The following is a 72,089-nucleotide window of genomic DNA, read 5'->3' as shown; positions in this document are numbered from 1 at the left end:
ACATTCGTGAAATTTTCCGATCTCTTCGAGAAAAAAAAACTTAAAAAAATTTAAAATCAAGAATAATATTTCAAATGGGCGTAATATTGAATGTTTGGCCCTTTTGAAATGTTAGTCTTCATTTTAAATTTTTGAAGATATTTTTTTCGAAAAGATCGGAAAATTTCACGAATGTTTCATATTTTAACATTGTAAATCGGACCTATAGTTGCTGAGATATCGACATTAGAAAATGGTGGGTTGTTTGGGTGAGACTTAGAAAACATCAATTTTCCTGTTTTTTAACCTTTGCATGGCAATATCTCAGCAACTATGGGTCGTATCAACAACGTCCGAAAAAGCAAAATATAGAGAATTTTCTCAGCTTTTCAAAAATATTTTTTTCAGAGTTGGGAAAACATGGGCACCAATTTTAAAAAATGAAAAACTGCGACTATTTTCAAAAACGTTACCTAAAAATGGCTATAACTTGAAAACGGTGCACTTTATCAAAAATTCACTAAAGTACTTTTTGATTGCAAATTCCATTTTACATCGAAAATGAAGTTGAAAAATTTTTGCGACCAATATTTCGATTTGTTGAAAAAATCTGTATTGATTAAAAAAATCATAACTCGGTCAAAGACTTTTTGCTCATTCTAGAAATTTCTGAAAAGTTGGCATTTTATGTCCTCTAAAACAAATCCAAAAATAAAAAAAAATTAAAAATAGTGTTTTTTTGCAAATCAAGTTTTAGTGACAAAAAGTGAAAATAAAAATCACCAAATTTTTTTTACCGTGTATCATTTTTTTTCGGTGTAGTCCATATCCATACCTACAACTTTGCCGAAGACACCAAATCGATCAGAAAATTCCATCAAAAGATACAGAATTTTGAATTTTCACATATAATTTTTGTATGGACAGCTGCTTCTTTGGGCATACCGAAGGCACCAAAAAAGTTTCAGCCGGATTAAAAAATACAAAAATTAAAATTAAAGAAAAAAGACCGATTCCGTAGAGAACTGCTCTTACGTCGAAGATTAAAAAAATGTTCGTGATGAGATTTTGAGTTATAAAAAAAAGATTTATTTACCTTTTTATTTTTAAAGAGATAAATAACAATGATTTTTAAATTCAAAAACCTGAAATTTTGTACATTTTGTCAAGCTTTACCTTTGAAAAGGTCTGGCAATAAATAATTTTTCTGATTTCTTAGTTCAGACCACCTTTTAAATTATTTTTATTGAAAAGTTTGGAATTGAAAAAATCAATTTTTAACTATGAAAATCGGACCAATAGTTTCCGAGATATCGTGAAAATTACAGGATAATTGGGTTAAACTTAGAAAAACTCATTTTCGTCGATTAGAATTCTTTGTGAGGATGAATCTCAGAAACTAATTTCAATTCATTCATGATTTTTGAAGTCTAAAATTTGCTAAGGCTCAAAAATATTTTTGTAGGGGTGCTTTTTATATGATTTTTTTTAAGAAATCGAAAATTCATACATTAGGCTTCATCCATAAAGTACGTCACGCTGAAATCAGCCAAAATTTACCCCCCCTCCCCCCCTTTGTCACGCCTTTCCTATACTTATAACAAATAAATTATAAAACCATTTTTTTGCGTACCTATTTTTCCGAAAAGTCCTAATCATAACCTACAACTATGCCTAAGATACCAAATTGATCAATTATCAGAAAATTTACCTACCCATTTGATGTAGAAATTCTTGATGAGGACTATTCTGTTAAGTTTTACTAACTTCAAAGCTTCTTTTTTTTAACAAAAAATCAATTTTCCAAAATCTATATTTTCATTTTACGACATTTTTGATATTTTTTAGGCGAAATAATCCAGTAATTTTTCAGCTATTAAAAAGTATGAAAAAAAAATCCACTGAATTATGATTTTTTTTTTGTTTTTAATCCAAATAAAATTGCCTAAGATGTCAGTGTCTGATTGGACCTCTGACTGATGTAATACAGCGAATGTACTGTACCAAAATCTCAGAAAATAATAGTACTAAACATATTTATTATTTGTAAATTTTTCGAAACAAATATTTTCAAAATTTTGAAATCAAAACTAGCGTTTCAAAAAAGGTGAATCATTTAAAAAACCCTTTTGAAATGTTAGAGTTGTTACCAAAATTTAAAAAAAATTACATCGTCAACATCTGAAAATTTCACAAATGTTTAACTTATAAACATTGGACTTAGGACAATTAGTTTCTAAGCTATTGGTACCATAAAAAGGGGTGACTTTGATAGGTTTAAAATTTTTCAGCAAAATGAAGAGTACAAATTAAATACTTACGGAATGCTTTGGAACCATACTGACCATGGCAGAGTTTTCATAAAATTTTGAAAATTTTGAATAGTTAGGTAACTATAATTAAGAAAAGGTCGATGAATAGCATGACTTAAAAATTCTCAATGTGTCATGATGTTCTCAATAAACATTATTCCAAATCAGAAAACGGAATACATTTTCAGATTCTTTCGACAATTTTGAATAAGGAGATTGTAAAGTAAGCTTGTAAATAATATATTTATGTGTTTAGCAAATTTAATTCAAAGAAATCTTCAAATTTATAGACATTTCAGTAGAACAAATTTTATATAAAATTTGTAAGTTGGTAAAGTGATTGTTTCCTTTTTTACCCAAATGTATTGTTTTCAGTGCGAAAATCTAAAAAAAATTAAATAAATAAATTAATGTGAATAATTAATAATAAGAAAAAGTAAAAAAAAGATGAAGAGCATTTAGCCATACGACTTAGAATGTAAATGAATGTAATTATAATAAGAATGTTAAATAAAGATTTATTTAATTTCAATTTATATTAAATGTGAAATCTTTTCATTCTTGCACGTATTGACAAAACCAGTTTTAATAAATTTCAGCCAAAATTGTTTAATTTTATTTAGTAAAGCATAAAACCTAAGTTAACTATACATTAACATTGTTTTTTGTTTCTTAAAACTATATTCCCAACCTTAGCGATGGTAAATTTGACGTGGAAATAAAATTTGAACACCTTAAATCTTATTTAAACAAGAATAGCTATGGATTCTTAAGTCACCCCGGAATTCAAAATAAGAATTTTCAATTAAACTATTTTTTGATTTTTTTTTACACAGACCTTGTGTGGCCTACCCCAGTACATTTTTTTAAAGTAATAATCTTGAGAAAAACCTTAATTAAATTAATTAAATGAAATATTTTAAACAACGGCATATGTTGGGAAACCAATTTTTATCTAATTAATCTTCATCATTGGCGAAGACACAAAACCGATCAGAAAATTCCTTCAAAAGATACAGATTTTCAAATTTTAACTTATTTTTGTGTAGGCAGTTGCCAAGTTGTATGTCGCCTTGGCTTCTTTGGTCTTTGGAAAATCCTCTAAAATGTTTGAGCCAAATAAAAAATACAAAAAAAATGCTGGCCGATTTCGTAGATAATTTCTCATCAGTGGATTAAATTAGTTTTTAAATATGAATCTCTGATTTTGTTGACATTTTTCTAAGAGAAGACGGAAAACGTTTTCAATTCTTAAATTTAATGCAAAATATATTTTTCAAAAGAACTATCCTTTGCACAAATTTATGATATTATTCATATCAATGAAAATTGTTATTCTTGATCGTAATAAATATAATGTGATTAAAATTACTTTTTTTTAATTGTAATAGAAATTTAATAAATGTTTCTTTAAAAACTACAGGTATTTCATTGTTTTTTTTTTGTCATTGATCTTTGATTACAAATTAAAGGCCGTTTATGTTTCCTATTCCAATTCATTCTTGATAAAAAGACAAAGAAAAGGAATCTTTTTTTTTCTTTTTGGTATGAAGGGGAAGTTACCATTTTCGATTACGTTAATTGTTTACTAGTTTTCTCGACAAGGTGTGAACCAACCTCTGTGATTGATTAACACCTCTCAGTTTGTCACTTTCTTCCTTTCCTTTCACACTCGAAATCCAACGACACCTCAGAGATGCCAACGACAATCTGATGGTAATAAACAGCGAATTTCTGTCCACTTCCTCATACATTTGAACAACACAGCGGCGCTGGAAATTACATCCCAAGCCCCCCAAAATGGGAATGTTAAACGATTCATCCATCATCTGCGAGGGACGACGGACTTTTCACTTTCACCGCGATGACGACGCCGACGACGGTTTTACGGCATTGACGTGCTAATTTGACCTTCAGGCAATCGGTTTGAAAGTTTACCGCCTCGTCAGCTTGAAAAATTACACAGTTGAAAAAAATGACAACAGTTTGAACTTTTTATTTGCAAATTGAATAAATATTCTTTAAAAATTTGTGCTTTTCGAATATATTTTTTAAATAATTTAAATTTTTACTGTGACTTCCACTCATTTCCTTCCCATGGAGCGTCCACAAAAGTGTGAAAGTGATCGTTCTGCCGAACAGCACGTAAACACCGAAATTTCCCACCAAAAGCCCAATCTCGAGTCGAGTTCGTGACTTTCCAAGAAATTCTTCAAAGCACTCGTTATCAATCCTTCTGCCGTCATCGTTTTTTCTCCAAAGGCAGGCCCAAAACCTTAACACCATTTGAAACAGAATCCATTCAACACGCTTCACGGTACAAATAGAGAGAAAACCAAACCCGCCTGAATCTAATCTAAGGTTCGAGATCCCCGGAGATCCAATATCTGCAAATCATCATTTTACGGGCAGCTTTCGATTTCGAAGGTCTCCTGAACCACGTGATCAAAGTGATTTCTTCCCCCGGGATAGCATTCGGGATGACGATGGCGGTGTCTTCTCAGTGACGACGACCTGGGAGAAATCCGAAGCTGATCCATTAGAGGAAATTTGAACCACGCGCGGTGGAATCGGTGACGGCCGGTGGAGTCGATGTCGTTGGTTGTAATACACTTTTGAAGGGATGGTCCCTGGGCTGGACTCTTGTTGGGGTCGGGGGGTTGGCCCTGGATGATGTAGTTTGTTGAATTTTAAATAATGCAAGAGAAAATTCCAAAAAATAATAACAAAGATTTGTTCGAAGAATAACTTAAAGTGTTATTAGTCTGTTATTACAGTAACAATCCAATAACAAAAAAATCAAAACCACGAATAACAAATTTTGTTGTAAATAACATAAAATGTTATTGGTCTAGTATTTTCAAATATCAAAAAATGTTATCTCCAAGTTATTTCCGTCTGCTCGGGATAAAAATAATGATTTAAAATTTTCAAGAAACAAAATTTTCTGCAGTCTAAAAATCAGGTGCGAGGCATTTCGCCTAAAGTCATTTTACAGATAATAATTTTATTGTTATTTTAATAATAAAAATTTTATTATTAATTTTTGAGTTCTTGCATTCCTTTCAACATGACCAGTTCTTTGAGAATAAATTGATTTCTCAACAAAAAAAATTGGTAATTGCATTCATTCAATCATGACCAGATCATCTTTGGAAAATTTTAAAGATTATTTTGTAAATTTCTGCAAGTAAACAGTTTTTTTAAGTTCGTTTATAAATCTGATGGCTTTTGAATTCTTTTGAAGCATAGTTAGATCTTAAAAAATCTTTAATAAAATCTATTTTTTTTACATTCTTTCAGACATGACTTGTTTTTGGACTATTTAAAAAATTATTTCATTAATTTCTGGGAGTTTTAAATTAAACATTAAAACATTTTAAATTCATTCAAAATGAATTGGCTGCTTAAAAAACTTTAATTTTTGCTTTTATTTAAGATTTCTTTGTACTACATATTGAAAAAAAGTTGACAAGTTCTTTAAAATTAATCGTTTAAAAAAAACCTGATGGTTTCGATTTTTTTCAAATTTGACCAATTTTTTAAAAATTAATGGTTTTGAAAAAAAATATTTGTAAAAGTTTTTAAAAAAATTAGCCATGTTTTTAAACTAAATTGTTTGAAAAAAATATTATTAAAAATATATTGTTTTTTTTATTAAAAAATTTCTATAGTATTTGCATTATTAAGAACAAAGGCAGTTCTTTTAAAAAAGCATATTTTTTAAATATATGTTTTAGTTTTTGCATTGGCGTGTAGAACACACGTTTTTTTTCAAATCATCAATTTGCAAATCATTTTTTTTGTAATTTCAAAATATGGTGTTATGCAAAATCTAATTAATCTTTTTATAAAAATATGCGTCATTTGAATGCAAAAACATTTCAAATTGTAAAAAATTCAGGATTTCAAAAACCATTGTTTTGTTTAAAATTTAGTATATTATAGTAAAAACACCAACTTAGTGAGAATCTTGACAATATTTTGCATCATTTGATGATTTGATTATAAAAAAATGAGTGTTTAAAAACGATATTTTCTGAAATTCGGGAAACTAATTTGAAACATTTATTTTTCTTTAAAATAATTTGCTTTGTATAGTTATACAAAATATGAAATATTTGTATATAAAAATACGGTATTCTGTAAAAAAAATTGTGGTAGAAAATATCATCAAGAGAAGATATTTAAAACATTTTGCAAATTATGTTTTTTAAAGAATTTCTTAAACGATTTTGATTTAAAATTTTAATGATATTTTCAGTGATTTTTTTTAAATATTTTATTAAGCTTTTTGGGTAAAAAAAAAATCTGAACGTCATACGATTTATGAAATTGAAGTGAAAATTTAAAGAAAAAAAATTGATTTACTAAGGTAAAATGTCTACAATATATTCTTCTGCATTACAATTTTGACGCTTTAAAATTGTTTAAATCATCAAACGCAGATGTGATCACTGATAACAAAATAATAATAAACTAAGAAATTTAAAAAAAACTAAACAATTACTCTTTAAATAGTTGAAACATGTTTTTTTGGTTAATTTGAAATATAAATCGATTTTCTAAAACTATTTTATAATGAATATTTTTTAAGATTTTAAGATTTTTCTAATCAAAAATCAGCTTAGGTGATATATTATTCTTGATAATTTATTTACGTGTTATTGTTAGAAAATTTCAATTAATTAATTTAAAGGAAATGAACCAAGATAAGTCAAATTTTCTACCATCTTTTTGAAAATTTATATTTTTTTGATAAAAAACTTTGCTTAAATAAAAAAAAAAATATTTGTGTTTTTTAAACTTTGAACGAAGTACAGCGCGTTGAACATAAGTTTTTTGTTCATTTTTACTGAAAAAAGTAGTCAAAGTGCTTCAAAAATGGACAGCGACTGTTCCGCGACGTCCAATCGGGATTTCGGCTCAGTTAACCCAACAAAATAAGCCTCTAATTGCCCAAAAAAGACATTTTTGTCACCATCTAATTTTTTTTTTAAATCACAATCAGAAATTATTGCACAATTTTACTGAAAATGGGAGAACAATGCAAATGTGTTAGCAATATTCGATCTTTTTTGTCATATTTTGAAATATTTATCAAAATGCAAAAAATTTCTTGAAGAACAAAAAAACCTAAATATTTTTTGAAATTTTTCATTCATGCAAAGTGATATTTCACGTAAAAAAACATTTTTTTTTATAAAGACCATGGTTTCAAATCAGGTAATTTCATAAAACGCGAAAAAAGTCATATCCTTTCTAAATATTAAAGAGAAAAAAAAATAAAGAGAGATTTTAAAAATAATACACCATTTATGCCCAACCCCTTTCCATTACTGAGTGGTCAGAACATCTTTTCTTGTACCGGCCTTTCCCCCTATCTCCAACTTTTCACTTCACCAACAGGCAGGCGGCCTATCGAGAGGGAGAAATGGAAAATTTCGCTCCACCACAAGACCATCGTATCAATTCCCACCGTATTTTTCTCTCATTTCCATGTTTCTTCCAGCTTCTGTAAAGTAAGCAAACGAAGCCGGTAGATTACGTAATGCATGGTTGAACGAGGCAGAATCACCGAATCGGATAATACACTGGCAACCTCAAATTGACCCGCCGCGCGCCCGCTAGGGCAGAAGAGACTTCAACGGCAGCACTCGGCGCAACAAGCGACGAACCCCTTGATGAAGTAGCAGAAAAAAAAGAAGGGAAAAGACGATGCGATGATGATGATGGTTGTGTGTGCGGTTTGATTTAGTTAAAAGTCTTTCCGTAGGCAAAACAAACCCTGGCGCGGTTTTCTGCTCTGTGAGTGATGGGCAGAGGAACCTTTTTGAAGGCGAGAAGCAAAAAAAAAAAAGTACATTGAAGATGATCGATTGAGGAAAAGTTTGCTGCAGCAGCCGGTCGGAATGCATGATTTAGTAACACCTTTTCTGCTTGGGGTTTCCTCCATTAGTTAGAGTGGGTCGACCCTTCATGTGGTCTGAGGAGGAGGTGGGATGGTTCAGGAAGGGGGAAGGTGTTTTGTTTGGACGGGTGCGATTTGTTCGAGATGATGTAGTTGAGGGCTGGTTTTTGCTTGCGAAAAACCTACGAACGATGATGAGGTGTGTGAAGAATTATGTCATGAGGTTAAAATCTTTGATGATCTGTGGCGGGTCTTGTTGGCGTAACGTTGAAAGAAGGTGAAATGCGGAAAAGATTTGGGGTGTTGGAATTGGGAGCAGCGCACTTTTACTTTCGAAAATCGCGTTTTTTGTTTTTTTTTTTTATTTTTTGGTTGAGAGAATAACAAAGCTCTTTTTATTTTGTTGTATTTGGAACAATTTTAAATTTCCAACAAATCATGAGAATCTCTCGTGTTTCTAAATAAAATTTGGAGGAATAAGGCTGCTTCGATTTATTTCAACATTTATATCACCCAATATCGGCTCAAAAAATCAAGGGGCAAAAAATATGTTTTCAAAAAAAAAATAATAATAAAAATATAATCATTTGAAAAATCGGAAATGCAAGTTTCTAAATTGTTTAGCATATTTAGCATGTTTGGGCTATTTTTAATTTTTATTTTAAAATTTAATGTAATTCTTAATTGAAACTTTTTTTGCCTTGAATTTTTTTTTTGTCAATACTTAGATATATTGGAAACTAATGATTGCGAAACAACTAAACAGATGTATAATGTATTTAGTACACTTTTTGTTTAGCAAAATGCTGCAACCGTGGCTTGTTAGTTCCATTTTCTTACTTTTTCAAATTTGAAGATGCAGAAAATTTTACAAATGCTTATTTTTTATCATTTGAAATTCAAACCAATAGTTTCAAGGATACCGTGAGTAGAAAAATGAAGACTTATTAGGTGACAATAATAAAAGCTTATTTATCACAAAATTTTCTGCATTGCAATTGAGACGCTTTTAAAATGTTTAAAACATCAAACGCAGATATGATCACTGATAACAAAATAATAATTTTAAAAAAATATAGAAATTTCCTAATAAATTCAAGGCAATTTATTTATCAATAATAATTGCTTATTTATCACAAAATTTTTACTTGAAAAGGCTATAATTTTTTTCATAATAAAATATAGTTTATTTTTCCGTGTATAAAAAAAACAAGCGAATTTGATAACCTTTATTTGATAAACCTAATTGTCTCGTGCTGATAATATCGCTGTTGTTTCTGCCGTTACTGGTCCCACGATCGATATCCTGGGTCTGTTCCTTGCGTTCATCCGAGGGGATGGGGGTAAATTCAACAACCAACTTTGCAGGAAAGATGCTTAGTTTTTCAAACATAATTTTTAAATGATTCATGATTTTATTTCTTACAAATTTTTTTTTTTTAAATTAATGTGTATTTGGTGATGGATTTTGAAAATAAAAATAAGTATTTTGAAAACATAATGTTTAACAATAAAAACAACAGCGAAAGATTTTATTTATTTAACGTAATTACATTTTTAACAGTCCTAAGCATAACCTACAATATTGGCGAAGACACCAAATCGATCATCTTCTATGGCCAGCTCGCAATGTTTTATTAAGCCTTGCTTGGAGCCTTGTATGGAAAACAAATGATGCATGAACAAAGTTTTATCCTAATAAAAAAGAATACGAAACTTAACCCGTACAAGCTAAACGTCTGAATGGAAGAATCGAAAAATCTTTAAAACTGCCGTATTTTTGACCTGTTTGACCAAATCCTTGACATCCGGTAGTCAAAAGAACGGGAAAGATCTCTAGTTTTCGATTCCGGGGAGAAATCCGAGTTTGGACCATTTTCACCGGAGTTATTCCGGATCGTAGTGGGGTACCTTTTTGACTGGCCGGCCGCATCCATACAGAAAATTAATTAAAATTGACAAAACTTACTGTAAATAAACAGAACATGCCCCAAAACATATTTGGATCAATGTTGGACCATCCTAGCAAGTGTGGCAACCGGTTTCGGTTCTGGCCACCCTCGGAACCGGTTCCACGAGTGGGTAAGACTATAACACATTACAAGTCACATTTTGCCTTCGTTGTGTTCGTAAAAATATACAAAAAAAAAATTCAGATACAGATCCCAAATAATAAACAGGCCTTGTATGGCCATTATGGCTTGACCCCCGGAACATCCGGAACACGGTTCCAGAGAACCATTTATACGAAACTTGCACATATAGCTTGCGACATGTCAAAAATCATGGTTTTGTATCGTAAAAGTCAACCAACCCACTGAAATAAAGTTTGGACACAATGTGGTTACTATGGCTTGACCCCCGGAACATCCGGAACACGGTTCCAGAGAACCATTTATACGAAACTTGCACACATAGCTTGCGACATGTCAAAAATCATGGTTTTGTATCGTAAAAGTCAACCAACCCACTGAAATAAAGTTTGGACACAATGTGGCCACTATGGCTTGACCCCCGGAACATCCGGAACACGGTTCCAGAGAACCATATATACGAAACTTGCACACATAGCTTGTGACATGTCAAAAATCATGGTTTTGTATCGTAAAAGTCAACCAAAACACTGAAATAAAGTTTGGACACAATGTGGCCACTATGGCTTGACCCCCGGAACACGGTTCCAGAGGACCATTTATACGAAACTTGCACATATAGCTTGCGACATGTCAAAAATCATGGTTTTGTATCGTAAAAGTCAACCAACCCACTGAAATAAAGTTTGGACACAATATGGCCACTATGGCTTGACCCCCGGAACATCCGGAACACGGTTCCAGAGAACCATTTATACGAAACTTGCACACATAGCTTGCGACATGTCAAAAATCATGGTTTTGTATCGTAAAAGTCAACCAACCCACTGAAATAAAGTTTGGACACAATGTGGCCACTATGGCTTGACCCCCGGAACATCCGGAACACGGTTCCAATAGACCATTTTTTGTAAACTGGTACATATGACTTGCGACATGTCAAAAATCATGGTTTTGCATCGCCAAATTCAATCAACACACTCAAATAAAGTTTGGACATAATGTGGCCACTATGGCTTGACTCCCGGAACATCCGGAACACGGTTCTAGAGGACCATTTATACGAAACTTGCACATATAGCTTGCGACATGTCAAAAATCATGGTTTTGTATCGTAAAAGTCAACCAACCCACTGAAATAAAGTTTGGACACAATGTGGCCACTATGGCTTGACCCCCGGAACATCCGGAACACGGTTCCAATAGACCATTTTTTGTAAACTGGCACATATGACTTGCGACATGTCAAAAATCATGGTTTTGCATCGCCAAATTCAATCAACACACTCAAATAAAGTTTGGACATAATGTGGCCACTATGGCTTGACTCCCGGAACATCCGGAACACGGTTCTAGAGGACCATTTATACGAAACTTGCACATATAGCTTGCGACATGTCAAAAATCATGGTTTTGTATCGTAAAAGTCAACCAACCCACTGAAATAAAGTTTGGACACAATGTGGCCACTATGGCTTGACCCCTGGAACATCCGGAACACGGTTCCAGTGGACCATTTTTTGTAAACTGGCACATATAACTTGCGACATGTCAAAAATCATGGTTTTGCATCGCCAAATTCAATCAACACACTCAAATAAAGTTTGGACATAATGTGGCCACTATGGCTTGACTCCCGGAACATCCGGAACACGGTTCCAGTGGACCAATTTTTGTAAACTGGCACATATAACTTGCGACATGTCAAAAATCATGGTTTTGCATCGCCAAATTCAACCAACCCACTGAAATAAAGTTTGGACACAATGTGGCCACTATGGCTTGACTCCCGGAACATCCGGAACACGGTTCCAGTGGACCATTTTTTGTAAACTGGCACATATAACTTGCGACATGTCAAAAATCATGGTTTTGCATCGCCAAATTCAACCAACCCACTGAAATAAAGTTTGGACACAATGTGGCCACTATGGCTTGACTCCCGGAACATCCGGAACACGGTTCCAGTGGACCATTTTTTGTAAACTGGCACATATAACTTGCGACATGTCAAAAATCATGGTTTTGCATCGCCAAATTCAATCAACACACTCAAATAAAGTTTAGACACAATGTAGCTACTATGGCTTGACTCCCGGAACATCCGGAACACGGTTCCAGTGGACCATTTATACAAAATTAGATCATATAGCTTGTGACATGTCATGCCATGATTTTTGACATGTCGCAAGTTATATGTGCCAGTTTACAAAAAATGGTCCACTGGAACCGTGTTCCGGATGTTCCAGGGGTCAAGCCATAGTGGCCACATTGTGTCCAAACTTTATTTCAGTGGGTTGGTTGAATTTGGCGATGCAAAACCATGATTTTTGACATGTCGCAAGTTATATGTGCCAGTTTACAAAAAATGGTCCACTGGAACCGTGTTCCGGATGTTCCGGGAGTCAAGCCATAGTGGCCACATTGTGTCCAAACTTTATTTCAGTGGGTTGGTTGAATTTGGCGATGCAAAACCATGATTTTTGACATGTCGCAAGTTATATGTGCCAGTTTACAAAAAATGGTCCACTGGAACCGTGTTCCGGATGTTCCGGGAGCAGACTTACCTTTTGACGGGTGCGACAACGGTTTGCTATGATACCGGTTTTTCTATGCGCACCATTTCTCGTCACGACCCAAAACCCGACACAACTCGGTAGCTTGATCGGTGCACCAAACCGAAGTTTGGTGTGACGGCGGTGTGGATCGGGTACACAAAACTGACATGGTTTCTGCGCCTACCACACGGGAGAAGTTTGGAACTCTTGATGCCTTGCAAGCCAACTGAACTCAACAGTTCTTAATGGTGTGGTTGTCAAAGGCAGTGCATTAGTATTTTAAAGGTTCTTGGTTCGAATCTCGACAGTTATTATTTTATTTTTTGAATGTTTTTTATTTGTTTAGAATAGTTCGTTAGGAATAGAATTTCGTAGTGTCATGAAATATAAACTTTAACTTCTCGTGCATATAACCCTGAAATAGGCATTTTCACTTAAACCTGCCTGCATAATATGGAATGTTTTCTCTATTCCACTACAAAAATCCATTCAATTTTCTAACTCTTTGACTAAAGCGTCGCAGGTTCGAAGAAGTTACTTAAAAAATGTATATAATCAGTAATTTTGACAGCAAATATTGAAAAAAAAAATCCTCAAAAATATTTGTACCCAGGATTGAACCAGGAACCTCGTGGTAAAAAGACGGAGACAACAACCGCCACGCCATCCCGAAGTTGTGAATGATGGCTGGCAAACCTCAATCAAAACAATGTCGCCTCCGGTTTACTTGGATCAACCATATGTTGAGTTGCATCCTTGGTATACAGTTTGGGTGCACCGGTGGTGTACCAAGGTGCTTTCGGTACAGTTGCTATGGTGTGACAACAAACAGCTCGGTTTGGTTTCTAGAGTGACACGAAAACCGCACCACGGCGCACCAGATCTTGGTGTTCAGTGAAGCCTGTCCGGGAGTCAAGCCATAGTGGCCACATTATGTCCAAACTTTATTTCAGTGGGTTGGTTGACTTTTACGATACAAAACCATGATTTTTGACATGTCGCAAGCTATGTGTGCAAGTTTCGTATAAATGGTTCTCTGGAACCGTGTTCCGGATGTTCCGGGGGTCAAGCCATAGTAACCACATTGTGTCCAAACTTTATTTCAGTGGGTTGGTTGACTTTTACGATACAAAACCATGATTTTTGACATGTCGCAAGCTATATGTGCAAGTTTCGTATAAATGGTTCTCTGGAACCGTGTTCCGGATGTTCCGGGGGTCAAGCCATAGTGGCCATACAAGGCCTGTTTATTATTTGGGATCTGTATCTGAATATTTTTTTTTTTTGTATATTTTTACGAACACAACGAAGGCAAAATGTGACTTGTAATGTGTTATAGTCTTACCCACTCGTGGAACCGGTTCCGAGGGTGGCCAGAACCGGAACCGGTTGCCACACTTGCTAGGATGGTCCAACATTGATCCAAATATGTTTTGGGGCATGTTCTGTTTATTTACAGTAAGTTTTGTCAATTTTAATAAATTTTCTGTATGGATGCGGCCGGCCAGTCAAAAAGGTACCCCACTACGATCCGGAATAACTCCGGTGAAAATGGTCCAAACTCGGATTTCTCCCCGGAATCGAAAACTAGAGATCTTTCCCGTTCTTTTGACTACCGGATGTCAAGGATTTGGTCAAACAGGTCAAAAATACGGCAGTTTTAAAGATTTTTCGATTCTTCCATTCAGACGTTTAGCTTGTACGGGTTAATAGATCGAAATAATTTGTGTAATTTCATGACCTTAAAGCCGTTAAAAATATTTTAAAAATTTATGTCTGAAAAATCAGGGGGCAAAAAAATATTTTTCCAAAAAACTTAAAAATGTCCATGAAAATAGAAGCCTAATCAACTGAAAACAATCTAAAATGCATTTTTCTGCATTGATAATCATATTTAGCATGTTTGGGCTTGTTTAAAAATGTTTTGAATTTTTATGAAAAAAAATATTTGCAACGGCCTAATTATGGAAAAAAAACATAAAAAAGTGTCTCCAATCTGCCCATGTTTCAACCAATTTTTTGATCTTTAAAAAGCATTGGAAAGAAGAACTCTTAAAATTTTAGAAAATTTATGGGCTGACTTGTTTTAAGTGACTTTTTCTAATGTTTTGGTTGTGTTTTTTACTAACATTTCCTATTTGTTAAGTAAAAAGAGTATGCAGTAATTTTTGAAGTATCCTAGACTATGCCTCTACGCATTTTTTTACATTTTGTAAAGTGAACACGGGAAAAATAAAAAATTTCGAAAAAAAATTGGGCAGTAGAGGGTTAAAATCCCACGTGGTACGTAAAGGGTTAAAAGGAAAATGAATTTTCCGAAAAATTGGAGAAAAAAAAGAGTTGTTGCAAATGGAAAGGGGCAATTTTTGGCTTGGTTGAAAATTAGGATGATTTTGAAAATCTGACTTCGCAAACCCTCAAAAATCAGTTTTTAACGTTGCAATTCAGGGCACTTTTAGAGCTCTTAATGACAAACTTTTTTTTAACGGTTCAATTTGGACTTCATAGTCAAAAGTTACAGCGATTTAAAGGTAAAAAGATGCAAATTTTAAACTTAAATATTTCGAAAAAGCGTAGGCCAAATTTAAAGCTCCAGATTGCATTCGAAAGGAGAGATCAAGCACTACAAACGCTGAAAAAATCTCAGGGGTGTTTCTTTTTAAACTCGGGATATCTTCATCTGAAAATGAATAATTTACAAGGAAAAAGTGTATGGGACCACCCTAACGAAATTCGAAAACGGTCCAACTATATGTTTTTCACGTAATTTTGCTCGCTGAAATTGCTTTCAGAATTGAGCTAAAATGTCAAAATATCGATCTTTAGTTAAATTTTGCTTTTTTATGATAATTTTACATAGGCGGCACTTGGCCTACGCTTTTTCGAGTTAGAAAAAAAAATGATTTTTGAAGGTTTGCTCAGATGCTTTCTTTAATTTTGGTCGTAAAAGACGTGGATTGTGTGATAAAATTTGTGGTGTCTTGGACAAAGTGGCTTGGATTGGCAAGCCCAAAAAAAATCTAAAAGTCAAATAAAAATCCCAAAAATAATCCTGAGAAGTAAGATTTTCAAATTAAAATGCTTTCACCAAACTTAATATAACAATCATTTCAAGGAAGCAGATGTTATGCTAGAGCATTTCACAATGAAGACAAAGAATCTATTGAAAGTTCAAGAAATAAAAAAAATGCTGATGGACATCAAACTCTGCCGGAAAATTCTACAAGCTTTTTTCCATTAAGTTCAAGTTTAGGTTCACTATGCTCGGTCAACACTTGGCAGCGAACAATTTTGGACGAAAGCAATCGAAATTTGACGAAAGCTTTCTAATTTTAATTGCGAATGTGGAGGTTTTTCGCAAAGCAGTGAGTCTAACTTGCAGTGTTCAAGCAGCCTGTTGTGATGAAGTTTTTAATGGATTTGCATTCTCGCAATTTGGTAAAATGGTTCATGATAAGATTTTTCATTGCTCACGAGGAGAGAGAGAAAGAGTTTGGAAAAAAAATCAAAGAAGTATAATAGGTTTTATTTCAAGACATTAATTTCATGAATATCAATTGCTTATTTGCATTTTCATCGAAAATTCATAACCCAAAATGTCGTCATCAGATAAACACAAACCAAGCAGAGTGAAAGTGAAATCCTACTGAGCGATAATTTTGACGAGCTGACGCAAATTTGCCAACCACAAACGCTGGACAAAATTGTGATTATCTCAACACAAATATTGCACGATTGGCCCGGACAAACAAATCCATACTGGGGTGGGCTACCAAATTTATCGGTCGTAAAAATCCCCCTCGTACGAAATTTCGGCGAAAGTGTGCAAAATTAGCAAGGCAAACAAGACAAATGTTTGAATGGTGATTCAACTTTTGTTTGGAAATCAACTTTAAAATTATCATCGAATTTTTCAATTCTGGATGAATTTTTAACCACTTTCAACTCATTTCCCCACAAAATTTAACAGAGTCCCACTTTAAAAACCCTGGCACTCAAATTGCTAATGTATTATTCAGAAACGATTGCCAATAGCAGAGCAGAACGGCGAGCTTCTGTTGCATTCTGATCGTTCCGCTGGACTGTCTTTTCACAGCCCAGCAGCAGGGTGGGAGCAGCGAGGGATTCCGTAAATAAAGTCTTTAAAATCAAATCAACTCCGACTGGCAAAAGTTGAATTTCAAACGGCAGCCAGCGTGAGATGGCAAAGATCCAAACAGGGTATCGGTTATAGCAGTGTGTATAGACAGAGAAAAGATGAAACTTGAGAATCATACTACCCTGCTAGTAGCATCGTCATCGCTGGCGTCAATTTTTGTGCGGGGATTTTCCTCTGGACTAGAAGCGGGAAATGGAAAGCTCGGTTTTTTGGGGTCATTTCTCGTGAGGCTTAGGAGGAATGAGGGACATATTTTTGGAGCGACAATTTTTTATGCTGGAAAGAATAAGTTGCCAAAATTTTCTATCATTGGCTGATTTCGATTTTAAGATTTAAAGTGAAGTTTTTTTTGTTTAAAGATTCGTTTATCAAAATTGGAAAAAAAATTTAGTTCGTGCAAACTGAACGGAAAAAAGGACAATTTGGCTCGAAAATGTAATACTTGTTTCGGATTTGAGTAACTCATCTATTTTTAAGTTTTTATTATATGATTTGGGAATCATGAAAATACTTGGAACATATGGAGTGATTTTTTCAATGCACAAAACAGTTGTTTTAGGATTCTCAAGAAATTGTCCTTGAATCTCAAAATTCAGAAAAAAATCAAATAAGCAGAAAATTTTACAAAACTTCAATTTTTAGCACTTTAATTCGAACAAATATTCTTCGAGTTATCGCAAGTTGGAAAATCTGGGCTAGCTAGACGACACTGAGAATATCTAATTTTTCACTATGTTTTAAGTTTAGGAGGCTGCATTTTATTTGCCCGATCAATAATGCTAAAAAATAAATTTGCAGGAAATTATTTTATCAGCTTTTCGAAAATGTTTTTCCAGTAGTGCTTTGCCTTCTTTTAGTTATTTTTTATTGAAAGTTTTGTTTTTCTTTCAAAAATTACTATTACTCAAAATGATACACTTTATTCATTTTTTTTTTTCATAAAATTATTTTTATTAGGTCCTTTTCGGTACTGGGACCTGGTTAAGACCGAGTCGACTTTTGTAATTACATTTGACTTAATGATTACAGAGGATCTTGTGTGTAAATGTTAGTGGGAGGGGAGCCGATTACCCGCGGCCTACTCGTTTATTCAAAAATGGTAACAGTCGATTTCAATTGTTATTTTAATTTTAACATTTGGGTTAACTACCCTAAACTATAGTGCAAAATATGCCTTGTAAAGTCCTCACATACATTAAAAAAAACCGATATTTTTCCTTGTAACTGTTTTTTTTGTTTTTTTTTTTTGTGTTAAAAAATATTTCGGCCTGTACAATTTTTATTTAAAGTTATGGAATCTCATCTCTGGTCGAGATCGATGGGAGTGGGCAATTACAAACTTAATTTCCATCTTGATTACCACAAAAATGATCACAAAATGATTTATACATAATTCAAGTAATGCTGCTTTCACCAATTTGCAAAATGAACATTATTTTTCATGTTTTACGTCTTTTCCAATTTGTGCTCCAAAGAATAGAAATTTTTTTTTCAATGGCCCATCCATAAACAACATTGACATGTATTTAAGAACTTTTTATTTGTGTCTTTAGCTTGTTACCGGGACGATAACGTACGAAAGCTGATTTTTTAAATCTTTCTAAAATTACCTTTTATTTGAAAAACACTAAAATTTTCGTAATTTGCAATATGGTTATCAAACGGAGCGAAATTTTGTATGCTTTTCACTTTTATTAAAAAAAATTTTTTGAAAAATATGAAAAAATCACAAAATACCGTATTTTTCAAAACACTCAAATTTTTAAAATTTGCGTTAGGGGTTTCAAACGAAGCAAAATGTTGTATGCTTTTTCACTTTAAAAGAGTGTTTTGGATATATATTAAGATTTTCACAAAATACCGTTTTTTTTTTAAATACTCAATTTTATATAAATTGCAATATGGGTCCAAAGGAAGCGATTTTTTTATGCTTTCTCACTTTTATTAGGGTGTTTTTAAAAATGTTAAGATTTTCGCAAAACACCGAATTTTTTTAAATACTTAAATTTTTATAATTTTCAATATGGGTATCAAACGATTTGAAATTCCATATGCATTTTCATTTTTTAACGTTTTTTGATCGAATTACTAAAATTTTCACAAAATACCGTGTTTTATTAAAGTACTAAATTTTTCCTAATTTGCAATATGCGTATTAAACGATGTGAAATTTCGTTAGATTCTTTCACTGAAATTGTACAGAATGCTACCTGTTGCCCATTTTACAAATTTTGATATTTAAGAAAAAAAAAATACTAGTTGAAAATTTGAGCTTGAATAAAATAAAAACTCTAATAAAAGTAAAAGATCATACCAAATTTCGCCCATATTGCAAACTATGAAAATTTGAGTACTTTCATATAATAAACGGTAATTTTGGAAAATTTTAAAATTTTACAAAACTTACTCGGATAAAAGTAAAAATGCATACAGATTTTGCTTTTTTTGACAACATATGAAAATCCGAGCATAAAAAAAAAATCTTTTTTTGAGCTTGAAATATCTTTGCGCGTTTATGACAAAAAAAAACAAAACAAAGCTGGAAAAAGAAAAATCGACAAAATGACATGAAACAAGTCAAACAACCAACCTTGATTTGATATAAAATTAAGTTCAATTTTTCAATGATTTTGAGTTTTCTTGAAAAAAAAATGCCTGTTTATTTTTTTATGTAAAAGCCAATTCATGAAATGAATGATTTGAGATCTTTTCAGATACAAGAAGAATATTTTAAATCGATCGAAGTAATCTGAGAGACAGATGTTTAAAATAGCATTTCAAACTTTTTTGCCCCTTTTGGTGTTGCAAGACATAATAATGAAATCTCGCTTACTTTTTCAAAAGGCCCTATGTACATAGGAAACTCATTACTCAATGGTTGTTTGAAAAAGTAATCTAGAACGCTCGATTTCTACTATGATATAAATTTATCAGAAATTTTTTAGCACAGTTTATGATTTCTGGATAATGTAAAACAAAATATAAGACATTTTTAAAACAATTCGACACTTTTTTCAAATTTGTCCGTGACCCTTCAACCAAACCAAAAAAAAACTAGCAAAACTCGCTCCCTTACGGGGGGGATCAAGAAATTAAGCGAAAAGCATATATACCCATTAACAACAAGATTGATTCGGAATTCGTTTTTCAATTATCGTACGTTCGCTGCCTCTGCCATGCTATGCTCATTCACACCCGGAGCAAAAGTGACTGGCACGTATCGAACTGACCGAGCTGACGGAATTGGAAATAAAACAGTTGAATCGAGAAAAGAACAGCGCTCGCGAATGAAGAAAGAAAGAGTAATTAAATCGTCGGAATTCTACTTTCAAAGGGGGTTGTGACGGGGCGAAAGGGTGGGGTTAAAGGGGGCAGCACTAATGACTATTTTTGTGTGAAAGGGCATTTAGTGGATGTGTTTTGGGTTGACTGGGTTTAAATCGAGAGTGACATGTTGAAAAAGTCTTCTGGTAAAAAGTAAAATTCTTTTGGAAGATTTATCTAACATTTTTAAAATTTTGTTTCTGGTTTTGATAACAGCTCATGAAATTTTAGTCAATATTTTTCAACTATAAGGCAATTTATGGCTCACCTTGAAGTGAACGGTATCTACAAAGATATTCCAGTGTAAATAATGAATGAAAGAAGCTTTTACAAAACCTAATTACAGATAAAATGTTTCCATTATGGGACAGTCTCTTGTGTTTGCTTATGACTCTGCTTGGTTCTGGTGGTGGTAGAGATTCTATTTGCCTCAAAGAAACTAACTTGCAGTGTGAAACAAATAGAAATGCTGCATATTTTGTGATGCAGCATTTGAAAAGGAAAACACCATCATATTCAATGAGAAAAATTTGAAAAACACAAAATTATGTTGAAAAGTAGATTTTTGTCAAAGAATTTTCAAATCGAACTACATCGATGCTTCAATTTAAGGAGAAATCAAATCGCAATAAAACATCGAAATCATAGAAAATATGATACCCCCACAAATAAACAATTTATTCAAATCCAACGCCATTTGCACGACTCTCTTTGGTGTCCCCTTCCCAAATGCAGTCACAGCGATGACTCCAATCATATGTTCAAAATAGAAAAAAAGCAAATGGGACCATCCATAAACCACGTGGACACTTTAGGGGGGGGGGGGTTTGGCGATTGTCCACGCTCCATACAAAAAAGTTTTTTTTTGTATGGACAATTGTCCACGAGGGGGGGGGGGGGTTAGAGATTGACAAAAAAGTGTCCACGTGGTTTGTGGATGGTCCCAAATAAAATAAACGATTTATATGCTAAACGAAGCGTCATCAGCATAAGCTGCTCTCACTTTCTTCGTTAGCTGGGGGAGAAAAAAAAAACATAAACTTTCAGGTCGTTCGTTGGTCACACCTTCGATAGATGCAGTTTCCCCCCTGATCGGTGTCGGCAGTCGATGTCGGGTTGCCTCATCCTTTCTCGATTGAGGGAGAGATTTATCCCAACTGTCAATTATGGGATTTTATAGCTCTTTTGCAAGTTTGGCTGGGAACGATTGGCAGAGATTTTGTGATAGATTGACAGCGAAATGCGTTGGAATTTGTTTGAAATTTGCTGAAATTCTTCAAAAAACAGCTTCAAAGTTTTGGTTTCCATAAAGTAAACAAAAAGCAAATTTCAGTTTTTTTTAATAAGAACAAAATGTTCTACTTATCAATACCATAACAAACGGTGCCAAAAAGTTTATTATATCACGTGTTCGGCACCTGTATTGAAAAGTAATACTTTTTGACACAATTTTGGTTTTAATGGAATTTCAATTTTCGGTATCTAACATCAATTTGCAACTTGTTGCTTTAACTATTTTTTTTTTCAAGTTAAAAAACTGTTTGATTCTGAAAGGATCGAAAATTTTGACAAATTTCTTAACTGATTTATAACATTTCAAAAGCCTTCACACACTCCCAACATTCCAAATCCACCCAAGACAAAAAAGAAATCCCCACCCAGCTCAAATCGCTTCGCTCGTTAAATAGCGATAAATATCAGCTTTTCCAGGGACAACTCCTGCCCTCAAAAGCCGGTGTGTTTGCACTGGCATAACTGTGCGGCAATCCTGGAGCTCGCTGTCGAGTACTTTTCTCGTACACTTTTCGCTTCTTTTTTCGGCTGGCACCCTCTCAGCTCTGATTTTTTTTTTGTTCCTCCCGAAGAAAATTATCTTTCCCGGAAACTAAACAGACAATCCCTTTTTATCGGTTTCTTTTTTCCCACCCACCCAAGGTACACTCAGTGGTGCTATGAAAAGATGTTATGGGGTTTTTGTTAGATAAGAGTTATGATATTGGACGGAATTTCTGTTTATAATTTTTTTTCCATGTTTTCTTTCAACTTTTTGAAATTTATTTGAAATAGTGTTTGTTTTCGTTTTTCATTTTTGTATTTTATTCTACCCACATCCTGTTTGATTTGATTTTTTTGGATTTAATACTGTTTTATGCTAATTATTATTATTATTTTGTGCTTGTGAATATTTTTTATATTTTTCAAGATATAATATTCATTTTGGTTCAGAATTTTCACACTGAACCATTGTGAGCATTTAAGCAGTTTTTGCAATACAAATTTTGTTGCACAAATGTTTAGAAATAAACTTTTTTTTATCATTATAAACTAATGCAAATTTTGATTCAATCATTTTTAAACTTTTTAAAACTCATTGCAAGACTTTTAAAACTGCATTTTTAATCAAATGAAATCTTTAAAATCGAAAGAAAACGTAAACCAAAGGATTTTTTTCTTAGGTTTATTGATATTTTGCAAAAACATGACTGTTATTTTAATCATCTGAGAGACAAAAACCTTAAATACAATTTGTACTAGTCTTATAAAAGTAAATTCATCAATTAATTTTTGGGAAAGCCTAAAAATTAAAATTTCAAATTTTGTCATGTACCCAAAAAAGGTTTCTCCGTTTTTTATCAGGTAAAGTTTCTTTTAGCTTAGGAAATGCTCAAAATAGATCGAAAAAAATGACTTAAACATATAACTTTAAACAGAAAAAAGTTGAACCATGAATAAAGAAATAAGAAATTAACCAAGTTTATTCAAAGATGTTGTCCATCAGCACAAGTCTATCTACAGAAAAGGGAAAATTAACAAAAAAACAATTCAAATTTTATAAATAAGGCCGATGCCTTGGCCGATGCAAATATTTTTCAAAGTTTTTGTCCCTCGGCTCTGGCCGGGGTCGAGGGGGGGGCAAAAAAGTAAAAAAAAGATAAATATTGAAATAACAAGCCATAGTTTCAGCATTTGCATGGAAAAAGTGTTTTAAAATGCATTTTACACTAGTTCAGTTGTTTTGCAATCATTAATTTTCAAAAAATGAAAGATTTGACGAAAACAAAAATTTTAGCGAAAAAAAAACTTAAACATCGAAAATTTTCAAAAATTCAAAAGATTTTTAAATCAATTCTAAACGCAGCGAAATGCATTATAAATTGATTTCAGCTGATTGTACTTCAATTTCCATTAAAATTTGGATTTTAATTGAAAAAATATCTTTTTTTGCCCCCTGATTTTTCGGGCCATCTTTGAAGGGGGTGAGGGGGGGAACAAAAAATTTAAATAATATTTATACCAGCTTAAAAAATAACCAAAAATTCTCAAGACATTGTTTGCTTTCCCGATACGAGGGCCCATGTTTCAAAATTTGTAAAAAAAAAACTTGATTCTTGATTGTTTTCCAACTTGTTTACAATAGATTTCGATTTTTCACTAAATTTTGTTGCTTATTCCCTATGGTTTTTAAGAAATTTATGAAGACAGTCAAGTTCTTAAAATAAAGTTTGCATAAGCCAATTAATCAGGCAAAAAATTTTTTAAGGTTTATCCTAAAAAATCAAGAAACATTGCAATAAAACATGTACTACCTAACGTAAATAACTAAATTAACAATAATTTATTGTGGTTTGGTTGAGCGTTTTAGCAGAATGCATTACTGGCAGCTTTGGAACACGAACTACAAACCAAAAACCTACTACCAGAACGTTGGTGGAGATACGTAGATGACGTCTTCTGTATCATCAAAAGGGATTCACTAACAACGGTACTGGACACCATAAACAGTGCACGAAGGAGCATCAAGTTCACTTACGAAATGGAAGTCGAAGGAAAGTTACCTTTCTTAGACATCCTGATCCTAAGAGAACCAGGTTGCCCATCTTCGTTTTCTTTCGAGATCTACAGGAAGCCAACAAACACCAGAAGAACAATCCCAGCCACGTCAAACCATTCATTCCAACATAAGATGGCAGCATATCATTATTTCATACATAGGATGACAACTTTACCCCTCAGCGAAGCAGGAAAACAGAAAGAATTGGAGTACATATTTGAAACAGCGGAAATCAACGGTTACAGCAGAACAACTATCCAAGCAATCATCGATAAGAAGGATAGAAAACTGCACAGAACTTCACTCACAACCCTTACGCCATCAGTAGAGCCACTGCGAAGAGCAGCAGTAGAATTCGACTACAGGATAACACGCCCATTACGACAAAAACTGGCTAAATTTGGCATCGATTTAGTGTTCAGCAGTAGAAACAGCCAGTTGGAATCCATCTTAGGTTCAACGAAAGACCCCATACCGACTTTAGGCAAACCCGGCATCTACGAGGTATCCTGCGGCCACTGTGATATGAGCTACATTGGACAAACTAAGAGATTGCTGCAAACCAGGTTGGATGAGCATATAAACACATATGTCAGAATTGCCAAGGAGGAAATACGGAAAGGATTTGTCCCCCATTTCAAGTCAGCAGTAACCGAACACATCATCGAGGAAAAACATAACATCACAACTAGCGACGCAGTCATCTTAAGACACATCACAAACCCATCGAAGCTGGCTGTCGCCGAAAGTTTGGAAATCTTCAAGGCAGGCAACAAACGTTTACTCAACAAGGATTCAGGTAACGGCTCGACGTGGCTGTTTAAGCTGTTACCTATACAGGCACAAAAGAAGAACGAGGAGGTAGTACCTACAGTAACTACAAATATGGATACACCAGCGATGAACCTTCAGTCGAGAACAGAACACTGATGAAGTCTGCAAGTAGTAGACGAAATACGTATCTGTCAAGATATTAAAAATATATAGCGGAATTAAAAGGAACAACTCGTCTCTTTGTATTCACAATAATTTATTATTTAAAGATTACAAAGATACAAATTTATTTCAAATTTTTGACCCTCCTTTTTGATAGAAGTAAAGGGTGGGGAGGGGCGGCAAAAATTAATAAATAAAAAATAAATCTCAAATTTCAAGCCGTATTTTTAACATTTTAATGCGAAATGTACATCATCGATTTTACAAGTTTTTTTTTCAATGAAAAATTTGATTTAGCCCTCTACTGCTCAAATTTTTTTTCGATAATTTTTATTTTTTCCGTGTTCAGGAGGTCATTTTGAGCAACTTTTGTTCTACGAAAAACTTAACTTCTCTTGTTTTATGTTTTTCTTGTTTCATTTTGAGTATTTTAATTTACATTTATCTTGTTAAGTTTATGTTTGTTTTTGGCAGTATTTGGCTTACTCTACCACCTCCTATCATTACATTTTGCCTATTTTATTTTTTCATGTTTTTATAGTCACTTTTTAAAATTTTTGCTTGTTTTTCACATTTTCTGCCATAAAATGGCACAATTATCATTTAAATTGTAGAAAAAAACGTTGAGGCATAGTCTGTGACACTACAAAAATTACTGCATAATTCTTTTTACTTAAAATATAAGAAATGTTAGTCAAAAACACAGCCAAAATTGACCCCTAATAAAATGACATATTTTAAAACATTGACAAAGTCACATAAAACAAGTAAAACTTCCAACCCATATATTTTCTAAAATTTTAAGAGTTCTTAAAAATTATTCTTGTTGCAACTAGTTGCAAAAATAACTATTATCCTATATTTCTGGGAAAAAAAAGTTTTTCATTTCAATTTGTTTTAATCTAACTAATTATTTCTTTAAAAATGATTTGACAGATACAGCGTTTTCAAAGGATATATAAGATAAATACAATTTTTCTTTTTGAATTTACAGTTTAATAGTTTAACCGTCTCTTCGAAATTTCCAACAACATTGTTTTTCACAAACTGAGTGTAGCTCACTTTTCCGAGTTTATTTTCCCTAGTTTCATTTTCACTTACCATTTTCGAATTGCAAAATTTATCCACTCGACGTGTGTCTCCTTTTTTCCGTAGACTTCGTCGTAGTTGTTCTAGCTTGAGTGCCTTCTTCCAAGAAAAACACCCACAAATGCACAGCTAAACTCTCACACTAGCACACTTGCAGCTTTCCGCAAGAACTTTTTTCTCCGACGAGGGGTGGTTTTCCTCTAATTCAAACACACTTTTCTAGACCTGTTTTTTTGCGAGCTTTTTCTCTGGATGTGTGTCGCCAGGTTTTGCTTTGTTTGTTTTCGTTCGATATTTCGCAATTCTCGGAAGGGATGCCACGTTTTTTTTACCCCGTGCACACTGTTAAAACACTCTCATGTCAGGGCGGGAAACCCCCTTTTCCTCTGCCTTTTTTGAGATGTCTTCAAAGCCACTTTATTTTTCGTTTTCCCCTTTTTTTCGAGGGGGAACACGACCGTAAAAACAACAGGTAATCGCCGGAAATTCCTTCCTTTTTAGAATCTTCAAATTGGTATTCCTGTCACGTCCTTCCCGGAATCGATTCTAGAACCCAAAAGTGGGCGCCCACACACAAACACACGTTTTCGCGAAAATTTGACCACCGAAAAAAAAACACCAACTTGTGGTGGTGAAAAAATGCAGGCAGCCACCTGACGAGCTCGACGTTAATTTGCTAAATGCCGTCAAAATTTAGCCCCCCAGCGCTATTATACAGATCAATGTTGGGCTTTTTGCCTCTTCCGAAACAACAAACATGTGCGGCAAAGTCTGTGAGTGAGAGATCGCTTGGCTCTCCGACGCTCTCCCACTGGTCTTGGACCCGGCCGCCGAACCGCGGAAGAGCAGCTCTTTTCTTTGGGGATGACCTCCAACGCAGGGTGAAAGAGGCAGTGAAAGAGAGAGTGATCGGACCCGAGACGGGATCGTTGTTGGTGTTCATGCGATCAAGTGAGTGAGAGTGCGCGATCGCTCGCGCTCTGAGCGAGGGTTTGGTGAGTTGGGGTGGAAATTCACCACGGTGAGATCGAGAAGTGAACCTTATTTTTTTAGGAGATTTATGTTGTGAGATCAATGGAAATTTTGTTTTAAGATCGTTGAAGTTTGTTTTTGTTAGTCCGTTGACATTTCTAAAGTTTTTATTTTTTTTTGAAAAGGTCCAATAGACTATTTTGTTTCATATGTTTATAGGTCATAATAAAAAAAAATGTCCAGATGTTTTGTCTGCAGTTTTTGATTCAACTTTCAACAAAAAAGAATCTTTAAACAAAAAAATACGGAATATTTTTAGATGAGGGCTAGGTTTAAGCTATTTTTTGAATATTTAATTCAATAGTGAACAGCATTTAATTCTATCGAGCAGCTAATGTTAACATATCAGCATTGAAATGTTCAATTAAAGCTTTTAAATGTTGTTTTCAACTGAAATCCAGTTTAATTTTCATCAAAACTTAGAAGCATATTTTGATTTCATATTAGGAATTATGACAGAAATCTTAAACTGCCTAACATGTTAGAATTTCTCTTATGCCATCTACTGGTATTTTTTGTTCTTTTTGGTCCTCATACTAAAACAGACGTTAATTTAATGAAAATCATCAGGAATTCTTAGAATTCTTTTAAAATTCTCATAAAATATTTACAATTTTTATTATTTCATTTGCAATTTTTTGTCTGGTTGGACAAACCACAAACTAAATTTCAATTGCAAGCCTGATTTTCAAAATTACTAAACAAAAAGAATCGCAAAATAACGTTTTTGCCGTATACATCATTACAGTTATGCTACCAGAATAAATAAGCAAAATATCAGTGATTTCATGATTTTTTTATAGAAACTCATTTACAGTTTTTGGGTATCAACATTCAAAATTTGTTATCATATTAAGTCTTTAAATGGTTTAAAATGCATTACAAGCGATTTGTAAGTTTCTTTTTCTATGGAATTTAAATTTTAGTCAATAATTATGTTTGCCCCCATATAATTTAAAGTAAATTTTAAAAGGAGGGAGTGCGAGTGGTTTCAAGCTATTTTTAAGCATAATTTTTGCTGCATTAGTTTAACTTCCGCATAGAATTCAAAAACTCGCAAGTCTCTTCCAAAGTTATTGATTTTTTAAACTTACTCCGATTTCTTAGATTTAATCGATTCCATTTTTGAATGCGATCTCATACTGTTTTTTTTACTTTCTACGGGTTTCAAAACTATTATTTTAATTGAAAAAAGTTTTCAATACATATTTTTACCCAAAATAATAAATAAACTATTCCTTACTAATTTCAAAATTCTCGTATGTTTGGCAGGATTAGCTCCGTCTAATTTGCTGATTTTCACTATTTAAGCAACTTATTTTGCAGAACTATTTATAGAAACTTATTTGCTCACTTCTTATTGAGCTATTAATCACTCGATATCAGTTAAAGCTGTAATTGAACGTCAAAGTGTTGATATGGCAACATTAGAGGCACGATTGAATAAGATGATGTTTCCTTACATTTAAAATTTTGGCAAAACTTGTTTCATTTGACAGTAAATCTTTCAAATCTTCAATCCAGTTTCCCGCAATATTTTACACAACGTTAGTTAATTAATCAGAGACCTACAAAGAATTTGTCAAAAACAAAAAAAAAGGTCATCCCCTGTTTTTTCAACATCTGTATTTTTAAAACCGGTTCACAAGGTTTGAACGTAGGAAAATGTTCAGTATAGAGACTTTTCGATCAGTTTTTGAAAATGTTGACGTTTAGACCATATTTCAAAAAATCAGTTTCAGTAAATGATTTTTTTTATTTTTTTTTTAGAGGATACATGCCATCTTGCATTTTTTGCGAGGCTTTTTGTAACATCAAAGAAATTTTTAACACATAAAAAAACTCTTCTTCAAATTTGCCTTTAAAACTTAAAAATCAAAAAAATCGCATAGAAGTCGCGTGTTATTTTAAGCCTGTAAAATAACGAATTACAAAAAATTTCGAATAGCCTACGCCATTCTTTAAAGTCATCCTTGAGAGCAACTGGCTCCTTATACATCAAAAGGACTAATTTAAGCCAAGAATAACATGTCTACACAGTCTCATTGAAATCAGAGAAGTTATAGTAGAAAGTACCTGACAAATTCCTGATTTGGGCTGAAATTTCTCATTAGCGAACATCACAAAAAAAAAAACTGCAATTCCTAATTTCAAGCCTGTTTAGTAAAAAAATTGCCAAATATCAAGAAAACAAAGAAAAAAAACCCTAAATTTTAACGATTTGTATCAATGTGGGGTCCTTAAATTCAAAATTTGTAAAAAAGAATAACAAAGACCCCCCCCCCCCCCCCTCACCATCCAATTAAAATTTGATTTTTGCGGTGTTTTAGAATTTTTGACAGTTTATTTTATGGAACATTGTATGGATTCTCGTCCACGTTTTTTGTTGATCCACTTGCAAAATTCACGTTTTCCACGATAAATTCTTCTAAATCAAAATCACTATGTAACCGATTGTCGTTAGATTACTTAAAATATGAACTTCTTCTATGGGCTTTTGTATACCTCGTTTTGAAGCTACAGAACAACATGCGTAGTTTTTCCTCTGTGGTTTTTCCCTGAGTTGATCATGTGATGGTTCTGCAATGTTGTAATTCTTACAAATATACTCGAAAGCAGTTCTCACGTTTTCAGAATAGTACTTCGTTATATCGTACAGGGACACTACGGTATTATTAACCATACTTTCAAAAGAACACAACAACGAACTGATATGAGTCGTTTCTGTAAAATACTTAGAATAGGAATTTCTAATTTTATTAAACGTACCTAAGTACCAACAAAGTCATGAATATCAAATCAATTTCAAAACATACATAGCAGGTACGTCATTTCGGCCTCCGCAGGTAACTAATGTGATTTTAACCAAGCGTATACGCGAAATCATTAATTTTCTTGCATGAATCAAAATGTTCAAAATGGCATAACTCAAAAAGTGCACATAAGTGCACTTTGAAATTTGGAGACAAGTTAGGACATGGTTCAAATTTTAAGCTGCAATTCAGGTCGCACAAATGCACACAAAAAAGTACTCCATTAACAAAGGTTGAAACAAACTAAATTTTGAATAAAAATCCATCTTTTTTGATTTTTATTATTTTTTTTAGCCTGTAAAAGTGTGTTTTGTAAAATGTTATTGAAAAGTTGAATCAATTACCTTTCTGAATATATATAATGATGCAGGAAAAAATACATAAACAGCTACACAGTACAACTATGAAAAGTAATCATTTTTTAGTCAAAAAACATGTTTTTTCTTACCATTTTCGCCTTTGAAGGTCTGCAATTCAGTGAATTTTGAACCTACAACTTTCAAACTCCGGATTTTTCTTAGTTAGAATGTTTATTTTCGAAAAAAAAAATACCAAAAAAATAATTAGAGTATGTCGGTTTTTCGATTTATGGCCGCCTGAAACCCCATAGTGCGACCCCCCCTGATTTTTTGGGGACATTATGGAGGGGGGGTGGGGAAGGGGAATGGCCTGAACAAAAATATTGGATAAACAAGCTTGAAAAAAATATTTCATCAAATTTATTTCTGCTCTTGAAATTACTACTTTTTTACATTCTTCGAAAATTTTAACCAAAGGGAAAGTAAGATTTTGGTGAACTTTATAAATTATTTTGATTAGGTATTTGCGATTGCATTTATCTTACTTTTAAAAATGCTTTTAAGATAATTTACCAACAAACTCTATTAAAAGTTTATCTCTGGTTCTAGCGGCGTAAAATCGTTTTTTTTTTTGTTCTCAAAACATATTTGAGCTTTACGAACTAAAACAAGACAAAAAAAAATTTTGATTTGATTATCAAAAAATTGTGCTAATCGAGTCCGGACTATTATTTATTTTTCATCGAATTTTTAGTTCTGAGCTCAAACGTGACTAAAAAATTTAACAATAATTGCAAAACTTGGAGGGTATAAGAAAAAAACACATAATAACCATGATTCGAATGACTTACAAAAATTGACAAAAATGACTGCGCAGGCTCAATTTGAGGAGAAGCATGAAATTTGTGCTCCCCAGAAACACGGGCACTTTGAATTTTTCAAAAATATTTAGACAGTTCCGATTTTTGTCCAAGGTTTGTAAGGAGAATAAGGGCGGCGTCGATCTTGCGTAAAACTAAAAATTGCATTCAAAATGTAGGAAAGCTGAACTGCACTAATTCTCCACACAAGCTTTGGAGAAAATCATTCGGCCCTGTCTAAATATTTTGGAAAAAATCAAAGTACACGTGTTTCTTGGGGTCCCAAAGTTCATGCTTCCCTTTGAGTTGCGCAAAGATATTTTGTTGTAGACTTGCAAAGAAAGTAAAAATTAGATATTAATTTTCTAAATAATAATGTTCAGCCCATAAAGTGTCCAGTCTCCAACCATTCCGGAGATTACTTCACTGCAGCTGCCCACCAACATGACGCCATTGCAGTATTGCAATGCGCTATGCAATCGTCGTCTCGTGGTACATAGTTGACGATCATCGCCACTTCGGTAACAGACATTCCCAGCGCAGCAGGAACGTTGTGGCCACACATTTAGTTGCAGCCCACCTCTTAATCCAAAACCAAGTGCCGGAGAGTGGCGTCATAAAAAAAGCCGGTTCCTGTCCCCAAAACGCCTTCCAACGCGCGCGCAAGTCACCAGCAGACAACAAAGCAAACGGGAGAGAAGAGCGGAAGGGGGAGAAGACAAGTTCACAGAGAGAGAGCGAAAGTCGACGCAAAGGTCGGAAACGATCACCCTCGAAAGAAAGCGAAAGTGGTGAATTCTCTGCGGAGCATTCATTCGTGAACAGAGAGCGCTCTCACGAACAGAGCAGGAGAGCGGGGATCGGTAAACGAGGATCACGATCGCACGCAAAGTGGGCTAAGCGGATGAACTAATGCACGCGCAGCAAAAGCAAATTAAACGGAACCACGAGAACTTCAAGCGCAGTTAAAGAGCTTGAAGTGTGTTGCACAAGACGAAGAAGACAGAGCTTACAAAGTACGCACACGTGTGAGAGAGTAGCCGCGCGCACGATCGATCGTGTGTGCATAACATAACGTTTGATTTGTGTGTGTGCGAATTAATTAGCCTAGTGTTTGGCCCTAATTGAGAGCGAATTTCCTCATACGCGCAAAGCATCATCCACACATACACACCGGAGCAGAGGATGCAACTATTGCGATGAAGAGACGGTTTAGTGAAGAGACCGCGAGTTATTCAAATGATCCTTCGTGGAGATCGTTATCGAAACCGCAATTATCTTCAAAGCTCGACGCACGATCGCCGCAGGCGACGGCAAGCAGCAATACGGCGGCGTAGTGGGAGCTTGCACCGATCAACACCTAAAATAAGGATGGGAGTCTGCTAGGGTGGTTCTATTCTTTCACATTCTTTGATTATTTAAACATCATTTAAATTTTTACAACTTTCACAACTTTCTTCGTCAAAAACATGTATCATTTAAAAGTCTTTGTGGCATTTTTTAGATTCCACAAAAAAAAATCAACAAAAATTCAATATTTTGTAAAGTGTGTCAAAAGCTTCAAAGAGGTCAAATCTTGTTGTTTTGTTGCATTATTTTAAACATGAAAAGTTTTTTTTAAGAAGGAATTCTTTGAAAATTAAAAAAAAGGTAGTTTTTCAAATCCATAAATGAGGAATGCATAATAATATTGTATGGAAAAATGATCAAATTTTTAACTTTGTTTAACCGAAAGGGAAATATTAATTTTCAGAAAATCCTTTAAAATATGAATGTAGTAAACTTGTGAATTTTATTTTTATTTTAAAAAACGTTACTTAATCCACCTTTAGGTGGCTGGTGCCTTCCTCACATTCATAAAGTCAATACATTCAGTAAAAATAGCAACATGTTTAACAAATCAACTTTATTACTCATTTCTTTTGATAGGGTTCACAGACCTTAAATATTTCTGGCTCATCGGCAAGGTCTGATAAAAAACCTATCCAACGATAGTTCGCATGGATGATTCAGGCAATATTTCTATCACAATATCTGAAATCCGGCCTCCAAAAAGTGTATAAATAACACTTAAGTGCTAATAACTTTTGATAGGGTTGTCAGATCTTCAATGTTTTGGACTCATTGGAAAAGTCTTTCTGAACCTTTCTGAAAATGTATAACATGATAGGTTTTCTTGCAAAAACCACCCTTTTTACAATCTTCCGCCAAAATCGTTTTTTTAGCATAACTTTTTGAAGTACTTATCTAAACTTGCTGATTTTAAATAGAGACCTATGTGACCCCAAGACGGATCGAATGAGACTAATAATGTCAAAATCCGTTCATCCAGTCTGGAGATAAACGAGTGACAATTTTATTTTTCCACCCACCTACACACATCCACACAGACATTTGCTCAAAACATGATTCTGAGTCGATAAATATACGTTATGGTGGGTCTACGAGGTCAAACTAATAAGTTCATTTTTCGAGTGATTTTATAACTTTTCCTCAGTTAGGCGAGGAAGGCAAAAACTAATTGCAATCATATACAATAATATTCAGTAAGTAATAAAATCATAAAAAATAAGCAGGACAAAATCTTTTTTAAGCGAAATTAACAAAACAAATTTCCGTACCATTTCTGTTGTTGGTTTGGTGCCAAAATTTTTGACAGAGTTAAAGCGATAAAATTTATTGAAATTTGACCAATAGATATTTAAAACAATTTCAGGCTAACTTGAGCAATTTTTAAATTTGATTTAAAATAAAAATCCAACAATAGTTCAAAATAACAAAAAAACGGATTCTTTAAAATTTTGTTTTTTTGCTCAATCAAAACTAACTAAAGAACAGAAAGACTAATTAAAGAACTTCAGTTTTATGGTTTGATACACAATAATCGTTACAGCTATAAAACAAGAAAAACGTAGATGTAAATACTACAGAAAAAATTATTTCAAGTTTAAAAAAGAATAATAAATTGTCTAAAAAATTTTGTTAAATTTTAAATATTTTGAATTATAAAAAAAAAGATTTTATTAATGAATGTGGTAGGTATTATTCAAGTATTATTACACCAGAAAAGAGGTAAAATTACACATTTCAGAGGTAAAATTTAAAAAAATCCTGACTTGAAAGATGTACCCCTTCCCAGATGTAATATTTCCATGTTTTTTTTATTGTGATAGTAAATAAATTATAATTTAACGGAATAATATTTATAAGTGATTTTAAAACCTTTGATAAACAACAAAGCTGTCGGTTTTCAATTGGGAGTATTGCTAAATATTGAAATGGCTCCATACAAATTTCTGAAGGATTTGGTGTCTTGGAAAAGTTAGAATGATAAGGACATTAAAAAAATACCAGTACATGGAAACAAACCCTGCAAAGTTAGAAATAACACGAAATTTTAAAATGAAAAACGTTACTTAATCCACCTTAAGGTGGTTGGTGCCTTCCTCACATTAATATAATGTTGATAGGGTTGATAGTTTTTCAATCTATTGTACTCATTGGAAAGGTCTTTTGATTACGCATCTAAATCAGTTTCATCAAAATATTTGAGATCCGCCTTCAAAAAGTGCATAATTAAAATCATGAACATAACTTTTGATAGGGTTGTCAGATCTTCAATTTTTTTGGGTTCGTTGAAAAGGTCGAATGACATTTTTTTGATCAACTTCCCACCTCTCTGATCCCACTTACACACAGACATTTGCTCAGATTTTGGTCTTGAGTAGGTATGTATACGTGAAGGTAAGTCTAGGAGGTCCAATTAAGAAGTTCATATCTAGAGTTTTTTTTGAAAAGGTCCTATAAACAAAATTTTCAATTTTTGCTTTTTGGGTGTTTTTAGAACCGCCTTGAGTCAGGGGTATTCAAAAACACCTAAAAAGCAAAAAGTGAAAATTTTGTTTATAGGACCTTTTCAAAAAAAACTCGAGATATTAAATATGAAATTTTCAAGTGATTTTATTGCTTTCCGCAGTAAAGTGAGGAAGGCAACGCTGGCCTGACTGGAGTTCGCATCTATTTGGACGACATTCTGGTTGGCGGATTCTACACAACCTGCACGCTGTGCTCGAGGGCATCCGCGACTACGGTTTCCACCCCAGTTCTCCAAGTGTCGGTTCTTCATGAACGAGATCAAGTACCCCTATGCCACGTGGTCAACAGCTTAGGTATCCGCCCCGATCCAGCCAAGCTCCAAGCGATTTCCACGATGCTGCTTTCAAACGTCCCAGAACTACATGAGCCATCAAGGTCGTGCAACATCGTTACTGTTCGCTCACCCCCGCCGGGAAGAACTATGGACAGATTTAGAAGAAATGTCTCGCACTCGTGATCGGTGTCACGAAGTTCCACTCCATGATCTATAGAAGACACTTTACCCTGTAGACCGACCACAAACCTCTTCTCTCAATCTTTGGCTCGAACAAAGGCATCCCAGTCCACTCAGCGAACCGACTGCAACTTTGAGCCATCATACTGCTCACCTACGACTTCTATATCGCGTACATCGCTAAGGATCACTTTGGCTATGCGGACGTTCTCTCTCGTCTCATTAGCTAGCACAGCAAAGAAGACGACGATCGCCGCAATCTTGTTGGATGACGAACTCGAAGTTTGTATCAACTCGTCAGTCAGCAACTTCCTGGTCACGCACGCCCTGTTCCCGAAGGCTACAAAGAAGTCGAAGTCGATGCCAAATCAACATTTGATCTTCTGCCAGCTCCGTTCAAGCCGCCGAAGCCCACTCCTGCAAGCAAAAAGCAGAACGCTGACTTCGACCGGAAACATGGAGCTGTTGAAAGGTGTATCGCGACCGGTAACCTAATCTTAACATAGTTGTTACTTCCCAACGATTTTACGTGGGCGCCAGGGCCAGTGATCGAGAAATTCGGCGGGGTGAACTACGTCATCAAGCTCTCCAACCGTCCAATCAAGGTCGCTAACACAACATCGGTGCAAGCTCAACCCGGCACGCTTCCGCTGGACAACTTTGGGATCGAGTCGTAGCTACTGCCGGGCGGAGATTGAACGTTCCTAGCAGAGCTCCGGATCGCTTTACTCTGGGAGGGAGATGTTGGGTTTCCATAGAACCACCAGCCGTTCCGAAAAATCGCGACACACTGTGCTTTTTGGTAGCAAAGCCAAGTCGAGAGAGGCGCGATCAAAGTTGTAGAACCTACCTTTAGTTTTCATCATAATTCTAATTGCCGTCTAGAGAATAAACGTAATTTAATTGTCAGCCGTGCATCGTTTTTATTTCTTACGACTTTGTGGCCGCTCGTTTTGTTCGCGGGTACACAACAAACATAAACATCAGTTTGACGTTTGTGCAGCGACGCAGCAAGGCCAAATTCACGGAAAAAATATTTTGCAGACTTTTTATCACCAAGCATTCTGTAAAACAGCTGTGATTCAAATGTTTTTTTTCTGATCGTTTCTAGAAATTGATTTATAAGATCATTCCTAGTAACACATAAAACCAAAATATATGCATTTTAAAATTCATGCGATTTTTAAAAGTGCCGTAATCATCAAAATGCAGTCTATTGCAGACTTTCGTCAAAGTTAATACAGACTTCTCACGAAGCAAAAGTGCCAAACTGTGGCAACCGGGCGATACGCATGCTGCGCGTCTCTCGCGTGTAAGCAAAAATACCCGGCCTTTGAGGTTATGCAAAAATCACCCTTTTTTGTAGCTACAAAAAAACTTTTTCGTGGCATAACTTTAAAAGTACTTCACTAAACAGAATAAAATTTAATAGGGTCTTAGGGGACCCCAAAACAAACAGAATAAGGCGGATCCGGCCAAAATCGGTTCAGCCAGTTCTGAGATAATCGTGTGGAAAAAAAATCATGTCTACACACATCCCCACAGACATTTGTTCAGAATTTGATTCTGAGTCGATAGGTATACGTGAAGGTATATCTAGGAGGTGTATTTAAGAAGTTCATTTTTCGAGTGATTTTATAGCCTTGCCTCAGTGAGATGAGGAAGGCAAAAAGACCCTTCTGGGTCAACGTGGATTCGAAAAGTTTATTAAATTTCCCATAAATGACATGTTCCAAAAAAAATTTACAGTTGAGTAAAGGAAATTGGCAGAGTTTTCAAAACTTTTTAAGTGTTTTTTTCGATGAAAAATACGTTTTTCCGGAATTCTGAGTACGCCATCAAATCGGGCGTCTAATTTTATATAAGAGTCTCTTTGGCACCAAATTTCTATCTCATTACCGTTTCAGGCTGCACAATTATTGAAGAACACCTCTGTTATCGCATGTTCAAAAATTGAAGGGGTCGTACCGCCCCTCCGTCACGAGATATCAAAAAACGGACCTCGGATAAGTGATTAGGGACAAAAGTTACCCCTTAGGACAAAGTTTCACGCAAATCGAAGAGGGGTCGGGGCAACTTTTCCCGATTTCGTGTGTGTCGGTAGAGAATTACCCCTATAGAAAATGACATTGCACGTTTTTTGATAAAGTGCATCGTTTTCAAGTTATAGGCATTTTCACGTTCTTTAGAAAAATGTTCAGTTTTTCGCAATTTTCAAATACTTCATGAAGGAAATGCATCCCCGCAAAAATATTTTTGATGAGCTCTGAAAATTTACCTCACTTTTTTTTTAATTTGTTGATTGGACTTCTGGTTGTTGAGATAAAGACTCTTGAAGTTTAAATTTGGTGTATAATAAGTTTTATCAGTGTCATCTATTAAGCCCTCATCTACCAACTGGTTCTAGCTCAGAAACTATTGATTCGATTTTAAATGTTAAAAATATAAATTTAGTGTAATTGTCTACACTTTTTCATAAAAATATTAAGAAAATATAAAATCAGCCTTTGAAAAAAATGATATAAGAATTTTCAAGCTTTTCAAAAGGTTACTCTGATTCTCAAATTTCAAAGTTTATTAAACAGACAACTTCACAAAAAATGCGAAAAAAAATCGAAAATTAAAAACTGTATTTTGGGAACTTTGATATAAAGTCATATAAAACAAATTTAATATCTTTTTAGTGATATTCTCCTATATTCGTCAATAACCGCCACCCTAACACCATACTCTACAATGTTTACGACGCGATGCGTTGCAGCTGCAGCCGCGTTTTGCATCGTACACTTTATAGACCAGCACCAAAAGCTCCACAAACCGACCAACCATCCGATGTGCCGAAACGTGACGCTTTTAGTTTACTTTTAGTTTCTTTATTACACAACTCTTCTCCCGCGTGGACTGAATTTACGATTAGACCGCCACCACGTTGATGATGATGATGTCAACCGCAAGTGTCAATTGAGTCGTCGTTGAGTCGTGTATCGGTTGGCGGATTTGGTTAGATTTGTGGCCTGAATGTGTGTGAGTCACCCCTCTGGGGGGAAGCCACAAAAATGACCGCCAAGGTTGTGTGTCGTAGATCCTGGTTGGGGGGAAGGGTCTCTGGAAACATTAGTCGATTACACGCTGGATTGACAAATGGGCTCGATTAATCAGCAGCGTTGCGTCTTTGGAGTACCTTCTGGAACGTTTCAGTAGCAATGCGTTGGTTCGTGGTGCAGGATTACATTGAGTCACTTCGTCCGATCTATCTTGCTTCGAAAGCATGTCTTGTACACTTCAGTACACTCGATCAAAGCACTGTAAGCGCTAAAAGAACGCTGTTTGGTCAAGTCAGCCTGGTCTTCACGGTATTCATGGATATCTGCCTGTTTACGTTTGCTATACGTAGCCTAACGTTGTACCTCGAGGTGACCGATTCGCTTCTTCTGAACGGTGGTCTTTTCGCTTCCCTTGCGTTGACTTTCATTTTTTCTACGACTCTTCCCCTGTGGAACAGTCATACAGACGTCCAGATGTACCAGTTGTACAAAAATATTGCGATTTGTGATGTAGAGTTGCTTAATTTGGGATTCACTGAGAACCATTCCCGTCACCACATGATGAGCATCGTCTTGCTCTGTAATTCCATGATGATGGTGGCTTATATAGTGATAACCATCGTCTTCTTTCCATCATACCTCGAATGGCTTGGTATTGCTAACCTCTTTCCATCGGGATGGACTACCTTATCCTACGTTCGTACCAACCTGGTGCTTGGAGTCTTTATCAGTCAAACCACTTTGACACTGCATTCGTTGCGAAAGCGATTCCAGATGCTCAATCAAGCGATATGGTAAGCAGATTGTTCTAAAATCCAACCTAAGCTAACTCATCTGAACTTCTCTAGCAAATACCTGCCAACCACAGTCCAGTCAAAACGATCAATACCGAACCCAAAGCTGACATCCCTCCTGATCCGGAAGTTCGCCACCCTCCACGACCTGCTCAGTGACACCGTAAACCTGTACAACTACTGCTACTCCCCGAAAGCCATCTTCATAGCAGCTTCCTACTTCGGACTCACCCTGTTCGCCTGGTTCGGACTGATCCACGCGTTCACCGCTAGTACGGACGTGACTACGCTACGGATGTCCGTGGCCAACGTCGTCTACGATTGCTTCTTCCTGGTGTTATTTGGTCTACTAGTATCGTTCTCATGCCTAGTCAATCGTGAGGTAACGACAACAACCCTTTTAAAACCCTTTAAACCCAGCAAAAACTTAAATTTGCAGTGCCATCGTACCGCGGTCCTCCTCCACAAGGTCGTCTGTTACGGATCCTTCGACAGGCGGACCACCAAACAGCTTCGTTGCTTTTCGCAGCAATTGTGGCACCAGCTGCCCAAGGTTTCCAGCCGGCTGTTTGACTTCGAGTGGGAGCTGTTTTATCACGTGAGGAGCTTGTGCCGACGATTATGACTTTATTATTGAGTTTGTAATCTTTTGCAGACGTCGGGAGCACTGGCAACCTATCTGGTCATCCTGATTCAGTTTGATCTGGGCAACATCAACTACAAGAGGCTTCCGCAGGGAATTTTGTAACTTAAGTGAATTTTGATGTAAAGCTAAAGATATCGAAAAATTCCCAAGCCTTAAATAGAGTGTGCTATTTGCCAAATAGAAATTATGGCTCAAAAACACGTTTTTTTATATTTATGTAATACACAATGTTTTTTTTTAATATTGCAGGAAATATTAATATTCATCTGTCTTTGAAATGCAGACTTGTGAGCAGTTGGCAGATTACTTCAAAAAGAAATAAAAATGCATTTTTTTCTTATTTGTTTAATTTGCTTCAGTGTACAAAGAATATGTTAAATAACAGCTTTGGAAGAGCGTTTTTGATTGTATACTGGTAATAAATTGCTTAATTGAGAAGTAAACAAAAAGGTTTCTCTAAAAGTGTTGCCAAATAAGTTGCTTAAAATAAACTGTGAAATCTGCTGATTAGATGGAAATAGCATCGTATTAAGGGTGGGCTTTGAACAGGACACTGGGGAAAATGCCGGTTTTGACCCTTGACAATGTTTTGTAAATAACTCAGCTACACGAAACTATTTTCAAAAAAACGGCACGTTGCCGTGTAGCTAACATTGTAAGCTACCAAATTCTGCTAAGAAATAATTTATAAAGTTGTTTATTAAAAAAACTCTGGTCCATGTTTTACAAAAAATCTTGTATTGATTTATTGCATTATTTATTTTTGTTCTATTCCTATCACTTGTTTGCCGGCAACCGGGCGCATTCCAGCGTTACAGATTGGTCGTGATGATCAAAATGGCGAACACCTAGGGTAGTAGGAACAATAATAGACGCATTGTTAGCATTGTTGTTCCAAACATTATTAATATATCTAGTATTTCAAATAATTCTTTTATTAGAAGTATTTTAAGTAATTCAAGTATTTCAAGTATTACAAGTATTTCAAGTATTTCAAGTATTTTAAGTTATTCAAGTAATTCAAATATTAAGGAATGTATTTCAAGTATTTTCAAGTATTTCAAATATTTCAAGTGTTTCAAGTATTTCAAGTATTTCAAGTATTTCAAGTATTTCAAGTATTTAAAGAATTTCAAGTATTTCAAGTATTTAAAGTATTTCAAGTATTTTAAGTAATTCAAGCATTAGAGAATGTATTGCAAATATTTCGAGTATTCGAGTAATTAAAGTATTTCAAGTAATTCCAGTACTTTAAGAATTTCAAGTAATTCAAATATTAGGGAATATATTTCAAGTATTTTCAAGTGTTTCAAGTATTTTCAAGTGTTTCAAGTATTTAAAGTATTTCAAGTAAATATTTCGTATTTCAAGTATTTCAAGTATTTCAAGTATTTCAAGCAAATATTTCGAGTATTCTAGCACAGAAATCTCGTCGACCCACCTTCATGTATACCTATCGACTCAGAATCGAAATTATTATGGCCGGATCTCAGATATTACTAACATTTTAAAAGGGCGTAATATTGAATGTTTGGCCCTTTTGAAATGTTAGTCTTGGTTTAATAATTTTAAAAATATTTTTTTTTTTTTCGAAAAGATCGGAAAATTTTACAAATGATATTTTCACATTGAAAATCGGACCATTAGTTGCTGGGATATCGACATTAGAAAATGGTGGGTTGTTTGGGTGAGACTTAGAAAACATCAATTTTCTTGTTTTTAAATCTTTGCATGGCAATATCTCAGCAACTAAGGGTCGTATCAACAAAGTTCAAAAAAGCAAAATATAGAGAATTTTCTCAGTTTTTCAAAAATATTTTTTCAGAAGAGTGCAAACATGTGCATTAATTTAAAAAATAAAAAACCGCGCCTTTTTTCAAAAAAGTTACCCAAAAATGGCTATTACTTGAAAACGGTGCACTTTATAAAAATTCCACTACAGTACTTTTTAATTGCAAATTTGATTTTACATCGAAAAATAAAGTTTAAATTTTTTTGCGACCAATATTTCGATTTGTTTGAAAAAATTAGTGTTGATTAAAAAATCATAACTCGGTCTAAGATTTTTTGCACAACCTGGAAATTTCTGAAAATTTGGCATTTGATGTCCTCTAAAACACATCAAAAAATAAAAAAAATATTAATAGTGTTTTTTTGCAAATCAAGTTTTTCTAACCAAAAAATTTAAACAAAAAATCACCAAATTTTTTTTACCTTTTTTCATTTTTTTCATTGTAGTCATTCCTTCAAAAGATACAGATTTTTGAATTTTCATACATCATTTTTGTATGGCCAGCTGCCAAATTTGTATGGAAAATTATATGGACAAACTAATGATGCAAAATGGCTTTTTTGGGCATACCGAAGGCACCAAAAAAGTTTCAAGTAAATCTCTCTAGTAAATCTTTCCCAGTTCCTGAGGGGAACACCCTTGAAGAGTATCGGGGCCGGCATTTACAAAGCGGATTCAGTGGCAAATTCATTCTCAACTTACTGTTAACATGTTAATGTTAATGTTAACATTCCATAGGTCGCCTTCCTAAGGTGTCGTGATAAGGTCCAGTTTGTGACGATACACTACCTTCCCTTTACTAAGCAATCGAATCCAGAAGAGATACGATCACCAGTTGTGTTGGTCCGAGCCGGGATTTGAACCCCGATCTACCGCTTTCAGCCGGATTAAAAAATACAAAAATTAAAATTGAAGAAAAAAGACCGATTTCGTAGAGATTAAGTTTATCAAAATTCTTTTCTAATGAGTCTAAAAGTTTGAAGATCTGGCAACCCTGTCTCGAGTTATGATCACTTCAGTGATATTTATGAACTTTTTTGAAGCCGGATCTGAATTGGCTCCACATGCATTTGGTATTTAGTTTTAACCATTCAGATGAATATAATTTTCAGTTATTTTGTGTTATCCATTTTTGGTTAGAGTGAGAAAGGCATCAACCTCATGGGTGCATAAAGTTATTTTTTGTATGAGCAGCTGCCATGTTGATATGAAGACTTATATGGATGAAACAATGATGCAAAATTCTCTCTTTGGAAATAGGAAATATTGCAACAAAGTTAACACAAATAAAATTTCATGAAATCGATCGATTTCTGTGAGAATTGTTATATTATGAGAAAAAATCTATTAGCGATTGGTTGGAGTCCACACTTTGAGCATTGCACTTTTATTTTGTATGGAAATATGTACGGGAAAACCTGGTCTTTCATATTTTGATTTTTTTCAATTTTCATTTTCTTCTAATTTTTTAAAACTGACTCAAAAGCGTTAAATTATTATTTTTTAAGTTTCACGAAGCCTGCTATCTTGCTCATGTCAGAAAAAAACAGCTTGCTCAAAACTGGTCTAAAACGTGATTGTCGAGCAAAAATCCGATTAAGCCCAGTTTTGAGAAAATTCTAGATTTTCTTTTTTATTTTGACGCTATTGCGTTGTTTGAAAATTTAGCTCGAAATTAAGATGACAAAAATATAATTTCAACAAATTGGAATTTTTTTTAGGGAATTTCCATACAAAATTGATTTGATAATTTATAATTATTTCCGACTAGCCAGTCTAATGTCTATTATTGTTTTTAAGTATTAAAATAAAACTATATGCATCATTCTCGTAATTATGGACATATCTTTTTGCCTTTCTTACTAAAGAAAGGTATAGGTTTTACTTTAAGGCAGGACGTCATTTCCATCTTCGTAAATATGTCGATTCAGCATCAATTTTAATCGGAAAAATCGTCAAAAAATCACACTGCATCGATTTTCGACGCTTTATCGATTCACTTTAACAGAACTCGTCTATCTCCAACCCTCGAATTTTGAGAAAATAAATTCCGTGGAGGTCGAGTAATGTTCGTATGTGGTAAAATTTTGCAAAATTTTGTGTCGCGCCGTTCTCAGCTCCCATATATCCGATTTCGATTCTTCTAAATGCAGATGAAAGCTAGTGTGCTGAACCTGGGCGAGTTGCCGCGCAAATTTCGAAATATCCATCTGTTTTCTGATGCGGCCAGACTTTTCAACAAAATACAAAGTTTTCAAATGAAAATATGGTCAATTTTTTTCATTTTCATATCTGCATTTTTCGAGCCCTACAACCTCCCAAATTTTCATCCAGCTTCATAATACGGTTCTGGAGTTAGAGCCGTTTGATTGACCTACCATAAGAAAAAAAATCCCTAAAAAAAGGTAAAAGCCCACCTGGTGACCTTCGCCAATATTTTTCATTTCTGATTTTATTCGAAATTTCTTGCTACATTCATAGTACAGACCATAAGTGAGCATCTGAAACAAATTCGACATCGATCGGCAATCCCGATCAATTTTTAGAACGATTTACTTTTTGCCTTTCTTACTTAAAAAGGTATAGGTTTTACTTTAAGGCAGGACGTCATTTCCATCTTCGTAAATATGTCGATTCAGCATCAATTTTAATCGGAAAAATCGTCAAAAAATCACACTGCATCGATTTTTGACGCTTCGTCGCCAAGTCGACAAGTTGTCAAGTTGAGCTTCGAATACTGGCGCGAGAATGCTGGCGCATATATTTTGTAGCTCGACTTATACTCATTTTGTAGTAGCTTGTCTACCGATGTTTCCTTCAATATGTAAGATATCGTAGCTTTTCGGTTTCTTTTGCCCTGTCCGTTTTTGCATAACTGTCCAATGTTTATGCAAAAACTTTTGTGACATAGGACATTCATCCGGCTACAATCATTTTGTTTCCCGTGCGCTCCTAAAATCGCCTAAATGTAGACTTCATTTTTTCGTGATTTCGTAAGTTTATTTAACAGGGTTCATTGGATAGGATAATAGGAGCTTTCTAAGCTTTTCATCGTTTATTTCGTTTTCAAGGTGTTCAATGCTGGCGACTCCAATGGCTTTCTTCCTAAGGTTCTCGCGATTGAGTGTGTAGTGGTGCGGTTGTTAAAAATAGCTATCTCTGACTCTGTCACTCTCGTAGAAGCTGAATGGCTAGCTTCCCTGCACCGTGCGGCACACGCGGTTCACTTGTACCATGTCTTGGTGCGCTGATACGATGAACCAAAACACCAACACAGTCACACAAAAGGGCTCGTACCGAAACTAGAAAACCAAAACCGCGGTGTGCGTTGTTGGGAAGCTTGCTATGATCGCGTTTGTCATAATCGCTTGTTTGATTAGAAACGTACAAACATATTGTACGATTAAAAATATTCTTTTGGTGAAAATTGCGTTTTTTATTTCTTTTGGAAATCATATCATTCATAATACTCATAATATCATCATAATACATTGCTTTCATCATAAGACTTTCTTTTGAGCTAACGTTATAAATAAACAAAGTCGATGTTATTAATTGTAAGAAGTTCTACCATTGTTATATTCTTTAGTAAGAAAGGCTCTTTCTCACCCCAGGTGGGATTAAATCGGGTTTTTAAATATCAATTAACCTGCAAATGTATTGGTAAGGAAACATTTCTTCCAAATATCTTTAATCTTTCATATGAATTCATATAAATTCCTTCAACGCTATATACCCTGTTAACCTTTATGAAATACTGAATATACTGAATATAATTGAAATCACTAAAACACTCATAAAATAATGAATATGATAGCGAGCTATATTCTTACAGTATTTGATCATGCTTCTATATTCCCAGTAATTTTTAGTTTTTTCGTAATTTTAACGTTAACAGGTACCACGTCCCAGTCCATCTTCTCACCTGGCTCGTCGTTATCCAACCCAAACGACATTCGATCCATTTGCCTCGGCGCCAGCATCCGTCGTATAACTAAATCAATCGCTCTCCCGCTCCTGCATTCCGGTGGCCATTTGTCACGCGCCGGCCGCGCATTCAAAAGCGCCCTCAAAAGCTTACCCCGCCATTGACTTGAAGCTTGCCTTATGCTTCCGCTTTGTAGAGGTCTGCTGCTGGTAACACTTTGGGCACCAATAATGGTCCTGTGATTGCACAAAGACATCCAATCCCAGAGCGGTGGGCAGGGGCTCCACGCGAATAATTTGTTCCTTCAAATGGGTGGCACGGTTAAAAGGGTTGATGCTGCAGCAGCTGCAGCTTGAATGAGAAGTGCACAGTTGAAAAAGTTTTCGAAGAAATTAAGATTTAGACATTTAAAAAACTTTGAAAAATAACAAAAAATCTTACAAGAAATTAAGAAGAAATTGCAAAGTAATTTAAAGTTTTTCATCGTCCAATTACCCCAAGTCACACCTGACTTTATTGCTGTGGTAATCGCGCTGGAATCGGAACCCAAGTCTTTCGAGTTCGCCCCTTTTCAACGGGATCCACGTTTGATACGGTTCGTTAATTTTCCAACAAACTCCTCGCCACCCCGTCGCAGTCATTCGACGTCTCCCTTCGGTCCGAAGATTGATTGTTGAATTTTCAATGAACGACACTCTCATCGCGTGACTGAACGGCGGAATCGAATCAATGTCCGCGCGAACTTTGTCACTAATTGGAGCCCCCGCGAAGCTGCTGGCTGCCTGTAAAGAGGGGCAAACTTTTCAGATTGGAAGCCGAAGCATCGTAATTGAACGCTCGCCAGACAACTTGCCGATGGGTTTGCTAAAGGTTCAACAATGTTTGAACGAAAACTGGAGGAGTTGACGCCTTTTCTGTTATTGATTGCTTTGTAGTTTTAAACTTCTGTTTGTTGTCAATTAACGTCGGTGGATTGATGCTTTGTAGACTTTTTTTTTGTATTTTGCCATGTCTTCAAGTCTTCAAGTCTTCAAGTCTTCAAGTCTTCAAGTCTTCAAGTCTTCAAGTCTTCAAGTCTTCAAGTCTTCAAGTCTTCAAGTCTTCAAGTTTTCAAGTCTTCAAGTCTTCAAGTCTTCAAGTCTTCAAGTCTTCAAGTCTTCAAGTCTTCAAGTCTTCAAGTCTTCAAGTCTTCAAGTCTTCAAGTCTTCAAGTCTTCAAGTCTTCAAGTCTTCAAGTCTTCAAGTCTTCAAGTCTTCAAGTCTTCAAGTCTTCAAGTCTTCAAGTCTTCAAGTCTTCAAGTCTTCAAGTTTTCAAGTCTTCAAGTCTTCAAGTCTTCAAGTCTTCAAGTCTTCAAGTCTTCAAGTCTTCAAGTCTTCAAGTCTTCAAGTCTTCAAGTCTTCAAGTCTTCAAGTCTTCAAGTCTTCAAGTCTTCAAGTCTTCAAGTCTTCAAGTCTTCAAGTCTTCAAGTCTTCAAGTCTTCAAGTCTTCAAGTCTTCAAGTCTTCAAGTCTTCAAGTCTTCAAGTCTTCAAGTCTTCAAGTCTTCAAGTCTTCAAGTCTTCAAGTCTTCAAGTCTTCAAGTCTTCAAGTCTTCAAGTCTTCAAGTCTTCAAGTCTTCAAGTCTTCAAGTCTTCAAGTCTTCAAGTCTTCAAGTCTTCAAGTCTTCAAGTCTTCAAGTCTTCAAGTCTTCAAGTCTTTAAGTCTTCAAGTCTTCAAGTCTTCAAGTCTTCAAGTCTTTTGCTTTTGCTTTTGCTTTTGCTTTTGCTTTTGCTTTTGCTTTTGCTTTTGCTTTTGCTTTTGCTTTTGCTTTTGCTTTTGCTTTTGCTTTTGCTTTTGCTTTTGCTTTTGCTTTTGCTTTTGCTTTTGCTTTTGCTTTTGCTTTTGCTTTTGCTTTTGCTTTTGCTTTTTTTGCAAGTTTATGCCATGTTACTCCATGAAATCTCACAATCTGAAATCTCAAATGTAATGGTCTCTTAAAAGGGTGCCGTGCTTGACGGCCGTTTGCTTTCTCCCTCTCAATGCCCATTTCCAAGGATTCTCAGTCGGTGAATGAAACAGAAAGTGTGACCGGGCAGGGTAGAACCCTAAAGTAGCCCGGTGGGTAGGATTTATAGGGTGTCACGCGGTAACCGGGACTCGACGTTTATGAATGGTCTCGTTTTTTCCGTTTCGAGACGGTGTGTAATGCAAATTGGAGAATTTGGACATAAAGAACAACCATTAAAAAAATCCTTGCACCGGTAAACGAGGGTACGGTGCCCATTTCGGGGAAAGTATAATTAAACGATGGTCAACGCGCGAAGGGTCACGCGTTTTTCAGAAGACGACGGGTGCTTAAGGTGAGCGCACTTGGCAGCAAGAATTTGGCGAGATGACCCCCCTTAAAAAGTATTTGTTTAAAGCTTGTTTTACGGCGGACGAGCGACTATTTGGCGAGTACGGACCGTTAGCTGGAGTTGGGATTTTGCAACATGTGCCATTTTGTTTATGGAAACATGATGGTGCATAATACTTGTTTTAATAGTTGTTATTAAATTCAGTATATAATTACGACGAGTTTGTTTTGATATACCAGCAAGAAAGTCGTAATTTTCTAACCAAAATTAGTGTCAAGAGAAAAACAACATGTTCTTCGTTGCAAAAAAAACACACGAAAAAAAGGACAGTGCAAAACTAATCAGAAAGAAGGAATGAGAAATGAGAAATGAGAAATGAGAAATGAGAAATGAGAAATGAGAAATGAGAAATGAGAAATGAGAAATGAGAAATGAGAAATGAGAAATGAGAAATGAGAAATGAGAAATGAGAAATGAGAAATGAGTAATGAGTAATGAGTAATGAGTAATGAGTAATGAGTAATGAGAAATGAGAAATGAGAAATGAGAAATGAGAAATGAAAATGATGAGTGAGAACTCAGCAATGAGAAGTCCAAAACGAGATGCAAGAAAAGAGATATGTAAATGAAAAAAGTAAATGAAAAATAAATCACGGGAGATAATTTGAATCAATCTCATTTGCAAAACCGTAAAAAAGTAAAAGTTCAGCAAAATTTAATTTCACCAACCCAGTATGAGGTAATCGACGACCTGTCCTCCACCTGGTATACATTCCAAATAAATGACACAATCAACAGTCGGAGAGGTAAAAACATTCCTCCATTACAGCATCGTTCCGGAGGCATCCGCCTTAACCACTTTTACTTCCCCCCCTACTTCAATGTCGTAAGACACGGCGAATTGCTAAATTGCTGAAGGAAATCACACAACCTTGTTGAAAAGAGATGCGAACGACGTTTCGCGATTCAACGAGAAGAAGCTGAGCTGTGAGGCGGAGAAGCAGAAAAAAATCGTCAACGAAATTCGATCCGCCTGACTGACCTATTAAAATATTTCTCTCCTCACGAGATCTCTTCGAAACGCGCAAACGAGACAAGCGCTCGAAAGGGAAAGTTTGCCGAAGAGCTTCGCGTGTCCTCCTCCTACACGGCAGCGTACACACTGTGGCCGATGTCTTTTTTGTTACTGTCGCAGCCTGTGGCCAAGCTGGACCTGTTGCGAACTGAGGTGGCCCGCCCGAAATGACCCACCGTGAGTCGGTGTGACAAAGGGGACCTCGCAGGTTATGGGACACAGGTTAGTGAACAGAAAATGTTATCAATTTTCATTTTAAATAACTCATAGAAATCTAAAAAATCTCAATTCTAATCACTCATAACTCATTACTCATTACTCATTACTCATTACTCATTACAAATTACTCATTACTCATTACTCATTACTCATTACTCATTACTCATTACTCATTACTCATAACTCATTACTCATTACTCATTACTCATTACTCATTACTCATTACTCATTACTCATTACTCATTACTCATTACTCATTACTCATTACTCATTACTCATTACTCATTACTCATTACTCATTACTCATTACTCATTACTCATTACTCATTACTCATAATTTAATTTTGAACATCGAGACATTCGTCTTGGTGTCTGTGACCGGCACCTCCAAACCATTCATGAAGGCGCACATCTCGTCACGACCACGTCTCACCGAACGAAAGGTATCAACGGCAGAAGGGGGCGCTCAAATTTCGGCCCGGCGACATAAATCAAGTCGGTGGGCATCAGGTTCGCCGAGGAATGCCCCAAGGGCACTCCTGCCGTGAAAGGATCACGGACGACACAAAGAAAGCATTGATTCGCCGGTGAGATGGCCGAGCGATGAGCGATGAGCGTGCACTCTCAGGGGTCATCGGGTAAATTTAATTGTGAGATTTTTTGGTGAACTTTAGTTTGGACGAAAATTTTTGCAGGTGAGATAAATTCGACGATCAAATTTGACCATGGGTCATGCGAATTTCACCAGCAATGGATCAAACCCTTGCCGAGAGCGTTTCTCATCGAACTATGATGTATGGCACCGGTTTGCACCATAACCAGGTTGACCGTCAGGAGAAATTCGATCCTTACGGTTCAGGGACGGGTTGTTTGTCGCCCATGGCGAGATGCCATGATGTCCTGCGGCAAGTTTGGCTCATGGATGAGATTTCATGAGAAAATTGGGAACCGAGGTTCAACATGGCAAGTTTTTGTTGCTGTAATCTTCCAATTATCAGAGAAAATAACGAGAATCCTGAAAAAAAGAAATTTAAATCTCAAGAAATTTTAATTATAATATAAAGGAAAAAAAAGTTTGCAAAAAAATACCACTATTCTAAGAATAGAACAAAAATACAGTTATGTTTTTCACTTCTCAACGCACATGAAGGGATTTCAGCGAATCATGAAAACTGTAAATCAAGCAAAACGTGCTCGTAATTCTGGATTTTGTGGCTTTTGTTGCCGGAAAATGGTATACGCTGGCCATTTACTGCAACTTAGGGTTACAGAGAAAATACCTTTACTTTTTCTTCAAAATTTCATTCAAATTGTTTGTTAATTTGTTTTTTTTTATTGCTAGTTAAATAACCTTGAAAAAATTCATGACGGAATTAATGAAAGCTCCCTGAAACTTCCAGTAGCAAAAGCTAGAAAGGTTGTAGCAAATCATGAGAATGTATGGAAGAGTATTACTGTCCATAAGAAAACCTTTTTCCTCTGGCAAACCTCAAGATGCTGAAATAAACCGTCGGTGTCTTACGATGAAGAACGGTTAGCTACCTTGTGGAGGTGGAGTTGGCTGAGCCTTTAACAGTTTAAAGGTTACCTTAAAAAAAAGGTAATAACAAATTTGGGCCGAAATTATTTTTTAAAAAATCCAGATAATTTGTTAAAAAAGAAAGCATTGCCAGCTTATTTACCGAAAACAATATTTACAAAAAAAATACTTTTAAAATTTTGAAAATGTTTCCCCAAGATTAAAAAAATCATGTTATAATTTATCGATCATCTTCAAACCAAGTCAGCATTTATGTAGTGTCTCAATTTTTAGCTCCAGCGAAGGCTGTAACTCGAGTGCAAACACTACTTGGGTAGCCAAATAACTTATGTTTGGAGATTGTTTTGAGTGCAATCAATACGTCCAAACATTTAGAGACCGTTTTAATGCAACTGAAAGACATGGAAGCGACGCAGGTTGATTGAGTTATTGCAGCACGCTCAATCAAATTTAGTGTTTCATGTTTCAAGTGTTTGTATCGAAATAGTTTTAAAGTGTTTGTACAACTCTACAGTACTTCAAAATGAAGGCTTCTTTGATGAAGGGAACACATTTTGTACCGATGACAAATTCTGATTGAATTCATAAAATATTTCCCAAATAATTATGTCATTTATTCGATTTTTAATTCAGTAATTCTAAGAAATTTTCAACCCCAAAAGCTTCGAATTAAGCAAGACGCATTACACAAACCCAATTATTCATCCGCTAAGCGATGGTTCGCAAGGTTCCTTTCGAAAATTTAGCAAAATTCCACCGCAAGACATGACCCTGTCCCTGATCCAGATCAGGCCAGGCGAGACTCCGAAACCGGTGCAGAACGCGTGGCATCCGTAAGCAAGTTACCGTCGCATCCGCCCGTCTCTTGAACGGTTGCTCCGAATAAATCTCGTTGATTTACAAACTGCTGTACGCGGTCGGTGGTGGTGGCGGCTTGAAGCAATCAATTTTGGAAACTCAAGATTGAGCGGAAAAATTAGATTCATTCACTTAGATAAATGTTTGTCATAAATTGAGTTACTTAAAAATAATGTAATCAAATGAAATTAAAAAGTTCTGCAATTATTCTCATTGGTTTATTTTGGTTTTTTCGTGAATTTACAAACAGAACAGTTCATAATATTGTTTTGGTCACTTATTTATGTTTGATTTGTTTAGCAATAGTTTGGCAACGACATCATTTTACCACTTCAGGTATCACAAATAACTTTGGAATAAATAATTATAATAAATAACACTGAAACTCCAATTTATGCACAAGAGTTACGTTTCGTATTGCTATAGTGTCTCTCTAAAATAATAAATTTGTTTAACCTTTGAAAGCAAACTATTTCTTGGAAGTCAATATTTAAATTTCATTAAAAAGATTTCATTAATTTAATACGTTTCAAAAACAAAGTAGGCATGACTTGTAATTGTGCAGCTTAATTTAAATTTCAAAAATTCATTAGGTTGGTTTTTAGTACAAGTTAAAAATGTCACAAAATGCTTATTACGGTTTTTAGTTATTTGCAGAATAACAATGATTTTTTGGAAATAATTTGTTTTCGGGAGTTTTATGTTTTTTTTTCCGATCACCGGCTCCAAAATTCAAAATTAAATAAAAAAACATGTTTGACCCCTGATTACTCGAGGATTTATTAAAAAAATAATAATTACACCGTCCAACACAATTTTAGCGCAGGCTCAACTGGAGGAGAAGCATGGGAGCGGCCGTGGCTGACTGGTTACGGTGTTCGCTTTGTAAGCGAATGGTCCTGGGTTCGATTCCCATCTGCTCCCAACGAGAAAGTATAGGAAATATAAACCTTGAAACTCTGAACATGAACGAAAAATCAAAGTCGCTCGAGTCGGGGTTCGATCCCCCGTCCTTTGGATTGGTAAGCAAAAATGCTAACCACTAGGTCATCGCGACTTAGTGAGCTATAACTGGAATTAGGAATACTGTTGCTATCAACTATATACGCGCTGGGTCCTTGTCCATTTGACAAGGGTTCGGAAGTTCTAAATAACGTTTGAACCCGATTGGTGCAAACGTTCTTCAGGGCGGGGCTTGTCGATAAAGCTGAAGTACCTCGCGCTCGACTAGCCAGCGTAGAAATGGGTCACCGAAGCTCGGCAGAGCTAACACCTGCCAAATGCCTATGCGAGTGATTTGCATGTATAAAATGTAGATCTAAAAATACATGGAAACAACTAAATTTGTAAGAAGCGACCGCGTGGTCCCGTTTGGTTGGTTGCACACACACACACACAGGCTCAACTGGAGGAGAAGCATGAACTTTGGGGTTTCCAGAAACACGTGCCCCTTGAATTAAAAGTAAAAATTGAACAGGTCTAGATGTTTTCCTCCAAAGTTTGTTTAGAGAATCAGTTGAGTTGAGCCTGCGCAGTCATTTTTTGTAATTTTATGTAGGTCAGTGCAATTTATGAAAAAATATGTGTTTGCGCACATACACGGAGAGTCCAGCCAGGGCAAATCTAAGAAATTCTTGGTTAATTTAGCTAAAAGTATGGGTTAATTTTTACACAGCTTTTTTTCAACAATCGATTGTTGATTTTGTTAACCCGAAATTGCTGACCACCAGTAGGTTAAAGTAACTAAAAAAATAGTTAAAATTGCCATATTTGTTGGTTAAATGACCGAAAAAAAATTCTAGCAGTCAACTGCTAGAATATTTTTTTCAGAAAATTTACTGTTTTTTTTATTTTCAGCTGAAATATTGTTAAATATTTTGTAACATTTTTTTTCGTTGTATCAACTGAAATATTTTTGCATGCAGCAAACTATTAGTGGTTTATAACAAAACATTTCTTAATAAAACATAATTTATGTTAGTGTCTTTATATATTTTCTTTAATTATTTAACGATAAAGGCTGGGCCGAATTTCTAGCAATATTTTTAACTAATGTCTTACTTGAATACAGAAAAATATTCGTACATGTAGTACCGGATGTGTAGGTTGAGGATTAGCTGTTGTTAGCAATATTTTTATTGAATTTGCAGTAAATTTTGTAATAATGCCTCACAAATTAATTTGTTGAACTTGTACTTATTTGTATTTTTTTAATTGTTATTATTAAACATGTTAAGTTTGAATAATGTTTAAAAAATTGTAATAAAAAAAGCATTTTACAAATTTTGTAAAACATTTTCAAAAAAGATGTTAAATTTCTCGTAAATTCCTTAAAAGTAGAAACCGAATAAAATTTTTACCAAGTTTTAAGCTTATATTTTTATTATGTTGTATACAATTAAGTGTTGTATTCACTTACCATCACTGTGAAATCATCCGATAAGTCGTCATCATCTACAACGGTCTCATGTTTAGTTATTTACCTGTGGTTGGACACATAATTTACACCAAGGCGAACCTTTTGCTGCAAATAGACATATGAAATTTATTATTAATCTAATAAAAAAAAAATTTCGGCTCTAAACTGATAAAAGGAACGTAAATAAATGTAATTATTAACAAGAAATATCAATAATGCTACTTACCAAGTTTGCACTAATTTAACAACTACTTTTGGCAACACACTTTCATTGCATTTGATTCAATTTATTCAACGTACTCCGATTCCTGAAAACAATATTTTGAGTTTAACTTACCAGTTTATTGAGCAGTCTTTTTTAACAGCATTTTTTTAATATTAATATCTTCTTTTGTATATCTTTTATAAATTTTATTTTTTTAGACATTTCCCATCATCGAATTTTTATTTTGATATTATGTGTACGCATTTCCATGTATTTTATGGTTGATGATTCTGAAAAAATAATGGTTCATTAAAATTGTATCCATCGTAAGCACGAAGGTTTTTGATGATTCAGTTTTCTAATTAAAATCACAATAGATAAATTGTTGTGTAAAATTAAACCCATACTTACTTAGATTAACCAACATTTTGTTAAATTTGCCCGTGCAAGTATTGTCGTGCAAGAGTTGGCCCGCCTCTTCCTTCCACTGCCCCTCTCTTTCCTCCAAACATTATCATAAAGTCCCCTCGCATCAGAGGTCCCCATTGCGAATGTCCTCGTCTTGTTCTTCATAGTTTATCACCTGGAAAGAAATCATCAACAAACTTACTCACCAATTCCACCTTCACAGTTGCAGCAGTGTGCACTTCGATTTGCTACTTCAACTTAGCCAAATAGTGTGATTATCACATCCTCTTACTTCACAATTCTAGATTAAATTTTCAAAACAACCTATCCCTCATGGGTTTCCTATGCAGATAGGGCCTTTTGAAAATTTAATCGAGAATTAACAACACAAACTCAACAAATCGACCGCTCTCGTTCAAATCCTGACTTCAAATGACAGACGTAAACAAACCCAAGTTCATCTTTTAAATATTCAACCAATTGTGAATTATATTCAACCAACAAAATTTTTGATTTTCCTAAAACGAAAGCTAACAGTCAAGCACGTTCATTCGAGTTCGGGAAATCTGATAGCTTTTTGCCTCTAGCATTTTCAACAAACAGGTTATTAAATTAATACTGAATTTTAGTTATTTTAACGGAATATTGGCAGTAACAAGTACGTTTTTGTTAAAATTTTCAAAAGTAAAATCAACAATTTTAATTGTTAAAATTTCTGGGCACAGTCTCTCCGTGTACTAGCGTCAGATTCCCGGTGCCTTGCAAAATCGGATCTTTCATTTGATTTCAGAACTCGCAGGTTAAACAGAAAACATTTATTCTCAAAGTCGTCAGGTTTATTCGCGGTCAGTTATTTGGACGGACTAAAAGTGGACTGTAAACACTTATTTTAGTGAAAACTGTGTCTGAAAAGGTCTGAACTGGTCATTAGTATGGTTCGCAGAGCAATGACCAACCGCTAGTCGGTTCCTGCTGGCCAAAGCTACTTAATTCTGACCTCAGAACTCCAGGCACTCACTGGATGTTCTGTTTTGTTGTTGTATGTGTTATGCTGTCTGTTCTTGTGCTGTTGTACTAATCTGCACTGGCTCACAAAATCTGTTGAGACCTGACTTTGGCGTGTTCAACATGTGTTATAAAATCCATCAAACTTCGAAAATTATTGGCCATTAAATTGTTGTGAAGTATTTTAATTCAAAAAATAAAAATTAGATACACAGGAGGAAGAGCATTGTTCATTTGATTATTTATAATTTCGCGGCATTTTATGGTTTTAACTAGAGGTGGGCAAAACCGCTCTTTTCTAGGAGCCGCTCATTTTAGTTCGCTCATTAAAAAGAGCCGCTCTTTTGAACGGCTCTTTCGCTCTTTTTCAAAATTTGGATGAAAAGGTTTTTTTTAAGAATCGTGTGATTTTATAAGTTATTTCACATTAGACTTTTACAAATTATTTGATAAAAAAATTAAAACTGAAAACGAGAAGATGCCCTTGAAAACCATAGGTCTTGGCGGTCTCTATGTCAAGATTTCTACTCGAACCTAAACATTAGAGTAATTGAATGGCATCTAAACTTAAATCTAGGATTGGAAAAATTGCTATTAATTTTAAAATTGCGTTTATTTCTGCAAGAATTGAACTAATGCTGATATTTTATTTGGAGAAAACATTCTGTGAACTCTTTTCTACATTCTGATTTAATCGATAAAGTCTATAAACGTTAAAGTTTAATCGGACAAAAGGATTTTTTTCCAAAATTTCTAAACTATTCAGTAGATTTTTGGTAATATTTTACAAATTATGCAATTTGAAATGCTCAAATTTGTATTCCGTTAATACTTTAATGTACAATCAGTTGTAAAGTGAAAAGTTTTTTTCATGTTTAAATAGCATTAAAATATTTGAAATTCAATAAAATTATATTTATAACAAAAATCATGCCATCTTGAGCCGGTTCTTTCAAAAGACCGAAGTTTAAAAAAGAACCGCGGTTCTTTTTTTGTGAGCCACGGTTCTTTCGCTCTTTTCAGTGAACCGGCTCTTTGAGCGGCTCGCTCTTTTTTTGCCCACCTCTAGTTTTAACCAAATTTCGTGGCCCAGAGGTTTTTATTAAGCATGAAAATTGATTTTTTGCCTTCCTCACGTTACTGAGGAAAGGCTATAAAATCACTCGAAAAATGAACTTCTCAATTAGACCTCCTAGACCCACCGTCATGTATACCTATCGGCTCAGAATCAAATTCTGAGCAAATGTCTGTGTGTGTGGTGGGATGTTGATCAAAAACTTGTCACTCGATTATCTCGGCACTGGCTGAACCGATTTGGACCGTTTTGGTCTCATTCGATCCGTCTTGGGGTCCCATAAGTCGCTATTGAAAATTATAAAGTTGAGTTAAGTACTTCAAAAGTTATGCTAAAAAAACGATTTTAACAATAGTCCGGAAGATTGTAAAAAGGGTGGTTTTTGTAAGAAAACCCGTCATGCTATACATTTTCAGAAAGGTATTTAAAAGACCTTTCCAACGCGTCCAAGACATTGAAGATCTGACAACTGTATCAAAAGTTATAAGCACTTATGTGCTATTTATACGCTTTCTGGAGGCCGGATCTCAGATATGTTGATGAAAACGTTGTCCGGATCTCTCATGCGACCTATCGTTGAATAGTTATTCAAAAGACCTTTCTAGCGCGTCCAAGCCATTGAAGATCTGACAACCCTATCAAAAGTTATAAGCACTTAAGTGTTATTTACGCAATTTTGCATTTTGGATAGCACCCGTTAAATGTGAGGAAGGCGCCAACCACCTAAGGGTGGATTAAGTAACGTTTTTGTTTTAATGCTACTAAATTGTGAATAGAGTTTAAATTTAATATTTTGGCATTGTGATTTTTTTTTATATTTTAAAGTTTTTAAGCATTTTTTCAAAAAGATTTTTCCAAATATTTAATTTTTTTTCATAGAAAATTGGATCAGTTGTATCAAAGATACCGTCGATTGAAAAATTAGAGCTCATCAGGCAGCACTTTAAAACAAGGCAACCACAGGTCAGATCAACAATGTTAAAAAAGAAAAGTTGGCACTTTTGGTCAATTAAAACTGATAAAAAACGGAAAAAAACTATAGCTTGGCACCTTTGAAAAACTAAAAAAGGGTAAAAAAGGAGATGATAAAAGTAGAAATAAAAAAATGGGAATTTATCAATATTTTTCTGGAAAGTCCTAATCATTGCCTACAACTTTGCCGAAGAAATTAAATTGATCAGAAAATCTCTTCTCAAGATACTGATTTTCAAACGCTTTCATAGTAGGGGAAATATACCCATTTTAAGCCTATTAAGCGGTCGTGTTTGAATGATGCTGGATAATCTGGAGTGTTCCTTGAAATTTACTAAAACCAAGTACACCAACGAGAGGAGCAACTTTTTGTGAACATTTCTGTTTATTTAAACTTTTATTAAAAGTTATGCTATTCCTTTTACAAACATTTGATTAAAAATTCCCAAATGCATTCTAATCAGTCGAGTGCATTGGGCCACGCCCATTGTCTTATTTTCAGCTTAGTTCTTTTTTCTTCCAGCGCTCATTTGGGTCTGCTAAGTGCTGCCAAAATTGATGAAATTTTAAGCGAACACTCACGAACAGTAGAATTTATACAAAAAATCCTGGCATCACTGGCTCACTCCAACAGGCGCTGCTGGTGGTGTTGGTGGCCACCTTTTGTTCTTTATTTGCCTTCGCTGCTCCCACGGTTTTCTTCAGCCTTCGATTGGAATGGGTCGTCAAAATTGAAACGTCAAAAGACTTGCGCGTTTGTTTTTTTATGGCGCTTGCTAATTATTTACATGTTTCGGGATTATTATATTGAAATCGTTGACGCAAATGAAAAGATACTGATGGCGGCTTTCGTTAAGCAGTTAACCTCTCATCCTGCGTGTTCATATGACGAAGATAGGTGTTTGATTAGAAAGGGTATATTTCCCCTACTTTTGTATGAACAGCTCCCAATTTTGTATGTAGACTGATATGGAAAAACTAATGATGGGAAATGGCAAATTTGGACATACGAAATCGAAGGACCAGGTTTTATCCAGATAATAAAAAACAAAATTACAAATTGCAAAAACATTGTGAATAGCTAGAAAATTGATTTTTTTTTTCTATATTTTGAGCTACTTAATTTGAATTTTTTTAAACGAAAGTTTGTTTTTCAAGTCAATTTTATATCCTTCTTTCAATAAGCAACCAATCTCAGCTTTTTGTTCCAGCTCACGAAAAGTAAGAAAAGGTTCTGCAGTGAACATTATCTTTGTGCTCGCAGTCAATGGTTGCGACGAAAAAGGAGTTGGGAGTTGGAGGCAGGTAGTTAAGGTCCCTGCAACCAATTTTGCGAGCGTGCTCTCTTATAAGTTGACGCAATTTTCGTTGACGCAGAGTCACGCACCGGAGTCATGAGTCATGAAGGGGAGTTATTTTAAGAAAGATTCAGAAAACGGGTTTCAAATTTATTATATTTCTTGGATTTTATATAACTGCAGAGTTTGAATTAAAATTACATGAACAAACTACCGTTTACTCTCCAAATGAAAGTAATTCAAATTCACACCCACCATTTCGTTTCCTTCCTTTAAAATGACAGCAAACGAAAAAACTTTTTTCAGCAGCAAAATTTGCATAAAAATATACCCCACTCGAGCCGGATTCCACGCCCCATGTACAACAAGTTGATGATTTTGCAGTAAAATTTTACGAGCTTCCGAAAAAAGCTCTCCTCGTTAGGTTTACTCACTCGTTGATACCCAAAAATAGCAACATCGTTGAAATTCCGCCGCGCCAAAATATTGAGGATAACAAAAAAAAAATCTCGCCCAAGTTGGCGATCGCCAATAATCGCGGTCACAGCATGAGCACAATCGATGGACCCCTCGCCGGCACCGCTGCTGTCATCGTCGGAACCAGGATATCCGACTGCTCGCGATGTCGAATCGGTGCCACACACACACACACACGCGGACTCACGCGGATTATGATTGTACTCAAATATTTGCGACATGAAGTAACAACGGTGGAAGGGAAACAAAACAAAAGTTGATCTTCCCTTTCGAGTTTATTTTTTTATTCAGCTGCAGAGATGAACCCCTCGGGGGAAGCTCAAACAAGTAAAAGAGTGGAACAAAAGCACGCAAACAAACGCACACACGTGAAGCGCACGTAATCAAATATTATTTTCCCATTTGGCATGCCGTCTCGGTGGAGATCATCATCGCAGATTCGCGTTTTCTCCGCCGCGCGCATTTGTGTCACCAACGATGGTTGATCGGAAGAGAAAGAAGGAAGGGGGGAGTCGTCATCCGTCATCTTTTTGTACGATTGTCAACCTTAAAGTGTTTATGGTAATTCGTTTTGGTAGAGTGCACTTTCTACAGATTAATTTGAATGTCGTATTGAGAAATTAGCAAAATTTGTACTCGTATTTCCGAATGTGAGCCTTTGTATAATCATTCTTATTGTTCTAAAGCATATTAAAATAATTGGATTGTGAATAAAAGTTGAGACAGACAAACGTATAAAGTAAATGATATTTTTTATTATTCTGCTAAAAAGCAAAGTTATTTTAACTATCGAGTTGCTGTGTACGACCCCTTCCGTTTTTGACCATTCGAAAAAAAAAAAACATCTTTTTCAATAATGTGCAGCCTGAAATGGTGATGGTTTGGAAGTTTGGTTGCAAAGGGACTTTTACTGATGTTTCTAGCAAAATTGCTGGTAATATTCCTCGTTACGTTGAAAACATTTGATCCGGGATTTTCCTAAATAAACAGAGCAAATGTTAATCAAAAATTGCCAAGAAATTTTGTGTTTTTCTTCTGCATAATAAAGGACTCATATCAAGTACTTAGAAAACAAGCTCATTTAAGTTCTCCGAAAGTCTAAAAGTCAAACATGAGGAATAACCCAGTTTTATTTTTTTTTATGTTGGATTATTATTTTTTAAATAACATAAAAGACTCAAAATAGTGACAATGAAAAATTTAATACGAATATTTGCTTAAGAAAACACTAAGGCCATTGCAAATTTTATATTGAGTTCTTTTCTCGACCTCTGTCTAAAAATCTCTCAAAAATTATTGCATAAAATTAAAAAATATATATTGAAAAACCATGAACAATTGTTTGTAAGCTACAGTGTCATCCCGTTTATGGTAACATCGAATTTTGTCAACAATTTTTTCAATTAAAATTATTTGATATTTTCGGTCTCGTAATACTTTCAAAACATAAATTATTTAGTTATTACTTGAAATATTATTATTTTTGATGCAAATTGCAATACTTCTTAAATCATAAATCATTATTTTTTAAAGTCAATTTTTAAACAAAAAGGGCACTTTTAGACTTTTTGAAAATTTTGAATTTTATTACCACTAAACCAGACTACCAGACTTAAATTTTAATAAAAAAAAAATCATTGAAATATTGTGTAAAGTATTTTTGATACTTTTTCCTTAAAATTGATGAAGGATGACCTAATGTTTTTGTATTTTGTTGTCGGAGCCATCCATAAACCACGTGAACGCTTTTCCCCCAAAAATAATTGATCCCTTTCTTCCCCCCATGTAGACAATCGTGGATTACATGTCAAACCACCCCTTTCCCTCAAGTGGCTGCGTGGACATAATATGTTTCAATTTATAAAAAAAAAAAAACAAAAAGAGAACTTTCAAGGACATTACTACATTACTTTTTTACCTTCATTTCGATTTGTATCACAAATGATAATTTTCCATAATTCTTTCTTCCAATGTAATTCCATTACATTTTTGGTAGTCTGCACAAAATGTAATCTACACATCGTCGATTTGTACATCAAATATGTTTTAGAAAGATTATTTTTAATTTGCCCATTACATCTTTAAAAAAATTGGAAGGAACAATCTCAAAATCCCACACACATTATTTTTATTAAATTTTAATTATCATATTTTTTCTAAGTTTTATTTCTCACATGGGTAATTTTCTACCAACTTACACGAAATCGGGAAAAGTCGCCCCGACCCCTCTTCGATTTTTATGAAACTTTGTCCTTAGGGGTAACTTTTGTTCCTGAAAACGAATTCGAGGTCCGTTTTTTTTTTTTTATATCTTGTGACTAGAGGGTGACTGGGAATTCCCGGGAAATCGGCCATTTTTGGACCTCTTGATTCCCGGGAAATTTGGTCGAGATTCCCGGGAAATTTTATTCTTATAAATATCGAACCAAAATTAATAATTTAATCAGAAAAAAACATTTGAAAAATTCGAAATTGTTCAGAACATTGGATGTTCAATGTTCGATTTTCAAGTTTGAATAAACCAATGCTTCTCTAATCTTCTTATTCTAAAAGTGTAAATTTCAACTTTTCAAAAATTTCAATAACTATAATTGAGAGTAACCAAAAAATGTGGACCCCAAAATTAACCTTGAAACATTTTTAGCAGTTACAAAACCACGAATGAAATATTTATTATTTCTAAGAGGAAAAACCTTTTCAAGATAAGTTTAATTTTCATGACCGAGCCACGTAGCCCAGTGGTAACGCTTCCGCCTCCTAAGCGGTAGATCGGGGTTCAAATCCCGGCTCGGACCAACACAACTGGTGATCCTTTCCCTTCTGGATTCGATTGCTTAGTAAAGGGAAGGTAGTGTACCGTCACAAACTGGACCTTATCACGACACCTTAGGGAGGCGACCTATGGAATGTTAACATTAACCTTAACATGTTAACATTAAGTTGAGAATGAAACTGCCACTGAATCCGCTTTGTAAATGCCGGCCCCGATACTCTTCAAGGGTGTTCCCCTCAGGAACTGGGAAAGATTTACTTTTACTTTTTAATTTTCATATCCTCTCTCAAGCATAGCAAAACTCATAATCTTGTTTTTTTTTTTTAATTCTAAGTAAGTCAATTTCGCTGTATCGAGGTTATTTCCTTTTTTGATGTCAATAAGTCATTTTGTGTTTTGCATATTAAATTAAATTTTGAGAATAATAATCAGGCATTCTTTGTAAAGTTAGTGTCCGCTAATTGTGACCATTTAAAGTTGACCTTAAGAGGGAAAAAATCAACTTATGTAAAGTTTTTGTTTTGGGTCGTTATTTATCATATTGCAAAAATGCTATATTGCATAGATGGAAAATTATATATTAGTTATTTTTTTTTTACTTTCAAAAAATCTATAAACAAGTTCAACAACAAGTTTGTGCAACTTTTGAAAAATCACTCAGTGCGAATGAAGATTCGTAAACATTTTAAACTGCAATTTTAAGTCCCAAAAGGCTCAAGAAACGATTTTGTATTTGTAGATTGAGGAAAAAAATCAAAATGAAGATATAGTTCCTCAAAATAATAAGTTACTTAAATTAACGTTTTATTGGATTAGTATGAATTAATTGTATCTGAATTCATTAAAAAGAAACGTTTTATTACTTTTCTTTTGAGTTATTGACACTTTTGGCTAGTTAAAAAAATTCCCGGGTCCCGGGAATTCCCGAGAAATGGCAAAACTCAACTCTCGATTCCCGGGAAATTGAAAATCTCGAGAGTCGTCACCCTCTACTTGTGACATGCGAAAAAAGAGGTGTTTTTCAATAATTTGCACCCTGAAACGGTGATGAGATAGAAATTTGGTATCATAGGAACTTTCATGTAAAATTAGACACCTGATTTAATGGCGTAATCAGAATTCCGAAAAAACGTATTTTTCATAAAAAAAAAACACTAAAAAAGTTTAAAAAAACTCTACCCCTTAACAGTGTAATAATGTTCTACAAAGTTAAACATAAGGGGTTTGCTTATAAACATCACGAGTTATTGCGATTTTGCGAAAAAAAAGTATTGAAAAAAATCATTAGAAAATCGATAATTTTATATATACTTTATCGGATTTAAAATCACACTACAAACTGCTGAGAAATATTCTAGCAAACAAACAAATGACTAAAAAATATTTAGAGTGTTCATAAATCGCTCTTCGTTTATGATATTTACAAGCCTTACCCGATAAACGTCGTTCTGCCTTTTTTCGTTTGTTGACGTTTTCAACTTTTTTGCTTGTTCAGCCTCCTATGATCAAAATTTGTTTTTACTTAACTTTTCCCATACAATCTGCAGATTTTCTGGAATCGGTTCCAGAGTTGCCAAAGTTGTTACTTTTTAGCGTAAGAACCTTCCTTGGACTTATACAGCAATTCCCCACGAAAACAGCATGGAAAAAAACAAAAGTGCTCGGATCGGGCTCAAAATTTTTCTGGGGGTTCCCTGGCCGAAATAATTAGACCCGTATTTTTTTGTTTGGCCATTAGGGTGACCTACGCCGTGTTAGGGTGGTCAGAAAAATTGCCATTTTCGTCGATTTTCGCAAAAACCACTTTTTTCGAAAAATCATATCTCCTCGCCATTTTAACCGATTTCATCTGTCTTATACGCAAATGAAAGGTGATAAGTTGGCCTTTCAAAGAAAAATAGTAAGAAGTTTCAAAAATCTAGCCTAACATATGAAAAGGGCGTATGAAACTTTAAAATGCCGTTTTGACGGTGTCTGGACCAAAGAGCTTATGTCTGGAAATATTTTTATCGGATTCCCCGGACATTTTTACATAACATACTAAAAAATGGGAGGAGTTCATTAACAGGATTCCGAGATATGATTTTTTGAAAATAAAATCCGTGTTTTTCGACGCGCCGCGCGCAAAAACCGGAGAATGACGAAATTGGCAAAAAATCAACTTTTTTCACTAAAACTGCGATAACTTTAAATTTTCAGCGATGACCTATAGATGTTTGGGTACCAAAAGTTGCGTCTTTTAATTACAAAAATGTTGGTACCCAAACATCTATAGGTCATCGCTGAAAATTTAAAGTTATCGCAGTTTTAGTGAAAAAAGTTGATTTTTTGCCAATTTCGTCATTCTCCGGTTTTTGCGCGAGGCGCGTCGAAAAACACGGATTTTATTTTCAAAAAATCATATCTCGGAATCCTGTTAATGAACTCCTCCCATTTTTTAGTATGTTATGTAAAAATGTCCGGGGAATCCGATAAAAATATTTCCAGACATAGGCTCTTTGGTCCAGACACCGTCAAAACGGCATTTTAAAGTTTCATACGCCCTTTTCATATGTTAGGCTAGATTTTTGAAACTTCTTACTATTTTTCTTTGAAAGGCCAACTTATCACCTTTCATTTGCGTATAAGACAGATGAAATCGGTTAAAATGGCGAGGAGATATGATTTTTCGAAAAAAGTGGTTTTTGCGAAAATCGACGAAAATGGCAATTTTTCTGACCACCCTAACACGGCGTAGGTCACCCTAATGGCCAAACAAAAAAATACGGGTCTAATTATTTCGGCCAGGGAACCCCCAGAAAAATTTTGAGCCCGATCCGAGCACTTTTGTTTTTTTCCATGCTGTTTTCGTGGGGAATTGCTGTATACGAACCCAACGCAACAAAGAGCACCTCGATCCGACGTTCTGTGTTGAACTGATTCGCGTTCGAACAAAACCGTCGAAATTTTTTATATATATAAGACGATAGATGGAAGATAGATGAACAATTTACACAACTTTTCAGTTTAAACATGATTTTAAATTTATTTATTTGTTTTATTTTGAGCGAACACTTCATGAAATTCTTTAGCCATGATTATTAAAAAAAAACAATTATTTCCTCTTCCTTTTAGTAAAAATGCCGTACAGAATACCAAACACACGAGCAAAATAAACCGACTACTTTACGACAAATATCGCGTTCAAGCTCAAATATGCGCGCGTGTCCCATGAAATGTTTGTCCCTCTTTACCTCGATTACGCAAACACACGCAATCCGATGACATGAAGATTAATTTTGTCCTAAATATTCGGATACCACCACCGCAACGCCATCAATAACATCATCATCATCTTCACGCGTGCCCAAGTGTATGTCCCAGATGGTGTACTCCGTTGCCTCTACTAAAGCTTTTACGCAATCAGCGCGCAATTTGAACGCGAACAAAAAACTTGAGCTGAATTAATTGACTTGAAAGACAGTGGATTGGACTGGATCGGTTCAGGAATTAAAACAAAGTGGCAATCGATGGGATGTTAAAATAAGGTTTTTTAAATTTTAAAAATATTTAAATTAGTCAATTTCTTAAACAAAAGCCGGTAGCTCATTACTCCCACCGTTGGACTCAATTACCCACTTTGAAGTACTTAAACACCTCGAGCCAAAGTGACAGTCTCTTCTTCGCTTAAGTATTTTGCATAAATAACATCATCTGTCACATCGTCGTCCGCGAGAGTAGGAAGAAAATAACTTCACATTATGGGCACAAGTGTTTTTTGCCTGCTTCAAATGAATACGGTGAAGATGTGCGACATCCGTGTTTTGCTTCCGTCTCCACCTCTGGACCACCAACTCCACCTCCACCAATGCTTGTAGACTCTTCTTCAGCTTCATCTCCGTCAGCTTGATTTATTCCCGTATTGATAAATGATCCAATGACGACGAGGACGGAACAGCAGACTGTCGTCGCGCTGGAATTTGCAGATATTGAGCTGTTTGTTTTCTGAAAAGTGTGACGTTCTCTTTTCCTCTCTTTGTTTGCTTCCGTCATTTGCAGCAGCGTTGATGTTGCCGGGTGTTATATCCGATCAGCAGGTGATTCCTGTGCTGTTGTAGTTGGAGCTATTTGCAACACTATTGAAGTAGTCTTTCGAATTTTACCAAATTCTCCAGCAAACCTTACTTAGAAACACCTTCAAAGCATCATCACCACTTGAAGACCTGCATCTTGAGGTAAAGCAAAACCCAAGGTAAAACCGCAATCTTCCTGCTGAGGTCGCGCAAAAACCGCAAAGTGTCGCGTCGTTTACTTTGCCCGTCTAACGATCTATCTGGGCGACAGTAACGTGTTGACAAACATTACTCGAAAAAAATGATGCCACCGCCAAGTTGCACAGCGTTTGCATAGTACATTGTGTGTGTACGTCTGTTGGACATGTAAGCAATGGACCGCACGCTAATGATTTTTTTTGTCACCACCGCCACTCCGGTCGATAATGATTAGAAAGTGAGCAAAATGCCTTCTGCATAGTTTTTGTTGAGGTTTTTGCGGTTTTGAACCTGAGGAAAGTGACAAGTGATAGCCCTATCATAATTTGAAGAGGGCTTTGCATAGGAATTTAACGAAATTTATTTTGTTTTTTTTAAAAAAAACAGCTTTCAACGCAAAATTCAAGTTTTTTTCTTAAAATGTCAATCAAAATAAAATAAGGATAAGGGTTAGGAATAAACACAAACAATTTTGGTCAGTTTGTTTGAAACACTTTTTGAGAATGTTAACCAAAGACTGTGAAGTGATTAAAAACATTTTTTTAAAGAATTGCTCACATTATCATCCATATGACAACCATGGTAGAAAAAAGATTTTTTCTAAACGAAATGTTAAAATATTTGAACCGTACGCAGAAAAGATCTATGTTCTTGAAATGTTAAAAAAAAAACTTATTTCATTTGTTTTTTTTTTTTTTTTTTTGAAGTCCAACTGAACTATATATTCTTAACTGGATTAAAATTTTAAGTTGATTACATAACTTAAAAAGGCCTTAAAACAATTCTGATTGATATAGTATTTCGGGATATTACACAAAAATTTCAAGTATCTTAAAAAAATTAAATGACATTAACCCTGTACAACCCAACCCCGCCTCTAGACGGTCTTTGATTTAAAAAATCACCAAAAATCCGTTATTTTTTTCAAATATCCAACCTAACAATTCTTTACGATCAAAGATGTTTAAATAAGGGCCCGGGACAAAATTTGGCCCTCTCTTCACTTTGCCAATTTAAACTTAATAACAATGTTTTTTTTTTGTGAATTTTAACAAAATATGTTTCCATTTTTTTAATAAAGGCTAATGCAAATTATTTTTAAATTATTTGCACACTACCCTTTTTTAAATACTTCCTCAAAAAATTACTATAAAATCCATTGCAAACTATTGTTAATACATATTAAAACCTAATTTGTTTATATTGATATTTATCAAATTTGTAAAAGCAACATAACTGTAATAATGTTTAAAGCATTTCGTGATATGTTTTGCTTAAAATTTTTAAAATAGGTTTTGAAACTTAGTTTTATTGTATATGTTTGCTTAATGTTTCACTTTAAAAATGTAAATAATAAAAAATTTCATTATTCCATTTCTTAATAAAATTTAAATTAACAAAAAGTCAATTAAGAATTAAAAAATTGAAAATAGTCAAAATATTTAGATAAATTGCAAAGAAATCCGGTGCAAAAAAATCTCATTATTGTATACTTAAGAAACGTCATAAAAGCAGTACCAACTGCAAAGAAGAACTATAATTGAAAATAATAAGGCCGTTGCAAATATTTTGCAAGGTTTATGTCGCCCCTACTTTCAAAGTCGGTCGAATAATCCGGAAGCAAAAATTTTTTTTTTGATAAACTTTAAAATTTTAATGAAAATTAAAGTTTAATCAACTGAAAACCAGTTAAAATGTATTTTCCTGCGTTTATAATCATATTAAGCATGTACAGTCCGACAAAAACTTTTTTTTGCGAAAACAAAATTCCCGTTACCACAATATTTTGAAAACAAGTGATTGGAAGCAACTGGGCGCGTGAAAAATGCATTTTAAAACACCTTTTTCATCCAAATGTGGAAACCTAGGCTTGTAATTTCAATTTTTATATTTATTATATTTTTTGCCACCCCCCTCGAATTTGGTCGGAGCCGAGATACATAAACTTCAACAAATATTTGCAACGGCCTTAGTATCAAAAAACAAATTAAGATAGACAGACTGAAGAGAAGTTTTTTTTTTAAATAATTGAAAATATATTTTGTGCTTTGTTTTAAATCTTAATTTAAATTTGGATATTTAATTTAATATGAAAGCTTGCTTTTCACCAAAACAAAATTACGCCTTTTTTAAAACATTTTTTTCATTTCAAAATTTCGTTTTTTTTAACCTTATTTTTATTTTTCAAAGGGTAACAATGTTCTATAAAGTTGTAGAGCAGACAATTACAAAAAAATTGATACATGTCTTCCAAAAATTTGGGGAGGGGGTTGGGGCTTCAGCCCGAAACCCGACCCCCTGGCTACGGGCCTGCATAAGGGGTTTGCTCATAAACATCACGAGTTATCGCGATTTTACGAAAAAAAGTTTTGAAAAAGTTAGTTACTTTTTGCGTTCTTCTTGGTTTCGTCGTCCCTGTCTGTCGCGGGTGACCATGAAAGGCCATGATCAACGACGACCAACTTTATCAAAGCTTTTTTTTTCGTAAAATCCCGATAACTCGTGATGCAGCAAGCAAACCCCTTATGTTTGTATACCAAAATTGTCTGTTCTACAACGTTGTTAAACATTGTAACACTCTAAAAAATAACCCGGCAAAGTTAGAAAAAAACACGAAATCTTGAAATGATTTTTTTTGTTTTAACTGAAAAAATGACCCTTCTGGGTCAATGTAGATTCGAAAAGCATATTAAATTTCCCATAAAATGACAAGTTCCAAAAATTTTTACAGTGAAGTAAAGGAAAATGGCAGAGTTTTTGAAACTTTTTTAGTGTTTTTGTCGATGAAAAATACGCTTTTTTCGGAATTCTGAGTATGCCATCAAATCGGGCGTCTAACTTTACATAAAAGTCCCTTTGACACAAAATTTTCATCTCATCACCGTTTCATGCTGCAAATTATTGAAAAACACGTATTTTTTCGCATGTTCAAAAACTGAAGGGGTCGTACTACCCCTCCGTCACGAGATATCAAAAAACGGACCTCGGATTCGTGATCAGGGACAAAAGTTACCCCTTAGGACAAAGTTTCACGCAAATCGAAGAGGGGTCGGGGCAAGTGCTGAGTGAGTTGTCGGAGATTTACCCAGGTAGATAGTTTTTTTTTTCAAGTGAAAAATTGTATTTTTTTTTTTTGGATTAAAGAAGAGGCTTTACAATTTCTCATAAAGGACAGCAATTAAAATTGCTTTAATTGAATCAAAGCATCTCCATTACTAAACTTAGCTTAAAAATTGGACTGAAATGTCTATGTCATACCAACATAAACTGTCGCAAACTATACATTTAATTTGTTTTCTGAAAAGACTGGCTGAAAAAGAATAAAATTAATGTTTTGAAAGAGATTTAGAGATTAACAAATCCAAATTCAATACGTTCGATAACAATTTCACCACTTCACGTTGAAAAGTCGGATTAGTTGCATAACTGTGTTTCAAAAATCTCGTTCACAATCTCCATCGAGCCGGACCGCTCAACTTGCGTGAAAGGAGACCCTTCTAAATACAAAGAAATGCTCTCATTTCTACTCCTCGCACAATGGAGGCCGTTCAGTTAAGCCCGTGTGGCCTTCCAAGTTCACGTGCACAGCTCTTAACCGTGGAACCTCTCTCGGCTTAACCGCGTCCAAGTTGTTCCGATATTGATTTTCGATTGCCAAAAGAAAGTCATCGACTGTAAGACAACAATTCGGTTTTCCTTCTTCTTCTTCTTTACAGGTTTTGGTTTCCCATTTAAATCCATCTCGCCGTTGATCCCCGAAGCAGGAAGTAAACACTGCGACCAAACCTGGCCCCCTCCAACTCAAGGCTTATCTTTCACCGACTTCCCCGCGTGTCCCGTCCCAGACAAGTTTTGACCACTTGAGTTCGCAACTTGACTTGCCTTGGCGGCTTGAACCGGAGATTCGGGGGGCCTTTCCAACACAAGTCTGGCAAGTCAGACAAATTCACCGGCGATATGCTAAAGAGAAGAAGAGGAAGGTGGAGAAGTTAGGGGTTGAAGTCGCGGTAGCAGCAGGCTTGACAACCACATTTTTCGGATCCGTTTTCGTGTGTGCCATTCCACACACTGTCCCGTTAGCGGCAAGAGATGACCAGCTCGAGAGATTCGAGTAACTGCTGCCGAATGACGGCATGGCGTTGGAAATCGCAGACATGGGAGTGGTGACCAGTGAGCGGCTTCAGGGGCTGGATCTAGAGATAGCTAGGCTGTGGAGTTGGTGAAGTTCAGGAGGACCCCGGGTTGAAGTCGTCAAACTGATTAAGCTGAAGTCACATCGGAGTCGTCAATTTCTGAGAAGTCAGAGCCTGTTCTTGGTGTCTCACTGATGACTAGTCTACCCTAAATAAAACTACAATTTACCCACAAGGATGTTAAGCACCAACCATTCGGGAAGCTGTGCCGACAGGTAATCCACAGTCCAAAACGCAACTACTTAACCGTTTATGATTCAACGCAAAATTTATGACCTCACGCAGCGTGGCGCATAAGTCGAACACTCTAATAGCTGCCTAAGCCACACACACATCAGGTTTTCAATTTGCTGCTGCAACTCCGCTAATGCAACTACCTTAATGCATGGCATGCACGTCTGCAGTGAGTCTAAAACTCGTAAATTCAATTAGGCGGAAGATGCTGCACTGCGCACACGCATCTCCCCAAAGTGCACTAAACTAAACGCCAAGTACCCATTCACAACTAACGCTGATTGTACACTTGTACCCTTAAACCCACCATCAGCGGTCCAAGTCCTACGCCGTAACAAGCTCCAATAAGTGAAGAGGTAAAGAGTTAGACCCCAACGGGACGGGACACATTTGCTGATGTAACCGAGCTGTAACGCGTGCGTTGGATTAGTGGCCCACGTCAAGTTACATGCCGTACTCGAGGTTAGGAGGAGAAATTGACAAACCTGTCAACGAGAAACAAACCGCGTGGAATGGAAGAGAGAGAGGAACCGGAATGTCAACAAAGAGCTCTGGGAAACTTCCTTTCACCTGACCTGGCCAGATTTTGGTATAGTAAAGGTGCGGGACTGGTTTTTTGGATTAATGAGATTTTTCGAGAACCGGATCAAATCGATTAGAGGTGGTGGGTCATGAATGTTTATTTAGCAATTCTATGGTAATATATTGACATTTAGTTGAATTGAAAGTTTGCAAAATTAAGTTTAGATAAGTTTTATATAGAATTTCCAGAGTTATATAAACTTTTATACTAAGTAGTTAGTAAATTTTATATTCAATCAAAATTATTTTTTTAATCAGTCAAGGATACCTATTTGGAGTTGGGAGACTGGATTTATGGTGATTTGTCAACAAATAACATTATTTATGGTAATTTTTCGAAAGGTGTACAAACTTTTTTTGCACCTTTTTTATTTTCGTAATAGTATTTGTTATATAACTTTTTATAGAAATCATCTTTTCATGAGCTTTTTGTAGCAAAAT

The 72,089-nt window shown here is 35.0% G+C and overlaps 1 protein-coding gene across 1 annotated transcript; it reads left to right on the top strand.

The window, feature by feature from the left end:
- The first annotated feature begins 38,730 nt into the window (after positions 1-38,730).
- Positions 38,731-40,113, top strand: LOC120427298 (putative gustatory receptor 28b). Its single transcript, XM_039592151.1, has 4 exons — positions 38,731-39,365; positions 39,420-39,747; positions 39,805-39,963; positions 40,021-40,113. Exons 1-4 carry the CDS (start codon positions 38,731-38,733, stop codon positions 40,111-40,113), a joined length of 1,215 nt encoding a protein of 404 aa, XP_039448085.1.
- The last annotated feature ends 31,976 nt before the right edge of the window (positions 40,114-72,089 follow it).

This window comes from Culex pipiens, chromosome 3 (genome assembly GCF_016801865.2).
Source record: "Culex pipiens pallens isolate TS chromosome 3, TS_CPP_V2, whole genome shotgun sequence".
Taxonomy (NCBI): Eukaryota; Metazoa; Arthropoda; class Insecta; order Diptera; family Culicidae; genus Culex; species Culex pipiens.
The sequence above is the reverse complement of the archived record's forward strand: the minus strand, read 5'-3'. Positions and strand labels throughout refer to the sequence as shown.

Excerpts from the sequence above, each read along its gene's own strand:
- LOC120427298 (XM_039592151.1), top strand. The coding sequence starts at position 38,731 with ATGCGTTGGTTCGTGGTGCAGGATTACATTGAGTCACTTCGTCCGATC. Across the intron at positions 39,366-39,419 it reads ATGCTCAATCAAGCGATATG|CAAATACCTGCCAACCACAG; the intron begins GTAAGCAGATTG and ends GAACTTCTCTAG. Across the intron at positions 39,964-40,020 it reads AGTGGGAGCTGTTTTATCAC|ACGTCGGGAGCACTGGCAAC; the intron begins GTGAGGAGCTTG and ends AATCTTTTGCAG.